The 72089-nt window shown below is 36.8% G+C and overlaps 1 protein-coding gene across 3 annotated transcripts; it reads right to left on the bottom strand.

Annotated features, from left to right (window-relative positions):
• Positions 1–11221: 11221 nt before the first annotated feature.
• Positions 11222–57881, bottom strand: RBM26 (RNA binding motif protein 26). 3 transcript variants are annotated; one of them, XM_065744074.1, is made up of 22 exons: positions 57695–57881; positions 47159–47277; positions 46487–46623; positions 45648–45736; positions 44928–45139; positions 42964–43224; positions 41510–41749; positions 39315–39482; positions 38840–38980; positions 37897–38005; positions 36997–37156; positions 36130–36294; positions 33446–33577; positions 32484–32555; positions 29467–29595; positions 27354–27428; positions 25534–25704; positions 20492–20596; positions 18484–18693; positions 17318–17404; positions 13751–13864; positions 11222–12050 (listed from the first exon to the last, which is right to left on the bottom strand). In XM_065744074.1, the coding sequence occupies exons 1-22, from the start codon at positions 57763–57765 to the stop codon at positions 11961–11963; spliced, it is 3057 nt and encodes a 1018-aa protein (XP_065600146.1). In that variant the 5' UTR covers positions 57766–57881; the 3' UTR covers positions 11222–11960. The 3 variants fall into 3 exon arrangements, with proteins under 3 accessions (XP_065600146.1, XP_065600147.1, XP_065600148.1); XM_065744075.1 differs by having other exon boundaries at positions 39342–39482; positions 57695–57880; XM_065744076.1 differs by lacking the exon at positions 29467–29595 and having other exon boundaries at positions 57695–57879.
• Positions 57882–72089: the final 14208 nt, after the last annotated feature.

The raw sequence follows: 72089 nt of genomic DNA on the forward strand, positions 1-72089 counted from the left end.
ATTATGTGTTTGTTTGCCATGGTGGCCTAATTTAGTCAAGTAGATGAGCCAACATTAAAAGCTGGTAGGAGAGGTAAGTAATCCCCAGGGTGGGCTGCTTGTGAAGTGAGTTTAAAAGCTACACGTACAGAAGCAGAAGCCAACGCAAATTTGAGAAGGGGGTCTACATGATAAACGGTGAAAAGCCAGCAAATCAGATTTTTCACAATTAGTTGAACAACAACTGTGACAGGTTTGGCGCTTAGCATTTTCATTTGTGTGCTCAAATTTGGTTATCTGTCCTCTTTTATGCAAATGTGATGTGACAGGAGAAGCTGGGAGCACTCAAGCAGGCCGATCACTCACAACAGGAGCTAGGTCTGTACAGCTGAAAGGCCTGGATTAAATGGACTGAGTGCTGATGGATAAATGACAGAAGCCACGCTGAAAGCCTCATGAAGTGATTTAGAACTTCTCCAAGATGATGCCCAGAACATATATTATACTTTATCCTCAAATTTAAAAAGAAAGGGGAAAGAAACCACCAGCTTCTACCAGTAAATAGCCATACTTATAATCTCACTAAACCTAACATGTTTGTTGCCTAGTAGAATACAAAAGTTACAAAAACTACCTCTCATGACTGCTTACATGCCACCACCTAATTATACAGCTCACTACAGTGGTTTTCTGCCTGTGTGGGAGACCTAAAAAACTGATTAATCAATTAAAGCATCAGCTCATGAAATACACATATAAGCACAGAAAATACTTTCACAATGTACGTACAAGTGTTTGGTAACAAAAACAATATGCAGTCACTCTATCCTGCTGCAGAAGGGATAGGAATTTAGGCGATAAATCGTAGTTGAAAGCATACTTGCACAGGACAACTTATTTCTGTATAGCTTCTCCTTTGGCAGAAACTGCAATTCTCTAGATGGGTTTGCCAGAGAGATATCACAGCTCACTCCTCTGAGCAGAAATCATGGAATTGTTTTGGTTGGAAGGGACTTTAAGTATCAGCCAGTTCCAACTCCCCTGCCAGAGACACCTTCCACTACACCATCTTGCCCAAAGAACCATCCAACGTGGGAAATAGTCAAAATATCACTGCATCATATGAGGCAATTTGCATTCCTGCTGGGTTAATTTTTAAGATTATTGATAATACTTGATAGTTCTAGAGACATCCAATCCTTACAAACAATAGGAAATTTTGTACTATTTCGTACTATTCTTATTTCAACTTTAAGTTGTGGATCTAAAAGAGAAGAGAGCTGTTTTAAAGAAGAGTCCTTTTGCTATTTCTAGCATACATATAAGTGGCAAACAGTTATCAGAAGTTTATAGACTGTGGTAGCTCTTGGATTTAATGAAACTATAAAATACATTATGGTATTGTAAGATTTCTACAAACTCTTTATCTCATATCCTTATGAAAGAAAATCCACAAAAATCTTCATGTTGAAATACAAACAGCCCATTATATTAAACACTGGGGGAAATAAACTGTTGAGTTATTCAAATAGCAATGTACACTTCAGCAAATAATGCTATACATGACATTTGGGTACACTGTACAGATTTGCACTTGAGATCTGTAAGCTGATCAACAAATTCATGGAGACAGAAGTCGAAAACCACTTTTCATTTTATTTTTGAATTCCAAGAAAGATTACAGTCTACCTTTCATAATATTACTTTCATTATTTTTCATGTTGAATGTTTGCCCCATTTTAGAAAGCAGCTACTGAAGAATACATAGCTTTCTGCAGATAAGACAATACTTGATAGGGCTCCTAAACCATCAAGCGTTCAGATCACTTGCCAATCTTTCAGAGAGGAAGGGCAAGAAAGGACCATTGATTCTTTGGACAGTTGGACAGATATCTAAAAGGAATCAGGCAAGGAAATGCTCTGCACAGCAAAAGTGTTCAATTCTAGAAGTTCAATTGACACAAGCTCCTATTAATGCAACTGTAAAAAGTTGAGACTCATACCTTCCAGCTTATTGTGCAGTAACTGTGACCATACAGCATCCTGTGCTCCTATAGTACAATAGCTCATCATCATTCACTTTCCCATCTGAAATTATGATCTGCCTGTTTAGTTGCTAGTGTAACTGCTTCCTAACTTGGTCAAAGACAACAAGATTAAAGAGTTTAAATAACAGCAAAGATCTATTACTAGGTCTTTTTCAGAACTGTTTGCTAGTCTTTCAAAACAGCAACTGGCTGACTATACAGTGTACTCCACAGGGGTTAATAAACAGCAAATTTAGAGCCCCTGAGCCATCTGGGAGTAAACACCAAGGCAAGGTTTATCTGTTAGGTACCTTGAATGGTCTATTAAATTTCTAGCTGGAAGCCTCCATGAAATCACAACACAGAAGAATAGTATTTCTTAGTCCCATTTGGGGGTTTTAATAATATTTCCTGAACGTTTTATACCAAGTTTTCCTCTGCAACAAATTGGGCTGGCTCTCATACATGACAAGACAGCTGGTGAACTCCAGGAAAGGAAACATGGACATAACAGGTTGTTTGGCCTCCTTCAGAACTTGAAATCTCAGCTTCCATCTCAGTACTTCCATCTAGCTATTTAACATTGGTAGTTTATTTCACTCACACCCAATAAACTTTGACAAAATCAGCCCTGATGCTGTCTAACCTAATCACAAGCCCTATACATCATGCTACATCCCTATACTTACTCAGCTCTTCCCACCTGGCTTGACTCCCTGCCTGGCTCACGTCTCTAAATGCCATCAGAATTGCCTAAGTTCCCTTCCAATGGTTTATCCTGTCTACACAAATCCATTAGTGGAAATGATGTCTTCCTGCTGCAGCCTAGCCTCAGGGCAATTTTATCCAGCTGGCAAATCCAAGCTCTCCTAGGAAGCAAAGTGCAGGCACTGTAGCTCATTCCTTCAGCTCAGCTTTCCAGAACACAATGGTGTCTGCAAAGAGGAGGAAGCAGCTCATAAGTAGGTTGCTGCTACTGTATTAGCACAGTAATGACACAAGTCACACAGCCATTAAAATAAAGCTACTATAAGATACAAAGGGTCAGACAAAATCCTTCCAAAGACTTCCTCACATCTCCTTAAGGAAGCAATCCTTGAACCATTTAAAAGAATGCCTTCCCCAACACCATCTGGTCAGTACCATGTAGGTATATGCTGAAAGGAAGCAGAGCTACCACAACAGAATCCCTGTTCCTAAGTCTATGAAGGCTACCTTTTACTGACATGCAACTGGGTAAAGGAGGTCTGCTGTTATGCAAAGCCTTGCAGCTTTCAATTTAGGAGGTCATTGTTGAATCACCACATTGTGTCATGTTTCCAAGGATCCTGTGCAAGTGTGATGTTCTCAACTGCTCTTCTCAGCAATTACAGTTCTGATCTTCAACTCCACATGCTAAAAGCTTTATTAAATATTTTATCCTGGATCCTGTAAATATGGGGAAAGAGAAAAAAAACAAGAGTTGAAGCGAAACACATGTAACAGAAGGCAGCACTGTGGTGTCAGTTTTTTGCAATAGAAGTAATTCAAGTTGAACAAAAAATGTGGGAAGAGCTCTACTGATCCAAGCTGCTCATCCACGCCCCAGCATTCCCCACCGTAAATATCTTTTCAGTCACATGGTGAAGTAGACTAGGAAGACAATTCAGTTAGACTGCCTCATTTTTGAAAGCAGAGTTCAGCTCCTCAGTCACTATATTATTAAACAAATAGCCATCCGGCACAAAAGACAGGCAGGAGTGAGCAGCCACACCATGAGGTGAGGAATAAGAGAATGTTCTGTGCAACTTACCATGAAAGAGATCCTTCTGTTCTACCTAGAAAATGAGTTTTTGAAAAACCCTATGAAGAGCAGTAGTGGGTAGAGATCATTTAACAAAGATTCAAAAGGTAAAAGATAGTTCAGTATTTGTTAATTCAGGGTGACTCCAGAGAGTAATTCATAAGCTTCTAAATTAATATTTTTAAGGAGGTCATAAAATGTGAACTTTAGTAACTGCTATAGCCAATCAAGATACCATCAATCCTGCCTTAGACTACTTAAACACTAGTAATTATCTTCTCAAATTATTTTAAAAGTTTAACAAAAGCTTATCTACAGATAGTACTGTAGCATGATATACTGTCATATTAAAAACGGCCACATACTACTGGTTAATTCTTTATTATTTTAAGTTCTGGTTTTTATTATTTTAAATATTGGTAAAAATTTTAATTTTAAGAATTTATTCCCCCAATACAATGTTATTTCTTTGGTATTTTCCCAGTAAGCTATCTTGAAAATATTCAGTGTTTAGTAAACACAAAGGAATTAGTAAACCTGAAGTGAAAGGCTGATACGAGAGTAAACTTAACAGTATTTTCCCTACATAAAGCATTAAAGTAAACAAGGATGGGAAAAGAAACAGCACTTACTTTAAAACCATTTGAAAGGCTGCTTAGAGAAAGTTCGACCCAGAACCTAATATTTCTTAGTGATTTTAATACTAATGTTATCAAAACATAATTTTTGCAAAGAAATACAGAACAGTACTGACCTACCACATGTTAACAAAGTGTAATGGTGAAGCTCTGTGATTTTTTACTGTATAAGACCAGCACCAACAAGAAAATCAAGTTTCACTGTAATACTAACAATTATACTTACATCCTTAGATAATTTCTCATAGAAAAATAATTTCATAATTCAGGTCAGGAGCTGAAGCTATTATCTAATAGATCATGTGTTAACATACTCTCAACTCTTTTCTACTTAATCTCACATTTTTCATCATAAATGCAAGTACACCGTGTTCAAGCACAACGTTGGCTATGTCAATAAAAAAATTCAAGCTCTAAAACCAGTGTGTTTTAGAAAAGTGCCTTCTTCAGATTCCAACAGTTTTAAACACTAACCACAAAGAAGCCAGTAGGTCTGCAAGGTTCAGATGCTTGAACATTGTAAACAAATATTCAACAAGTATTGACTTGGAATTATAAATGTAAATAGATTTGTTTGCTTCTGAAAGATACTGATTAAAATACATCTAGGTATTGCAGTAAAAGGAGTTTTTTACTCCATCTATACAAGGATTAACTGATTTTAAAGGTGTTCCAGTAAATAAGAAGTTATTGTTTTATATCCATCTCATTCAATCAGTGGAATAGTGTATGGAAGCAAAGTTTCAAAGCACAGATAATATTTCTCATCACTGTAATCATTTTGAGAGATGGTAATAATTTCAGTTTAAAGTTCTCTCTTGTCCTCTCTTGTAATATATTACATAAGTAGGGGAGATTCAGATTAGATGTTAGGAGGAATATCTGCCTTTGAGAATATCCATACTGAAGCGATGTTTTCAAAGCCTGCTCACTTATAGTCAACTTCAGTGTTTGTATCTGTTCTCAATAAAATTTACAAATTAAATTGACATTACAAAACTTGGCTTTATATGTGAATGATTGTAGTGCATATGGGGAAGCTCTGAAAACTTCAGCAATGTGAAAGGTTAAGGCTGTAGAACTCTGCAATACAGCACCTTACCATTTTCCCCTGTTTTCTATGCTAAGATGGAAAAGCATCACTAAAAACTGTATAAACATATATATGACCAAACTAAGCCACTCTTAGTAAAGACTTGCCAAAGTGGTAGAAATACCCCATGAGGGATGTATTATTTTAAACATTATCGACCACCTCTCTGAGAACAGCAGCAGGCAAATTTTAAGCATCTATTAAATCTGAATAGAAATAGATAATTGTGATGAATGAAAGGATGTGCTTTCAACCAAGATTTTTCCTCGACAATCACTTCTGGTAAGCAAGGCTCCAATCTTTAAGTGGGCTCAAAGATGCTGACTCCTTAGATGTTTTCCAAGATGTTACACCTGGGCCAGGGCAATCCCAGGTATTTATACAGATGGGGGGAAGAACTCCTGTAGGGCAGCCCTGAGGAGAAGGACTGGGGGGTCCCTGGTGGTTGAGAAACTGGACATGAGCCAGCAGTGTGTACTTGCAGCCCAGAGGGCTAACTATAACCTGGGCTGCATTAAAAAAGGGGTAGCCATTAGGGAGAGGGAGGTGATTGTCCCCCTCTACTCAGCTCTTGTGAGGCCCCACATGGAGTACTGTGTCCAGGCCTGGGGCCCCCAGCACAAGAAAGATGCAGAGCTCTTGGAACAGGTCCAGAGGAGAGCCACTGAAATGATCAGAGGGCTGGAGCACCTCTCCTATGAGGAAAGATTGAGGGAACTGGGTTTGTTCAGCTTGGAGAAGGCTCTGTGCGATTTCACTGTGGCCTTCCAGTACTTGAAGGGAATGAAACAGGAAGAGGAATGACTGTTTACATGGACTGAAAGAGATATGACCAGGGGTAATGGTTTTAAACCAAGATGGGAGATTTAGGTTAGATGTTAGGAGGAAGTTTCTCACTCAGTGGGTGGTGATGCATGGGAACAGGTTGCCCAGAGGGGTTGTGGATGCCCCATCCCTGGAGGCATTCAAGGCAAGGGTGGATGTGGTTCTGGGTAGCCTACTCCAGTGGCTGGCAACTCTGCCCACTGCAGGAGGGTTGAAACTCAATCTTTGAGGTATTTCTCAACCCAGGCCATTATATAATTCTCTGACTGTAATGGCAATATGGCTGACATAAGTAAAAAAAAAAATAAAGGCTTATAATAATGTTTACTTAGCTAAACTTGTGAGTTAGGAAGGGCATAACAAAATTACAGATATCCCAGCACTTTCAGATACTGCACATATCACTCCAATGGAAAGCACAACACCACACAAGAATTTAAATGTGCACCCTTCCATGTTGTTGTTCTAAACATACATGAACATTGCACATTAAGGATTCCAGGTGGTAAACATGCATGACAATACAAGATATAAAACCGTCAGAATGAATAAATATTCCAAACTGTAGTAAACAAATTGCTTTGTGTAATTGTTCTGCAGCAGTTGGTAGAGTTGCAACAGTAATTCTTTGATGTATTTAGCATGAGGCTACCATAAAACAAAGATTACATTGGTGAAATTACTTCACATTGTGTTAGAATGTGAATTTCTTTTGTAGTTGATACAAAAATAACACCATCTGCCCCACCTCATCCCTTTCCAATAATTAAACATTGTTTACTTTATATACCTTACTCAAGAGTATAAACACGAAGGATTTTTATGTAACACTTTGCCAAACGAGATGGAGCTACATAAAGTTTTCTATAACTTCATCTGCAATCTATAAAAAGCAAATTCAACTCCCAGAGAAGAATAGCAGGTGGATATATCTCTCTTATAATACAGAAACATGCCTTTGTTTTATGAAGATTTAAACACCTGGAGTCATGTGTTATCACTGGTACCAAATCCGAAGAGACATACCTTGTTTCAGTTCACACAAACAGAATTTCTGCTGACATGGTAAGGATGTATACAGGTTTCTGCAAGAAATGCAAATATTAGCATGAGAACTGAAACAAGAAAAAATATTACTGAAGTACTGAAATGGGAGCAAATTACTTCTAGTTATTTGCCAGTTTCACTGGTGTAGTCATACTGCCCTCTAGCATTCAGAAGAGAGAATACAGCTCTTAATGAAATGAAAAACGAGTCAGAACTGTCCTTGTTTAAGCAGAGAAAGGACAGTTTGCAAATGCAATCAAGAATATTCCTTAGGTCAAAAGCAAAGTACTTTGAGGGAATGGACAATCCTCTCAGCTTTTATGCACCAGATCTACAGTGTTGAGAACCTGTGTAAAATGTGATTTCTTGCACACTAAAGGCATTTGTTTACTCCATAGATCTCACTTACGTATATGCATTAGCAGCATGCATACGATTTCGACAAAAGGACAGGGATTTTTACATGCATAGATGAACATACATATTTGTGAAGTCTTTGTTTTTCCCCTACAAAGAGAAAACATCTTCTTGTAAACATCTTTACTGCACAAAATTCCGTGCAAGACGAAGAATAAATTACGACCTTTAAAATCTAAGAAACTTTCTTCATTCCCTAGAGATCAAATTATTGTATGGAGAAAAGACTTAGTATGCCTAAGAGCGGAAAAATCTTCCATGTAGCTGCAGATCATTAGGAAAACATTTTGGATAAGTTAGTTAGTGGTTCCTTTTTTCTTTTTTTTTCCTCTGCATTTAAAAGAGCAGGAAGCCTAAGCAGCAGTCATAAATCTTAATGAAATTTATTTCATTATGAAATGGTCATCTGCACAGCTCAAGTTTGGAGGCCCATAAATAATCTTTTTTCTTTTTTTTATTTCAAATAATCTCCATAGCTTGGCAGGAGAGATTGTAAATAACAGTTTGCTTTTTTCCTTTTTATTTTTTTAATGAAAAGCACATGCTAGATGATATAAAGAGATCTGCTTTTTAAAATACTTTAAAATATTTACCCAAATTATTATTCAAAATCTTAAGTAAAATTACAACCACATAGAAAATAGCTTTTAAATCAGAAAATCAGTTAAAAAAATACATGTATTAAATTATTGGGTGTTGCTAAATTTACAGATGGTATTACCCTCTCTTGCAGCAGAAAGGTCAAAATAAAAGCAAATGAATAAATAAATAGAAACAAACAGTATGTCTACTGTATACATTCATCAGAAAAATGACTTCTGATGTGTACAAGCTCCAAAATTTCTCAAAATTTTAAATGCTTTAAGTTGTGCTAATACTTTTCATTGAGGTTTTTTTTTCTATTTAAGAAATAGACTTGCTATGACTTGGTTGGTAAGTCAGTCCTTTGCCTCAGTGTTCTGGGAAGAATATGTGTTTTCCAGCTTGAAATAAGAGTTTGAAGAGAAAAATAACTACAGCACTGATAATAAGTAATGCTTGAAAGAGGCATTCTTGCTGTTTTACTGCTTTGTAGGCAGTAACTCTGAGTTACTGACTCCCATTATATAACATTTTCTGTAATTTAACCAAATGTGGCTTACTACTACATTGCCATTTAACTACTTAATAGAACACAACTTGTTCAAGTACTTCACCACCTGGCTGAAAAAGAAAGTATTGTTTTCTTAAACGTTTACCTTATTTTCCAAAGAAATTTGAGAAAGCTTTCTGGGGAAAACTGGCACAGCCCATTCCTGGTGCTTCAGACTAGGAAAATTCATTTGCAGAACTGTTGAAAAAAATACAATTATTTAAGCTAAGCATAGTGAAGGTATACTTAAAAATGCATTCAGAAGGATCAACTAAGAAAAGAAAGAAATGAAAATCAGCAGGATGCTTGGTTTGTTCTGCCAAACAAGCAACGATGTAGCTCCAGATGACAAGAAATCTCACTGAATGTTACCCTAATAAAGATCTCACTGGACGGAACTGAAATTACAAGAGTTGGTTAAGGCAGGAGCAAAGGAAAGAGCCGAGCTAGGCAAGGAACATGAGAATGAAGTAAAAACAAAACAAAACAAAAGAATTAAAACAAAAAAGTAATCTGATAGACAGAGAAATACATAGGGTACCATTACCTTATGCTGAATGACATCCAATTACAGATGAGTTTTGACTGAAAAAAGCATTTGGTTTGTTGTTTTTTTTTGTTTGTTTTTTTAAGTGACAGCAAACCAAACTGTTCTAGTCCAGGTGGTTTTTGGTCATTCAAAATGAATAAAAACTAACAGCATGAGATAAAAGAAATGACAGCAAGTATTCCCACTGACACCTTTTCTCTGATGCAAGCTTGGGTGAGGAAGGTGTTGAAAACATATTCCCCCTACAGGTACACCAGGTTGCAGGCAATTATTAAGAAATGAATCTTGCATGGATCTGTCAACATGCTGAATTCAAAACAAGCAAAAAAATACATAATAATTTTTAAATTAGACAATAAAGAATTTTCAGATGCTTCATAATAAGCATCCATGCAAAGAATACTTGAGTACTATTCATTAGCTTGTGCTCAGATTTACTGCCACAGAAAAGCCGTGGTTGAGCAGTAGGAAAAGCACACCACACAACCTTAGGGGAGTCTGCATAGTTGTTGCCCATGCTGTACCTGTTCTCCATGAGAACATACTAAAAAATTCCACCTCTGGAATGACAATCTGGCAGTCTTCAAATGTACTAAATTATTAACAAATAAAAGTAGAAAAGCTTGTATTTAACTCAGTGAACTAGAACAGCTCATTGTATAAAAAAGTTCTTAAAATATTTTATTTTGCCTTAAATTCAGTGTAAAAGGAAACCAATTTCTCTAGTACAATTTGTTAAGTCAAGATTTTGAACTTACTATAACAAGCATGGCAGTCAGTTGTGATATTTCAATGTGAAACTAAGTCTGTACAAAAAATTAAGTGCATATCCTTGCAGGAAGATATGCATACACACAGGAACATAAAAAAGAAGCAGGATCGGGGACTCAGAAAACCCTCCAACATCTAAAAAACACAGAACAAAATCTCTCCAGTGAGGAAAAAAAAAAAGGGTGGGGGACTGCAGTTCTCCATCACCTCTTTTTTGAAAAGGAGAAATACAAGGACTGAAGAAAATAAGACTGAAATACTATTTCCTGCATCTTTTTGTAAGATAAGATTTTACACTGTACTCATTAATGAGTTGATGGAAATAAAAAAGAACTAGTCTTAAACAAATGCTTTTTCTTTTGCAAATGTAGCAGCAGAATGCCACCTAAAGGAAAAATGAAGTCCGTTACTGCAAAGAGCTAGCGAGCTCCCCTACCTAAGAAAAGGAGAAGCTTCAGATCCTGCACAACACAATGCCTTCCTGCAGCCAATTTAGTGTTTCTACAGAGTACATTTCATGTATGTACATTTTCACAAAAATACACTTGTGTGAAGTCACTATCTGCCAAATACTACTTATGAAAAACATCACAACTGAACTACTGAAATAGAGGGATAAAAAAAATGTATTAGTGTGTGATCAAAGTTTTAATAATCACACCTGGTAAATATTCTGTTTCTCATACTCTATCTTCCTACATTCAAGTGGTCTTTGTGGGACCAACCCTTCTATAGTTGAACAGTATAGGATAAAGAATAAATTCCTTACTGTTGAATCATTATTCTACTTAAACTTTGACTTAAAACAGCTTTAAAATTCAGAAGATGTCCAAAACCTGTTACATGAAAGAGTACATCTGTGCGTTGAAATAATGAAGTTTCATTTAATTTAAGATTTTTTTTTTAATATTCAATATTATTTTAATGTGAAAGTGATTAAAGCTCTTTTTGTGAGTATGGGGGTGGGGTTGCCATTTGAAATGGTCTTTTTTCTTTTCTTTTTTTTCTTTTTTTTTTTTTTTTTCATCGTGAAGGACCATTGCCTTATCTTTTTTGGTTATTGCTTTTTTTTTCTTTTTTTTTTCTTTTTTTTTTTTTGAAGACCATTCCATTTATTTATTTTTTAACATCTTAAAGTCATAAGGACTTATATGCAAAGCAGTCATACACTTTATCATTAAAACCCATAGGTAAAATACGTACACAAATCCAACAAAAGGCTAGTACATAGTAAAGCCTAAGCATACTACTATGCAATATTATGAATACATAACTTTAGAGACTTCAGTTTAGTACTGTTATCTATTCATTTCTGAAAACATTCACAAAGATTTTAAATGCAAATTTTCATTCCGTATCTGGAATAGAACAAAAATTATCTATGTTATAACAACTTCTGGTCATTTGTGCTTGACCAATTCAGTAAATTACAAAGAACCCAAAGAATTCTGTAACTTTCTGTAGAACTATGTAATAAAAACATTGCATATGTTCCTAGTATGATGTCTTTAGCAATCATTTACTGAAATGTAACTCAAACATCAATCTCTCAAAACGTGTAACTGATCAGCTTCTTTTTAGTCTATATCTGAATTCAACTTCATCACAAAACCCCTTTTAATACAAAGATGCAGAAGTACATTAGGTAATACTAATGCAACACAGGTGCAGTTCTAGCACTGTCATCAGTTAGTTGAATCATCTTCTCCATGAACGAGACTCATTATCTTCCTCCTCTTCATCATCATCTTGAAGAAGAGAGTCATCCACCAAAGACTCTTCCTGAAACTTCAAGAGATAAATGCAACAGTCTGTCATGTCAGAAAATGTAAGAGACAGAAAGACATAATGCAATCCAGATCCTTAAAATTTAAGAAAGAATATACATATTTATTTTTAATAGGTAAACAGTAATGCTTTCAAAGAGTACACAGTATATGCATAAGATACACATATAGTTAATAAATGGTAAATGCAGCTGCTTTTTTTCTTTTAGTGAACTTTAAGGTTATCTTACAGTCCAACAGACCTACTGATTCTTCTGCATGTCCTCATGTCCAGCCTTTAACAGCCTGATGAAATTTAAGATGCTACTATGAAAACTAAAGTCAGCTTCTCCATGTTTATGTTAACTATGTCTCTTTTAATCTAAGAGCTTAATCTACCTCAATATTAAAAAAGTTAAATGAGATATTTTAAGCAAGCTTAAATCCAGTATGCTCAATATAATTAAGATTTTAAAGTGTATTTACATAAATTTAAAAAATATATGTTTTCAATGACTTTCAAATGACAACACAGTATCTCGACAGACTGCACAAAACACTCCTCAAGTTAGGGGTCTCAGTTAAAGTTAAAATGAAGAAATGAAGAAGACAGGTAGTGAGGAGTTATGCTTTATTTCAGCCTACATACAGAGGTGTATTTATAAACTTCTTGTCTCAAAACTTTTTCTGAAGACTGCACTTACCACTGCAATTTCTGTGCTAACTGAAGGAAGATCTCTAACTAACTCAGGATCTCTTTCTTTAGCAAAGTCTCCCAGCTGTTCAATTACACTTCTTTCTTCATTGTTTTTCTTGTCCCAGTAATTCTAGTTTGTGCTAGAGAATTCCCAAATTTAGCAAGAGGAATGAAGGTTAATTTGTGAGGCTAGTGAAACTCTAGAAAAATATGAGGCTGTAGGCTGAGGAATGCCTAGAACTAAGCCTTCCCTCTCTTCAGTAAGCTCTTTTACCAGTGGGAAAAACTACTATCTTCCTTCATTACTTTTGCCTACAGAAAGCAGCTCTGTTAACACCTTGCCCATCAATACATGTAAATTACTGCTAACTATACTTAAGACATAGAACCCTTCTGAGGACTCAGTCTTTTCCCCTGGTGTCAAGTTGCTGAGCAGACTAGCATATGATATAGCAATAGCACTCCCCACCATACGACATATAGTTGCTCAGTTCACGCTCACCCCAAAGAAACCTATCAAATTAATGAAATTTATTGTTTTTATTGCACTTAGTCTTTCAATTGCAAGAACATTGTACCTGACTCAACAGGTCTCTGAACTGCACACCAAAGATGATTAAATGCTTCTCTACCTATGACTCTCAATACTCTTCCTAGGTATTGGTTGTTGACCCAATATAGTCAACTTTTTGGTAGGCACTTGGATGAAGAAAGTAAGGCATCTGCAAAATTTAGGTGATTTCATAATGAAGCACCTGATCACTTTCAGCAGCATCCAACAAAAGACCTGCCTCACAATTTTATAAACAGACTAAAAGCCCTATCTATTTCAGTACTGTTTAAGTGAAAAGTAAAGTATTTAGACTGTCAATAGCCTAGAAAACTACTTTTAAAATAAATAAATCCACTTTCTGATGCTAAAATGCAAGTCAGACTTAAGAGATATGAACCCATAGAGTTTTTTCATTTAAACAATAAAACCATTTCATTTTAAGAAATAAATACAAGAAAAAAAGCAAGCTTACTTCTTCTTCATCAGGTTCAGCTTCTTCTGTTTCAACAGCTGACATACTAGCAACAGGCTTGTTCCATGCCAACTTTAACTCCTGTCCTTTGAACCGAGACCCATGAATTGCAGCCTACAACAAGTTTAGTCTTTTAGTTAAATGTCTTTGACAGAACAAAAAATAATTTCACTAATACTTAAATGCCAGAAATAAGCCAACAGTCTGCTTTTTCTGAAAAAGATCCAATTTCTGTTAACTGTCTAAAACAAAACTATTGTCTAGACACGGAATTCACATATCCTTTCAGGAATATGATCAAAACATATTCAAACAAAATAAGCATTGAAAAATCATCAATCATTTGTTGATGCAACTCACTGAACTTAATACCTCACTCAGTTTTTAATACTACACTGATGGGTACTTTTTGAAGACTGCCACAATACTATTAACACATTACTGACTGGAAGAAACAAGACATCCCACAAATACAAATAATTAAATATTTAAAAAAAACAACCCTTGTGATTACAACTTAATCTACTGCAAAGTGTTTCACTTCCTGCATAGTGCTTGTAATTGAAATGTAAAAATTTTTAACTTATGGGATATTCATGCCTAAGTACTAGATCCATTAAGTGGCTGCTTTGGAAATAGTATGTTCAAATTAAAGTAACATGAACTAGCATAAATCAGCGTTAGCAACATTCAGAAGTAACCATCATAGTCACAAAAGATTTATAGTACAATCTGAAAGCACAGCATAATGTGAAATGTAGAAACAATTACATGTTCAATGACATCTGAACATGAATTGTGTGATATTAAAGTCCCCAGGTATAAATTTTAAATCTGTACATATAAATTTATGATAAATTTAAAGATTCTGTGCCTATTAAAATGCAGCTCTGGAGCTTTTTGTCCATGGTCTCATCACAATATCATGTAACTAGAATTTTTAAAAGCACTTATACGTGACATTTAGATCCAGAAACAACTTGTAATCTTTGGAAGAAATCACTACTACATAAAATTCAACATCTTACAACAGGGAATCTTCCTTCTCCGTTTGGACTAGAAGAGATATGGTCATAAAGCTTAAGCCTTTTTTCATTTAAGAAAGTAAAATATTAGCAGTGTTTAATCTAAAACTGGCCTCAGTTGATGTTTTTAATGATTACATCCTCTACAATTTCTTCAATTACCTGCCTTAGACTGCTTTACTACTAAACACAAAAATTCCACTGGAAGTATATTTAGTATATAAGAATATCTTAAGGAAATAAAAGAAGTGAGACTTTACTGTATTTGACCAAGCACAGATTTTCTAAGAGTTTAGTTTAAAAATAAACAAGCAGTTAGACACAGTTATGTGAAAGAGGAAAAGTTTTAATGCTCACCGGACAGTGGTCATATCACACACAGATAAGGAACCCTAATCCAATCCAAACCTTTCCACTTTTCACAGAATATTCCAAACTTCACTTCAAACACATCTTCACCTTACTTAGTATACTTATATTTCACTGCTTTTGAAAAAGAGTACCATGGAAAAACAAAGCACGCACAATGTTAACTTTAACTGTTCTACCAACCATGCCTTCCACTAACAGTATCTCCCTTCTCCCTTCCCAATACCTTCCTGCATTCCCTGCACTTTTTCTTTATTTCATATATCTCGTCTTCTGAGTTTGCTTCCAAGTATTAATGATCTTTGATTTTTGGGTACAGAAGTGAGCTATGACTGAAATTACTATCCGTGCCAATTATTCCAAAGAAGTTGCAAAAGTAAAACCTGTATTATGCTGATAAACAGTTATCTGTGATACAATCTGTTAAACTTTTTGTGGTAAATCATACTCCACTTGGGAGTAGAGGTGTTATCTGGACAGTCCATAAAAACAGATTATTGTTCTATGTCACCTATTTTTATTTTCAAGGAAGTGTAAGTCTTAGTTCTTAACAGGATCTCTTACATAAACTACAACTATAGCACTAAATAATATGAAGGCACCAAAAAAAAAAAAAATCGAATATCCAGTGTAAGGAAGCATCACAATAAAAAAGTTACAACCATAACTCAATCCACTTGAGAATACAGTAATTATCACAGCTTTTATTTGTGATCTCATACTTCCCACTCCTCACAGAACTTTTGTTTTCTGTTTGTGTTCCTTCAACACAGACATACAGACCTGCTGTTTTCTCCTTGCCAGCCATTATGTACCAACTATCATTAATTACACTTGCTTTTTTACATAATAATTTAGTCTACGTACAGTCAGAGCACTACACTGCTGCATTTGAATGATTCACACACAATACTTCTTTTCTTTAAAACAGAATTTGAATTCATGTGCCAAATATTTCTCGAAGTGTTTAACCATTATACTTTAAGTGGTCAGAACTACTGCTCTTACTGGCTTCCTTTCCATTGTAACTACTTCTGTCAGTCAGGTCAATCATCTCTTTCAAGATAAAGCATCCAGAAACAGCCCGGTCAGATATAAAAATTCTGTTCAAATAATCTCCAGAAGATGAACTTTGTGAAAAGATACAATCGTTGCTTAAAATATAACTATGAAACAAATCTTTCTGTATTATACTATATTAATACATATATAATTTACTCTCTTTCTTTCTGGAAACCCTATTACTTTTATAGTATGATGCAAGGATTTTAAGGAAAACAATAATTTGCAGTACAACTACATTCATTATTTTGTGCAGGTTCACATACTGCTTGCCCTATTCACCTGAGAAGGCAAGAATCATGTTAAGCCAGACATATAAAGTCCTAATAATCTATATTTAAGGATGATTAATTACAGCATACCTCAATGTTGAATTTTAGAACTCTCTAAGAATTACTTCTATAATTCTGTACTTCCATAACTTCATAAAGAAATATGCTTTGGGAAAAAAAGATCTCATTGCATAAAATTACATTTACACTATCATTAATTTCCAGGCAAAGCTAAAGCCAACTGACAGCGATCAAAAATATAGACTCAGTCTGTAGGCTGTCGGTTAAACTATAGAAGACTGAGTTCTTCAGGTGAAAGTAACAGGCAATTAAATGAGCACATGTACCTATGAATTCCTATATGACTGCCCTGATTTCCCTCTTACATCATGTATAACCCCACTTTGTTATAAATATCCTATAAGAAGTTAAGTAACCACAGAATCATCAAGTTTGGAAACGACCTCCAAGATCATCCAAGTCCAACCATCCACCTACTACCAATCTTTCCATGTCCCTTAGCACAACATCTAGATGTTTCTTGAACATACCCAGGGATGGTGATTCAAGAGCCTATTCCTGGAATAAGGCCACCAGCAACAGTCACAACTCTCCAGTTGCTCCATGCCATGTCCCCCTGTCATCACAGTTTGAAAAGTCCCCTCCCTGGACCACAAGAAAGGTCACTCTGCCTGTGTCACCTGACCGATGGTTAACCTATAACTAGACTTCCGTACTAGAATCCTTTAAAATATTTCTGAGTAATTAGATGCATTAATCAAATATTAGAGTATATCACAGTCGAATGCTGCCAAATATTTCAATGAAACTATACTCACAGCTTCAGCTTCTGCTCTTGTCTTAAAGGTAATCACCGCGTGGAGAGAAGAGTCATCTATCTGGCAATCTTCAATTTCACCGTATTGCTTTTAATATGAAAAAAAGAAGGGAAGAAAAAAAAGCTTAGTAAAACAGCCCTACTCCTCTATCTCCGCTAAAAACGATGTCCTAAATGAAGTGCCTCAAAAAGCATATGAAGTTAGAACAGAACACTCTTTCACAGTCTTAATGCCAATCAGTTCTCTTCAAGAAATAGTGTTATTTTTCTTTGTGCTTTTAAAGCACTAAGTATCACAGTTTACATTTCCTAAATGTAAATATACAAGTATGAAGTAAAATTACAACAGAAGAGAGGTTCTTCTGCTTCAATACTTCCCTCTTGATTATTGAGAGGGGATCTTGAGATTAGTTTACTATGAAGCACTTCTACAGAAAGATGAAATACTGGAGACTTAGACAAAGTTTCCAGCTTAGCTTGATTTCAGTATCTTAACTTCTAGCCCAAAAAACTCTTTCAATGGTCTCTAAGGTCCTTTAATGCTGCCAACAGAGTAAGCTTCAACACCCAACATATTTGTACAGGTGGACGGCACTGTTGAAGAACAGAGGACATGAGATAACACAGAAGCAACAGTCCTCCGTCAGATTCAGTCGTAATATAAGGCTGTGGATTAAAAATAAGTTTACTCTTTTCACTCTTCACTTAGACTGGATTCCAAATGCCTCCTGGTTGACCAAGTAGATTGTTGCTGTTGATCAACAATAACAAAAAAAAAAAAACAACCCCAAAGCTTAGACAGATTAATAGATAAAACCTTTGAATGCCGTGTCAAGATTTGTCAGTAGGTGCATAGTTCTCATCTTGATTGTCCAAACCAGAATGGCAGAAACAGTGAAAAATTTCAGGTCACCTAAAAACTTGACTCAAAAAACACCCCTAATCCTGACAAACTGTCTGCTGTTTTAGTTATAAGCAGTTGAGTTGACAGTGTAATTTCTGTTTCACCTTCTTACGATTTTTTTTTCCTCTAAATCATGACCAGATACATCATGTTATAGAGTCATTCCTGAATACTATTTCCAGATGAACTGAATCCAGCAAAAAACAAGTCACTGAACAGAAGAGTGCCACCCCATGAACAGAAAAAGTGAAATTACAACATACCGCAAAATGAGGAAGAAGATCTTCTCTATCACTTTCTGTAAACGCAGAAATTTCTAATGCCCTTGGTCGATGATCCACAACAGCATGCACAGGAACTCCTCTGCCTCTACCCCGTCCACGTATTCCTCTACCTCTGCTACGTGATGCGCCTCGACCTCTTGCATGAACCCCTCTACCACGAACCGAAGAAAGAATTCCTCGTTTGGCAGCCTAAGATATTGACACATATTGATTTATTGAAATTCATCACCTAAATACTTGGACAAAACTAACAAACGCTTATTCTGACATTTCCTAAAAGAAATGCATCCCTAAAGAAGACGCTGAGCGGCTTTAAGATCTTAAAATAATAGGTCAATTAATAATGTTCATTATTAAGAGATTCAAATATGGTAATGGAACAGAAAGAAGAACGTATTAAAACAAAAAAGTCAAAAGAGCACTCATTTATGAGGACAGTTCCTCTCCTCAAGAGAGACTGGAGTATAATATCTGAAATTTCAGTAACGGATTTTCTCACTGTGGTGACTAACAGTTTTCTCCTAATTCACAGACAGAATTTTTAGTCTGATAAAAAAACATGGAGCACAGTAACTTCTGGCCACAGGACTGTGATGTGTGAAACAGAGGTTCCACTAAGCATATCCAAGGACAAACTGTTCTCTAAAACTCTGGTTCTACGCAGTCACTGATTTCCATTCCTCCAACTGTGTTTCAGTTTCACAGAACAGAGACGCGTTTCTCCTGAAAGCAAAAGGCTCTCTAATAGCCAATGAAGAAAATAAATTTATAAAATTTAATCTAAGCTTAAAAAAAAATCACCCACAAACCATTTCAAGGATTGAATTTGAGTATGCAGAGCAGGTATTAAGGAAACAGATCTTTCCGAAAGAAAGTGCCCAACTTAGGAATCAAAATGCTAAACAAAATCAAAGTAACAATGTTTTTTAATGGATCCTACTGAGTTTATACCATCTGCACTGCTAACACTCCCTGGAAAGCATGACAGTGACCTCTATCCATGAGGAAATCAATCCATTAATCTATGACTACTGTATTAATAAAATAATTCAGGACACCTCTGAAATATTATTCACCATCAGAATAATTACTTTAAATGTTTGTTTTGGAATTGTCTCAGTTCAGCTGGCTTGGCTTCTTAAACTTATTTTCACAATCATCAAAGCTGCACAACAACTTAAAATAAGATTTCAATGCAAACCAGTTGCATGAATGCCCAGTGTTCACATGTAGTTATACATAAAATACAACCAAACTTCATTAATATGGACTTATTTAAGCAACAGAGCACTCTGCTTAAGAGTAGAAAAAACATAGGAGTATTACCCAATTAAGTAGTTACTACAGTCATACAGGGAAGACAGCTGAATATAAAACAGATTTATTATCCATTCGATACTATTCGTAACTTCTTAAAATAAGATACAAAGAATCTAGCACAGACTTCTGAATTATTATTATTATTATTATTCAGAAGCAAGCCCTTAACAAAAAATACATTTCTGAACACTGAACACTTATGAGACACTGTATTTACTTTCAGAGAGTGCATCTTTCTCAAAAGTAATGCTGTGTTAAGATTACTTTCTGACACTCTGGCCTTTTTGCTTAACACTGAGAGTATGTTAACATTACAAAAAATAGACAAATCAGGCTGTGTTTTTTATAACTTTGTAATCAAACACAGCACCAACTACAGACAACAACTTAAAAATACTCTTATGTTCTACAGGATTTATTACTATCACAAATCTGTAAAATACCACATCATTTAAAGTTTCAGAATTTAAATAAATTAGTGATCAAAATTAAAGCCAATACTACTGAAGCAGAACTGAGAAAGCTTTTTAAATACTATTGTTAATTGCCTCCATCCATAATATGAAACGTAATGTTACACCAAACTGTTTGTTACAATTCACAAGTCAGCAAAAATGCATGAGAATATTTCACTAAAAGACAGATAGAAAAGATGAGAGAAACATACTTCCAGCTGCAGCTCTGTGTATTTCCTTCTTAATTCAGTAACTTCCTCCCCAGCTTGCATCTTCTTGTATAAATCCAGTTCAGTATCTAGTAACTCTTTCTGCATCTAAGAAATTGTCACAGCAAATTATTAGTTCCACAGTTTACATTCTCTAGTGAGGAAACAATTTTCTGATGAAAGCCAAGTATCTATTGCTATGCTCCTAGCAGCAAGCTATTTCTGAAATATACAGTGACTTTAAGAACGGCCAGGGTTGGCCTCCAGGTAAGCAAAAAGTCTGCCACCACACTTCTACCTGGAAAACAAATTTCTAGAAACTCTAAGGAAAGGGAATTTGAAAACCAGAATGTGTAATGAAATCCTAAACTTAGCCAAGTTGTGGCTTATTGATTTAGATCACAGCTCTAACTTTGGAGGTAAACTGCTTACAACTCTACGTTTTCACTTAAAAAAAAATAAATAAATAAACCAAGCACAAGCTTAGGAGTCTTAAAGAGGCAAGATAAAAGCTCAGTATGTAACAACATGTTTTTGAGTTTGATGATGTCTAAGCTCTCAGTCCTCCAAACAAAGCTAAAAGAATCTAGAGATTCTAGAAACTAGAGATACACAAGATAGAAAATGCAAAATTATATGACAGCAATGAAGTGATAAAAAGGGACTCTACAAGAAAAAAAAACAAAAGGCATTGTTATGGATGAATACACAATCCACACTCGGTAATGAGAAAAGGTGTTTTAAGACTATCACAATTTTATAATGAAAAAGCACAAATGTTAGTTCTGTTCAGTACACTATAGAAAATCTCTGCTAACAGAAAGTTGGTCTTGGATGCACCTGTAGTTGCCCTTTAGCACACAGTACCTTAGAAATAAGGAGGAAGTTCAAAAATATGTATCAAACTGAAAGGTGTCTCTGAATCCAAATGTAGACACATTCACAGTAACAGCAGAGGTGCAGGTGTTGGTACAGGTGCAGAAAAGAGCTTTATGCAACTATGAAAATGTTATTTGAAGTTTTGTTCCAAATTGGAAACTTGTCTTGTTTTTAATGAAAAAAGCAGCAATCAAATAAATGTTCTAATGACATCACAAATGAGGGAGAAAATTATAAGTGACTATGGAAGTTTTACATTTACACCCGTTGATTCAAAACCACAGCATGTAATGTATTCAAAGGCTGGCTGTCAAGAGATGAAGGTTTCGCAGTTGTGACAGTTGGAAACCAAGAATCACCACTGAATGATAAAGAAGGGATTTTTTTGTGTGTTTCTTTGTTTTTTTTCCTGGAAGCTTTAAAAGAAAAAAAGCTGGATTATTCAACTGGCAACTTCAATCTGAACCCGTTTCAGCCCCATTTACTGATTATCCACAGCAACCATAAAAATTCATCTCCTGTATTATGATTTTAAGTTTTCAGATTTGCAAACTGTTTCTCAAATTCCAGTGTTGTCACAGAATTGTAATGCACCAAAGACTTGACAAAATAACCACTTCTGAAATTTAAAAATGACCAGTAGTTAGAACTCACAAAGCAGTCAGTGACTCTGGTGTCAGAAAGTCTCTACACTTTTAAGGTTTACTTCTAGTGCTCTTAATGAAGATTTCCCTTTTTACAGAGCTGTGCTTGACCTCAGTAAGAAAATGCCTCCTTTAAGACATACCAGGAGGCAGCAAAGGGTTTCTGTGTTTTGTAATCTGCATGATCTGGAACAAGACAAAAATAAGTGAAAACTACAATCACATGAGGACCAGGTTGAAAAAAAAAATAGGAATGTGGACTGCAGAGATCTCAAGATCAACACGAAGAGTTGAAGGTAGACAACCTCAATCATGCACATACCTGTACAAACAGGGGAGAACCTACAGAAAAGGTAACAAAGGGGAAGATCTCATTTATTTTCTGGGAAATCAGCACCCCTCTGAAAAGCCTGTACACTTATAAAACATTATGGGAAGCAAAGAGGAGGAATTAGTTGTCTATACACTTCTAGGGCCTACAATCTCACAGAGATTACACAGATTGGTTTTGGTTGGAGGTGATCTTAAAGATCATCTCATTACACTTCCCCACTTTAGGGTGACTCACTGAACTGGAGTGCTGCAGCGGACAGATGCTGGCTCTTTAGGAAAGCCAACTCTGGATGCTGAGAAAGAAGTTGCCCTTTCTGTGAGAGAGCAGACCAAAAGCACATAGCTACGCCTAGGGCCAGACGATGACTTACTTTCAAGTTTATGAATTTAAACTCTGTGCCCTAAGTTGCAGAACATGCAGGAAATAATCAGCAGGAGGCCTGCATGAACGAATAAAGAGCTCCTAACAATTTAAATCTAAAAACAAAATGTAGGAGAGGTGAAAGCAGGCTCAGATCACAGAGAAGCAATACAGACTTCCTGCCTGAGCATGCAGGTACCTAGTTTGTAAAGCCAAAGCCCTCCTGGAGTGGAATAATCTGGCAAGGCAGTAAGGAACAAGAAAAATTTATGTAGGTGTATAGACAGCAAAAGGAAGACTTTGCCATGAAAAATACAGGTCCACTGCTCGATGTGGAAAGTGACCTAGCAACAAAGGATCTGGGAACAGCCAAGGTACTAAATGCCATTTTCTCCTCAGTCTCTACCGGCAACACTGCCCTTCAGCAATCCCAGGCCCTGAGACTAGTGGAAAAGTCTGGAGTGAGGAAGACTTACCTTTGTTAGGAGAGATTCAAGTTAGGCAACATTTAAGCAAACTGGGCGTACTCAAGTCCCTGGGAACTGATAAGATGCAACCATAAGTACTGAGGGAGCTTTCTGTTGTCTCTGCAAGGCCAATCTCAATTATTTTTGAAAGGACATGGCATTTGGAGAAAGTTCCTCAGAAGTGAGAAAAACCAAATGTCACTCTGACCTTCAAGAAGGGCAAAAAAGATCTGGGGAAGTACATGACAATCAGCCTCATCACAATCCCTGAGAGGGTAATGGAGCAAATACTCTTGGAACCCATTTCCAAGCATGTTAACAACAAGAAGGAGACTGGGGAAAGAGAATCAAAAGCAGCTCTGAAAATATTTCCAATTCCTAGGACTTTTGTAGTTCAAATTCACTCCACAGGAAGTTAACTTTTTTTTATCTAAGATCTCTTAGAAACGTTCTCTCACTAGACAGCACCAATTCACTCTCAAATGTCAGAAAAATGCTTCCATCACCTCCAAAGAACGTGAATTTAATCTTATTATAGAAGTCTTTGAAGTTTGGAGTTAATACCTTTTGTTCCCCCCTCTATAACAGTTATTCCACTACAGTTGTAATTATTTTAAAGAGAAAGAAACCAACTTCCAGAAATCATAGTGTATGGCTCATTTTCAGGAGCACTGCTTCAATTTTTTCCTGACTGACTAATGAGGTAAGAAGCCACAGTGAAGTGAGTACATACAGGTCATAGCAGTAGTTCTTTTTGGTATTCCCCCCCCCCCCCTCATTTGCACATTTATACTGCAACTACTGTTAATGCCCCTATTTTTATGTAAACTGAACCACCATTTCTTCTGCTTCAAACTGAAAGCTTATAAATCATTTAAACTCAATTTGTGTGGTATTGTATTCACTAGTTTTTCCAAAACGGAATCCCAAACTTTACAAGAAATTATTAAGCATTCTGAAAATTCAAGAACTGAATAAAAGCAGCGAAGAAAATTTAAGTGTTTTTCTGTTCTACTGGAAAATACACTATAGAACAATCTGGCCTTTTATTATTATGCACTTTTAGCTATGATAAATTCAGTTGTATGCTTTTGACAGAAGTATTTGCTCCTGAAAATGTCACTTTTGGGCTCATTCTGGTGCAGTTGGTGCTGACAGACTTGCCGTCACGGTTTTACAAATTTTCTTATTGGTATTCCACATCATGAAGAGCTCTGGGAGTTAAAGAGTTAATGCTCCAGCTCTATGGATTGTCAACAGTTTCCGGGTACCTTTCTCTGAAGAGAAGAACTACAAATCCCAGAAGACTTCACTGTTCCTCTTCTGTTTACAGGGAAAGATAAAACCACCCAGGACTCACTAGACTGTCCTTTCTTTTTCTGCTTGTCTCTATGGTGAGTGTTCCCTAGCTGTCTGACCTTCAGCATTACAATAAGCCCTTTGGTTTTGGACACTCATTTATCTGATTTACTAGCTTCAATACCAATTATTATACTGTGTTATCTAGCATTTGGTTACCGTATTTAGTAATTAGTTTTCTCCCTTAGCTCACTGCTGCTGTTGGATTTCCACACCCCTTTCTCCCACTCTTAGGGCATGCATCCATAAGTTCCTCCACCCTCATTTTAGTCATGGAACCAGGCTCAAACCTTTTGACACATCTCTTCAGGAACAAATACTTCTATAAAAACCATTCAGTTGATTTTTTTCAAAGCTAACAAAATTGCACTTTAAAGCAGAATCAAGAAATTGGTTACAGTAACACGTGAGTAGAAAGTATAGCAGTAAGAGAAACTCCTCTCACAAATGCAGCTCAAATATTGATACCCAAATCAAAGAAAAACTAACTGTATAACCTTATTTCTGAAAAAATCAATTGTTTCAATTTCAGTAACATAAAAAGAACGAGCAAACAAAAACATATATACCAGTCTAGGAGTGAAATATCTTCACTAAAGCAGTTCATTTAGGTATTAGATGTGACCAGTGGGTATCTGTGTTGCATAACGATTACCTTTTTGCACAAGAAATACTCTTTTCAACAACCATCACAACAGCAGTTGTCTATTACTAAAGCAACAGATAATTACACAAAAGACTGAATAAAGCAAAAGACAATCAGACTTCTATTAAGCTATATTCAAAATAACAGCATCTGTACAGCAGTTGCACAAGGCAGAAGAACAGTTTCTAAATTAATGATGTTCCTTTAAACAGAGGGCAAAACCAATCTTGCTTCACAGAAGACTTCAAGATTAGAATAGCATACTTCTAAACACTTCTGATATGGCTGTATATTTTCATTATACCGACCAAGCACATAAATTCACCTTATTAGAAAGCTGATCAAAACATGAGTACCTGAGTCTTAGTTTTCATGCTTTTTAGAGGAGTCCCTCCTCCTGATGATACACCTTTTAATTCATCCTTTAACTTGGTAATGCTATTAGTTAAAATCTCCAGTGTTTTCATGATTTCTGCTTTGTCTTCTGACTTCATAGTTTTATTTTTCTCCAGCTTTGAAATCAGCATCTGTCCAATGTAAACAAATAAAATAACTATTTCCATTACAGACCTGCTTTTCGAGTAACTACTACAACTAGCAGAAAAAAAAAGCATTGTATTTCTTATGTTTTCAGAGAATCAGAGGGGTTAGAAGGGACCTTTGGAGATCAAGTCCAGTCGCCCCTACTAAAAGCAGATTCCCTACAGCTGGTTGAGCAGGACAGCACCCAGATGAAAATCTCCAGAGAAGAATCCACAACCTCTCCAGGCAGCCTGTTCCAATACTCTGTCAACCTCACAGTAATTAAGTCTATTCACACATCTGCATTGAACTTCCTGTGTTTCAGTTTTTGCCCATTGCCCCTTGTCTTATCACTAGGCACTGCTGATAAGAGCCAGGCCACAACCATTTAACACACACACTTCAGATATTTATAAACGTTGATGCGACCACCTCTCAAGTCTTCTCCAGGCTGAAAAGACCTAGGTCTCTACACCTTTCCTCACACAGGAGATCTTCAGGCCTTATTTGTATTTGTGGATTTCTGCTGCACTCTTTTCTAGATGATCCTTACCTTTCGAACTGAGAAGCCCAGAGCTATTCCAGATGTGGCCTCACCAGCACAGAGCAAAGGGGTATGATAAAGTCCCTCAACCTGCTAACCATGTTGTGATCTTCAAAACTCAATGAAGAAGGCTTTTAACATCTTATATTCAGATATTTAATATCTGATTGATGGATTTGCTAACGAACATCTGGAGTTTCAAGATACTGAAATTACTTCAATAAAAACATTCAATCTAACGACATTTTTGCTTTTCCCCCTTCCTAAGCTTGTGTGCAGGGATGTATACTACTATATATCAACTTCCACACTCGCAAAGTATAGATGTCACTCTCACTTCTGATAAAGTGTGCATTTTGCACCCAAACCACATAATCTCAACTAAAACTGTATCTAACTGTAAATGCTTGGAGTTTAAATGAAATAACGACAAGCCAGATTAAAACTCTAAACTTAATGTGACAATATCATTTCAGATGAAAACATGCTTGTTTTACTCCAAAAATAATGTCTCCTATTTTATTATGTTGGCCTACGACATCAGAGGCATTGCTGCTGGTACAGAGATAGAGGTTGAAGCTTCCCAACAATATTCAGTTACATGTTGTTGCTGTGCAACAGATGGCAGCAGAGGGGCAGTCTGACAGGAATGGCATCTGATACAGGAGCGAAGATGAAGCAAAAAGTGTGTAAATAAATTCTTATATGCAAAAAAAATGGCACCCACTTACATTTCACTGATGCTTGCTGAACATTTACGGAGACCAAACAGTGAATGCAAGTGCAGTGAAGCAATGGGTGGTGCATTTCAGCAATGATGCAGTCATAGCAGCTATGAAACAGTGGGCCACCTCCACTGGTACAGATTTTTACGAGCAAAGTACACAGGAAGTTCACTGATGGCAAGAATGCACAGCTAATGGAGAAGACAGTGTTGAAAAGTAGTGTTTTGTAGTTGAGAATCTGTTCTATCAAATCATGTCACTGTGCCCTTCGTATTAGTTGTAGTTTCCAAGGAAATAAATAGGAGGCATTCCTTTTGGAGCAATCTACGTATACAACTGAATTTTACAACTGAACTGCTGGCCTTCACTAACTATAGCACTCTACCTTTTGTGTTTCAATGTGCTTCTCTAAGATTTCTTGCTTCTTCTTTCTCACATCTTGTTGAAGTCGCAGTGCTTCCTAAAAACATTAAAAATATACAGAAAGTTTCTGGATTTTGCAAAACTATTTCAGAAGAATAATATACTGTATCTCACAAGCGTACACCAGTAACTTACAACAACAGGAAAAAACAGTTACAAACTCAACCCTAAAGGGAATATTTAAAACCGCATCTTGGAAAATACAGCATAGCCAAATAAGTGATCGTTATTTGTGTAGTTGTATACCATGAAGTTGAAAGGTAAAATAACATACTACCATAAGATGTACAGCATGCAAGAGTTCAAACTTGCAAGGATGGTATCTTGAAAGAAACTCTGAATACAGCCAAAAGTAAAAAAAAATAAAAAAATCCAACAACCTCTTCAGTACAGTTCCAGACCAAAAACAAAGTTACCCTCAGAAAACCACCTCTTTTGCATTGGCTAAAAACAGAATTATGATGATACAATGAGCAAATCAAAATGAATTGAACCTGATTAATTTGTGACATACTGCACTCAGAAGGAAAAGTAGGAAATTGCCACAGCTGCTGTGTTCAGGTCTTAACTAATGCTTCTTGAGAGAAAGCGACTGCTTCTTGCTCTCAAATACAGAACATAAACCATCTGAGGTACCAGGATAGTTGTAGGACAAGTATAAAGAGCTTTGACGCTAACATAATAAATAAAAGAGGAGTGGCAGATGATGAATTTGCACTTCTAGATTACCTATCAACTACTATCAAACTGCAAGTGGATTACCATATACAAAGTGTAAGTGCACAACAGTTACAAAAAAAGAAATAGTAGCAAGGTTTATATGTGTCTTCCCAAATACTGACAAATCCTGCTGCGTGAAATGTTAGTTTTGCAATATTGTGTGCAATCATTTTTCTGCAAGGAAAGGGAAGATAAGACAAAGGGGACAAATGTTCAGAAAAACTAGGAGACAGAAAGAAAGAAGGGAATGAGTCCCACAGAATCATGTTTTTCCACAAGTGCTAGTATGTTATAATAGAAATTTCTGAAGACAGAAAACAGCACAAGAGTAAAGAACCAATATTTTGGCGTGTCTTCTATGTTTTCTCTATAAAAAAAATAATAATAATAAACAACAATAAACTACAAGCATTAAGTCATTAATTTCATTCCAAGTGTTTTTGTTTTGTTTCATTTGTTTGTTTTTTCCAAGCACTCAGTTTTTTGTCTTGAAAACTGAAGGCACTGATTCTGAAAAACATGTTTTGGAGGACAAGTATGAAATGAAATCCCCAAATCAGAAGTAATTTCTTTATAGTCTGGACCAATGTCCCAACTAACAGGCAGCAACAAACTGCTACTTCAAATTAAATTAAACATTAGGCTAATATTTGAATAAAGCTCATATTTAATTCTTAATATGCCAGACAGATAAATACTGTCCTATATTTAGTTTTAATAAAGTGTAAGAATAAAGCCAGAATAGGAGCTTCAGTGAGCTCTGAACATCCAAGGCAAGCTCAGCTACAAATAGAGAGATGATCCACTTAAGGTGAAATTTAAGGCAATTTTGTTGCACTTTCCCTTCAATATCACACAGAATTAAAAACAGAGGCAGGAGAACTATAATTTGGAAAAATAAAATGCAAAGTTACATAGTTCTCAGTTTTCAGGTAAATAAACAATAGTGATCACTGCAAGTACAAAATGTAACTATAACAGAAGTCCTTTTTAATGAGAAAAAAGATCGTTTCCAAAAAGGCTTAAGAGAAAATACTGAATACACTATGACTATACTATACTACCTTCTCACTCACAATAGACAATTCATGCCTCAACAGGGAGATTTTGTAACCAGGAAAAAGTGTTCCACATTTTAAGTAGAGTTTTAAACCTGCTTATACTGCCTGAACATGCACTGACAAAGTAATAAAACAATAATGAATTTTCTTGATCTCTGGAAAGAAACCATTATAGTAAACTTAATCTCGCAACTAGTATTACCTATGCTCAAGATGAATACATATAGTGACTATCTCTAGTGGTCATAAGTTCCCAATCTAGGTCCATTTTATAAAGAAGTATACTTAATTTACCTGTTTTTTCTTCTGTGCTTCATTAGAGTCTAGCACGGAAGTGGAAACAACAGGCAAAGATTTCTGTGCTGCCTTCAAAGCAGCAGGGTTGTACACAGTTTTTGTCAAGCCAGTAGAAGTGGATAAAACCTACAGAAGGAAATCATTTTATTTTTTTTTGCCAGTGAATTTCAATTTAAAAAAGAAATACATGACTGTCCAGAAATATATATGTGTATTTTCTCTGTTTTGATGGTATGGAATATAAAAATTTGGTGAAATAATTTTATTTGGAGTTGCTGAAGTTAAATGACTTTTGAAGAGGCAGCATCACATCAAATATATAAAAATTCTTCCCACTGAAATTTCATAATGTAAACTGTATGTACTTGAGCATAATTAAGGAAGTAGAAGACCAAGATTTGCTCAAGAATATATGATTTTTTTTCTATTTATTATTTTTACCTTTAAAGTACAATTTTATATAGCTGCATGAATTTTTTTTTTTCAAAATTGAACAACTGTAGAAACTAAGGCCCAAAGTAGATAAAATAGCTCATTTTCATAGGCAGGTTCTGAAAAGTAGCTTGCAAAATCAATGAGACAAGACATACAGGGAAGTCTTGTACACTGTACAAGGAAAGAAACTCCTATGTCTTACTTATTCCTGTATGACGTGGATATTTCTCCATGACTTACTAAGAGCTCAACCATCTGCTTTACAACCTCTCTAGTATCTACAACTTACTTCTCTACAGTACCTGAGAACTTAGAATGATCTATTTCTTGCAACATTTCCTAAAATACATTTTGGCCATTGGTCGGTATTAAAAAAATCCATGATTAACATTTGGAGATGATAAAGGCATAAACTTGTCTGCCTTGTTAGCAAATCACAACATTTTCAGGAGTTAAAAATATTTTAGATGTGTGGAAAACTAAAAGACACATGCAGAGTCTACTGGCCATCATGCAATCCATAAAACAGGTATCATGCCGAAGAACAGAAGAAACAAAAAGGACAGCCAACATCAGAAAGCCAGAAAAGATCAAGAGATCAGAAGAATAACAAGGATGGTTCAACATACAAGATTTTCATGTAATTGTTCTACTGATACTATTTCTTCCCCACATTAAGAATGTTCTAGAGTAGGTAGTGCAGACAGAGAAAGAAAAAAAATATATCAAAGCATGTTATATATTATAAAAGCTGATATAAAATGATCTAAGCAGGCAACCGAAAGAGAGATGAAACTGTTTTTAAACTTATTAAAGCACATCAACATATACACATCCCAACCATGTTCCTCTTACAAAGTGTAAGACAGGCCACATAAAAATAGAGCAGAACAAGTAAAGAACAGAAACAGGGACACATTCCTTCTGCCCCGAACTCTCCACGGCAGAATGAACCACACTTAGTCATCTCCAAAAGTAAGAAGAGATGCTACTGCAGATGCACCTGCATTAACTAATAAAGAAGGATAAGAAGCAACATGTTAATATCTTACTTCTTCTAATGCAACTTAAGAGGGAGAACTGAATCTCTTCCTAAGTTCATGAACTGCCAATTCCTATTCAGATTTGAAAAGGGCTGATGAAATGCACTTCCCTCTTTCCCTTCTGTCCTTGAGAGGTAAAGATCCCTACTTTCTTATTGTCAAGTTCTTGCCTGCATTCAGTCAGAGGCAGAAAAAGCACAAATATCCACATTTCTGACAGCTGTTGATCTATTGATTTCTAATGGTTACAGAGCACTGTTAAATTAACTATGGCATTCTCATGCAGAAGGGAAGTAGTAAGAAAAACAGTCGAAAACAAGTTACAGAATTCTACTAAAAATGCAAAGGAAACTGTTGCTTCACAATCAATCCACTGAACAACTCAGCAGCTAACCCAAGAGTCTGGACTGTAATATAACAATGGAAAAACCTTTTGTAGCATGAATTCACTCTTTGTAGAAAGGATAACTCTTACAAGAAGAGGAAAAAAGTACTCCCACTCAAACTGAAGCAGATTTCCAATTGGCATAAAGCACCTATGTAAAATGTTTTTCTCTGCACCTAATTTAGGTCAACAAAAGGGCAACAGAATACAGCCAAGAAGCCAAGATCAGTATGTTTAGGTGGCATGCTTAGGCTTGGCTTGACGCAAGTTGAAGTCAACTGTATTTGAAACTAAACATTAACTGTCATTATATTTGTGTGCAAAGTATAGCACTGTATCATTGTAGTTAAGTTTACTATCAGCACTAATGGATAAACCATTAAGAGGGACAAACATACTGGATGCTTCATTCATTTCAGGTCAAGCCAATTCAGAATAGAGAAGACATAACCAGGCACAGGAATCTTTTCTGGGTAAAACTCACTGCCTCCAAATGCTGTCTCAAAGGAACGTTATCAATAATGGGGAAGCCCATGTCCTAAGGTGCTAAAGAGGTCTGGAAACCAGTATTACTTCACTACATCAGGAGCAAACTCCAGCACCATTAATAACTGTACTGAAAATTGCTACCACTAGGCAAAATATATAAGTCGTAACTAGTGTTCAGATGCACCTCTCCCACCTTACTTCTTTGTCATTTCTGCACTGATAATTTTTTTTCTTTTTCTTTTTTTTTTTTTTTTATTTTTTTACAAGTACTGCAAGTCATAAGATCACGTAAGACAGTTAATGTTTACAGCAACAGATTTTAGGGAACACAAAAGTCCAAAAGCAGCTGTTTGGTGGTTCTGCATTTATGTTTTGCATTTTCAGGAAAATATCAGTTTACTTGCTTTTTGAAATGCATTTCTCTAACAACTCAGCAATTCTAATTGTTTTTGTGACAAAAAACACAGCTTCTGCCCTAGCACATTTACTTACCCTCAGTTATTCTGAGCTTCTGTATATTATACTCCACAAAACTAGCCTTTAACAAATGACTTTATTCACACTTCTACAACAAACTGTATATTACCACACGGGGTTTCATTATAAAAGTAATTTTTTTGGAACTGAATGGGAGAGGAAGGTAATGCAAGATATTCTCTTACCTTTTCAGTTGTTGGAGTAACTGGCTTTGACACAAAACCCAGTCTATCCTTCACAGATAATTTAGTCACATTCTAAGAAAACAACATAAAATTATTCTTCAAATCTGTTTGTGACTACAGTCATTTATGTTTTTCCTGTATAATTCTTAACGTTGGAAACTTGGAAAAAATAGGTTTACTTAGTAAAATTGTAAGATTCTGAACAACAACAAAATGATACCAGAACTGTTGGAAACAGAATCTGCTAACAGAGTACTGCCTACAGATGCCCTTCTAAAGACATTTCAGTTCCTGTGTTTTTATAAGCTGCCATTTTCAGGCATCATTTGCAGGAAACTGGGGTCTGAATTTGAACTCACAAATTCAAATCTTTTAAACTGAAAAAGTGCAATATTCTTTTTCGGAAGGAAAACTGAAGCAGTGGCATAGTGCTATTTGTAAGATACTTCCATCAAAATTTAAAGGCTATTTCATAAGTGAGTAACATTAACACATCACATTCTGACATGATTCATATTGGTACTACAGTTTTCTTCTTCCTTAAGGGTGATGTACTGATAATAAAAACACTTTCAGACTACCATCTATCTTACGGGTTTAGCTGTTTAACAGATAAGAAATTAAAGAAGGATGGCTTTTAAGTTCTCAAGACAGAAATTAACTTTAGTTTGAAATCTGAAAACTGCACTTCAACACAATACTAAGGAAATCTTTTCAGCCTTGTTTTTTAAACCACAGTACTTAACTTTTGTAAAGTAACTTGGTTAAGAAAGCCAAATATCAGTGCACTTAGGAAAAACTGAGATACCAAAACATCACTCTATCAATTGATATGCACCTATAAGCAATGTCTATTAACACTGTATAAGAAACCTCTATTTACAGACGTATTGGCATATATTTAAAACCAGTTATAGAAAAATGTGTGCATGATTTATTTTTCTTTGATGGATCCTGCATACCTGAGCAACTTCTGTATTGGCACTCTGTGCTTCTGTAGGCTCAATATTACTTGCAGGTACCGGACCTAATCGCTCCTTGACCGATTGTTTCACTACTGGTAAACTTGGCTGTTGAACTAAGGGTTGTATTACCTGTAACACCCCCCACCCCAAAAGGAGCACATTGTAACGTTAGTAACAAAAGACTACTACACATGCAGTTCAACAAATATACAAAATTCTTGCAACAGCATTAATATTTCCTTTTTTTTTTCCTAACAATCAATAGCATTCCACCTGAGAGCAAATTGTATATACAGACATCATGAGATTTGGAATTTTTGAATTGACTACAGTGCACACAGCTTTAACATTTAGTTGGCACGTGCAGCTCTAAACAGTGATTCCATTAACCACATCTACTTAGACCATTTTAATGTCCAAATTAGAACTGAATAAACAGTGGTATATGTGATTACTTTCACAAATCTATTTTATCAGCCATCCATAGAAAGGCAGAACACAAGCCTGTATCATAAAGATTCTCACTTTTTACACTGACACATCATTCTTTACCTTCTAACAGGAAGACGAGAAGACTAGTGGGACTGAGGGAACAAAAGAGAGCAGCTGGTCTTTGAACATACCATGGCTATATCCTGACAGCTAACAACTTGTCTTTTAATTTGACAAAACACTACAGTTAAATACTTAAGGGGAAAAAAAGGAAACAAAACAAAACCTGATGCTTCTGACAAAGCTTCACATCTTATTTGAAAACAGAACTACAAAAAAACATCCAGAGGTCACCTAATCCATTCCCCCACTCCATGGCAAAGTCAGATATATATAGTGCTTTAAAAAAAGAGAATCCACACCAACTGTAGCTATGATATCAAATATTAATTTAAATAAAAGGAGAAGTTGATGTTCACCACCACCTAAAGCTTACAAATTAAAAAATATCTGCTTATTCATTCAACAGTTTGGTAACTTGTATTTTGGTGTACAAGAACATGGAAGTCCTGCATTTAAAATTTTAATTTTCTGTTTCCACTTTTTTGTCAGTGACCACATGCCTCCATCTCCCACACTAAACCTCAAAGTGAAGTTTCTTGACACAGTACGTGACCAGACACCTGGAGGAATTCTGTCAAATCACCAAGGTTTACAGGACAAAGGCAGTGTGCTGAGAAACTAGTGACTAAACTAAAAAATCCTAAGAATAATTACAGCTGTATATCCGTGATTTTGCAAAAACGTAACAATATTTTATTATGCATAATAAACCAGATATTATAGTTTTAAATGTATTGAAAACAAAGTTGGATGACATTATCAGCAAATAAGCTGATGGCAATAACTTTTCAAGCTATCCTACTCGAGAAATTTCACATCTGTGTTCACGTAAATGATATACTGCACTGCCCTCTTCTGGCTGATCATATGTAAATAAAGCTTCAAAAATAATCATTTTGAGTCACACAACATCAGATCAAGAAACAACGATATTTATTAATGAGAATCAAAATTCAAACCTGAAGAATGTCAGCTGGAGAGAGTGAGGTGGGTCTTTACCCCATAAAACCAGTTCTAGTATGCAGTACATTTGTTATAAAATAAGGGGACAGAAGAATCTGTTACCTAAAATGCCCTACAGCACGATTGCTCTGGTAAACTGAATGATGGTAATACACACCATCAAAGGAAAGGACTTATTAGAGGATTCTTTCAACTGCTGCTATAAGTCACCCGTTATATTTATATAATTGTATGTAACATTAATATTTCTTATACAAAGGCTGTGTCACGTTTTCTAACTGTAGAACACTCTGTTCCACACTAACAGCAAATACATTTCAGGTGGGATACAATTAAAAGGGAACTGCTATGCTCGATGCTAACTCACAAGACTCTCCATCTGTGACTTGGAAGAATCCAAGCTGTCCATTATGTTTCAGTGGAACCACTAGGTCTGCTAACATATCCAACTTGGCTTGCAATATGTCATGAATCAAGGCTCCATAACAGTTCTCACATTCATATTCTTAAAAGACTTGTCAATGCTGTAACTATGCACTTGACATATACCAACAGGTGCTCCACTGTGAGAGTCAGTCCAGAACAGTAAAATGCCCCTACCTGTTCACACAAAATTAGGCAAATGCTGCAAACTGCACTGTGACAGTATTTCCTCTCCCTCCCTCTCTCTCTGTGTAGATATGTATTTAAAAATGGAAGCATCTTTGGGTAAAACCAACCACACTTCTACCTTCTATGGCTGTACACAAGTTGAAGAGGAAAGGAAAACAGACTAGAGAAAGCAGCATTTTGGGGGAAAAAAATGGCAATCATCATCTCAGAATCTAAATTTACTGCCTGTCTTAGGCTCATAAGAATAAAAATAAAAGCCTACATTAGTTAAAGAAAACCAAGTATCTCAGACAGGAGCATCAAGTCTTATTTACATAAGATGACACAAGAGCTGTACTCCTTAAATTATACAAGGGCTTTCTTCCAGTACCATCCAGTCATACTCCTGAAACTTCTATCTGAATTCAAAGAATCAACAATTAAAGAGTAATTCTGGAAAAGAACTGCATCATGTATTCCACATTTTAGAAACATTTTGGCTTACTCTTTCTACATTAAAATAATGTCCAGAAGTAATTATTTTAGATAAAATTCTAGATAGGACCCTTTACCTTCTGTGTGGTAGTTTGAATTTGAGGTGTACTTCCTTCTCGATGCCAGTAAACTTTGATAAAACGATTATTTAATACTGCTTCTGTACTTGATATAGCTTTCTTGGCTTCCTCGTGTGTGGCAAACTGGATAAGGGCACCTTCTGGGTCACCCTGATATGCAACCTATGAGTTAGAAAAAAAACAAAAAGAATAAAAAACATACTGTATGCAGGATTTTTGTTTGTGTCATAATTACTACAAAATCCCTCGTTCCAGAGACTCAGAAGTTTACAATTTGAAGTCGGTATGGGGCAGCAGATGAGCATTTCCCACTGATGATTCTGTTTGAAAAGTCTAGTGTTGAGAAGAAACTTTGAGATTATGCTAATGAACTTCAATACACTTAAATAAGAAAATCTCAGCAGTACAACTTTCTAAACAGATGTGTAGCTGCTTGAAAGACGAGAAAGAATCACTGGAATTCATGTGAACAGTGCCACACTTTGTATCAGATCTAAACAACAAAATTCAGTTTAGTTTTTCTCCTTTAGATATGAACATATTATCTAAGATACCTTCAAAGAACAAAATTACATCTTCTGGAAGCAAGCACAATTTGCAATCTCTGTCCCTCCCACACCCTCTTTTCCACACCCTCTTTCCCTCATTCCTTTCCTTACTGAATCAAACTACCAGCTAGTATACACATATTCACAGATAAATATTATTTAGCCATTTAGTAGTTCTAGAGAAATTTCAATTCCCTATGTTTAGATGGACACAGGAAGTTCATTCTCTGTTATACCAGTGTACAATACAGAAATTCTCCTTTTATTAATTACACCCAGAATTAAGCCAAAGCATCTTCTCTTATTTGACTCTTACCTGCAAGTTGACCAAATTTCCAAATTTACTGAAGTGCTCATTAAGTTTGCTGATATTGTTAAGTTCTGGAGGAACTTTCCTCAATTCAAGTTTTGTGTTTTCATTTCCAAACTGTACCTTCTTCTGGAAACCTGGACTATTTGTTCTGTTAAAATTTTGCCTGCAACAAATAAGAAACAAGCCAGAAATGCACAGTAAGCTACCAAATACAGTGTAAAAATTAATATGCTTACACTGGATTGCACGTTTCACACAGGAAGTTTGGCAGATTAATAAAATCAAATGCCATACAGTTTTGAAAGGTATCGAAGAGGATGGTACACAGGTCTCTACACCTGCACTTTTGCTCATCCATATTCTCACCGTACCTCACCAGAAAAATCTCTAAGATAATTCACAATAGTTTGATTGCATCAGTAACTCCTGACTAATCCACAATAACTGTCTCCAAATGCTGCTGCTTCTCAAACATTCCCCTGAATCTCTTCACCAGTATAACAAATTCCTAATACCTTCCTCAGTCACAGTAACATCTTAAAATCCCTTCCAACATTTTATCCCAGGTACATCTGGACTCCAAGCACCACATTCCACATTTTGTCAGTAACATACCTGGCAGTCTGATCCAAAATGGTAATGATAAAATTAGAAACTAAATCCAGTCACCTGCAGTATCATACCACAATGCTCTGCCATCTTACGTCATTCCAGCTTTCAGAGAGCAAATTTAATCCAAAACAACACTTGCTATCTCTTCAGTTCTGAGAGATTACAGCCAATTACAGCTCATTCACTCTTTAACTTGCTTGCAATTTATGTAATTTATACACATTTCAGAACTCATGAGAGCTCTCCACTGACCTACAACTCTAAGCCAAGCTTGTGTTAATGACCACTCACTTGTCAAACCAAGTCTTCTTTGTAGGAACTCCACCATCTGCACCAATTGTTCTTTTCCTGGATTCAGCATCTACCACTATTCTCATGCTGCTTTTATTAGGAGGTTTTTCTGTAAACAGATGAAAATGTTAGTTCTTCTGTTTTCTGTTTACTCTGAATTTGCATTGAAAAAAACAACTGATCCTTGTTAAAAAATTGCATCTTGGTTGCAGACTAATCTTCTTAATCTTAACTATCAACAGATGCTAAAAACATATAACAGTTTTCACTTTGTCACATTAACATCATGCAACAGGAAAACAAAAGAAGAGTGACAGAATGCATCTGCCTCCATTCACAACATCCCATACTGAGGGTTTGAACCACATTTGCTTACACCTCCTTTCTTCTACTACAAGGCACACACAAAAATGTTAATGATAGAAAATGCAGGATACTCCATAACCCTGACAACTAGAAACAAGATAGCAGGGTGAGGGGGAAAGGAAGTGGCTCTTTCTGAAGAACAGGAATTGTACCAGGGAAGGTGAGGAGAGCATCCTCACTGAAAATATATAAACAATAACCTGAGATTAAATACAAATACATACTGATATAACTAAATCCATGTTCAAAACAACCATTTTCATTTATCACCCTTTCTCACTTTGTATGCAGCTACTTCTTTCTCAGGGCCATGGGAACCACGAGTTAAACATCACTGATGTTTAAAAAAAAACCATCCAAGTGTATATCAGTAGGATATTTCAGTAACAGATTTCATTTTATCTTCCAAAAAACACACAAATTAAGAATAAAAAAAATTCCTTGCTTAACTAAGCTTCTCTTACCTACGGAAGACATTTAAAACATGCAACAGTTTCCATTATTAGATTCTCAGAAAAGTTCAATTTACACTAATGTAAGAAATCTAACTAAACTAAGTATATATTTGAGAGCATACCTCTAGGTGGTAGATCCATATCACCTGATGTGAGTCCTATCAAATTTGGTCTTTGAGCATGTACTCTATGTCTATACATAGGTCTGGAAGTGTTTGTTATACTTGGAGCTTCTGGATTATAGCCATCTGTGTCATACGTTTCTGGTAACAAATAAATTGTCTAATTAAAATAAATTGCAGTTAAAAAAAGGGTTGCAAATATTACATTTCAACTAGTTACAAGAAACAATTAAAATGGAAAAGTCTGTCATATAAAAACTATCTTAAAGAATTACCACTCCATGTTATTATCACAATGAAAGCACTATTCCATAATCAAGATTTACATTTTACATGCATATTTTTTACTTCTGTTCTGAACTAAATTAAAAAAAAAAAACATTAAGTAACTAACACTCTAAAAATGATACAAACTATGAAATTATTATCACTAAACACACTATAATATGAATCAATGTTATTCTATTTAGCAAACCTTGTGGGCAAAGCCTCAGTACTACACCTGCTGTAAAAAGAGAGGGTGGAGCAGGAGGCGGCTGGTGATGAATACCCGTTGTAACAACAGTAGGAACTGAGCTAGTTGCTGAATTTGGGGGAGCATCCATGCCAGCAGGCTGCAATGGGGGAAGAGGAGGAGGTGGTCCTGCAAAAAAAAGAACAAACAATGTATTAGCGTATTATCCGCTAGACTTCCTTAACACTCAAACTAACTCATATGGAAATGATCTTTAGATTACTTAAAAAAAAAAAAAAAAAAAAACATTCAGAACCCCAGGTAACCCTATAGGCTTGTGGAGGTGTGACTGGCAGAAAAGCTGCCAGTGTGCCAAAGTGTGCCAAAGTGGAGGTGTGACTGGCAGAAGCTGCCTGGCAGAAAAGGACCTTGGTGTGCTGATGGATAGATGGCTGAATATGAGCCAGCAGTGTGCCCAGGTAGCCAAGAAGCCCAATGGCATCGTGGCTTGTATTAGGAATGGTGTGGTCAACAGGACTAGGGAAGTAATCCTGCCCCTCTACTCTGCACTGGAGAGGCCTCACCTCAAATACTGTGTTCAGTTCACTTCAATACAGAAAGGACACTGAGGTGCTGGAGCAGGTCCAAAGAAGGGCAACAAGGCTTGTGATGGGCTTGGAGAATACAGCCTATGAGGAGCAACTGAAAGAACTGGGGCTGCTTAGTCTGGGGAAGAGACGGCTGAGGGGAGACCTTATTGCTCTCTTTCAACATCTGAAAGGTAATTGCAGAGAGAGTGGGGTTGGTCTCTTCTCACTTGTGACAGGACAAGGGGAAACAGCCTCAAGTTGCACCAGGGGAGGCTTAGGTCAGATATAAGGAAAAGCTTCTTTACAGGAAGGGTTGTTAAGCACTGGAACAGGCTCCCTGCCAAGGAGGTGGTTGAGTCACCAACCCTGAATGTGTTTAAAAACCCATTTGGATGTGGTGCTTAGGGACACGATTTAGCAGCGGGTTGTTAAGAGTTAGGGTAGCATGGTTAGGTTGCAGTTAGACTTAATGATCCTGAAGGTCTTTTCCAACATCAGCAATTCTTTGCTTCTATGAAACCATTCCCATTAACAGGTGGCTCTAAACTCAAATCACAGACAAAAGCACTGCAATACTCAACATATTTCCAATTAATTTTTTTTCTGTAAACAAAAATCTCATTGCTAACCCAGTATTTACCTTCACCAACAAAAGTTCTTTAAAGTTATCTAAAACTCCCCCAGGGAAACAATTTTTTTAGATCACTGTAATAATATTATTTATTTCTACAAAAGGTAAAGTGACACTTCCAAAGCTAAACAGTCAATGCTGGCCTTCAAATTTATTATTAGTAAAAAACATTTTGAAAAAAAGACAAAATCGTGCATCTGCACTTCCCAAACAGACCTGGAAACACTAACTCTGGCAGAACTGATTATCCCAGCAAGACAGTTACTCCCTATAGTAAGTGAAATAAATAAATTCAGTTCTTACATAAAGATACTACTCTGAAAATCAAGCTCAAAAAACTTTCAAGCAATATCAAATGACAACCACTCTTGAGCAATTTTACCAAGTGGAACATCTAAGTTAATTAAAAGGAAAAGAAAAAAGAAGTAGCCACATTACATTAACACATCGCACAGTTTTTAAACCACATAAGGAATGTGAACACTAAACTGCTATTTAAAAAACAGCTAGGACACTAATCCTTAAACAATTTTCAGTGCTTGAATCAAAGCGTTTTCTAATCAATGAGTAAACACACAGAAGAATTTTGTTTCAAGTTAAAGGTTTAAAAAGGTTTCACGTTAAAAACATAATCTGTCATGAGATGTAAATTTAACACAGTCATGAACTCTCATTAATTTTAGTACTAAAAACAAAATGGCCAGTAGCTGTTTGTTTCCAGAGTTTTCCCTTCTTCTCTAATAGTAGTCATTTTTATGCAGTTTCTTTACACAAACTCAAGGAATTAAGTTTTGCTACGCCATGCCATGCTTTTACTTAAACACCACTTAAATATTACTTCTTATTCAAGATCCACACTTAATATGCAAATTAAACTGCAAAAATGTTCATAAAAAACAATACTGAGAACTCTGTGAAATTTCTTAAAATCATAATGAACATACTAAAAACAGCTTTATGCACTGCATACTTTATTTTTTTTTCCTCTAAACTACCTGTTACAGGTGGAAGGCTAGGTGGTAAGGGGCCTGGTGGTGGTACTGGAGGTCTAAGGTTAACAGGAGGAGGACTGAGAATTGGTGGAGGGGGAGGAAGTCCGGGAGGAGGTGGTCCTTCGACAACAGGGGGTTGTGCTGGAAAAGGCAGAATGCCAGGAAGATTCACATCTTCTACCACTACTGGATCGCTTCCATGATCAAAAGGGCACATATCTCCTCTCATACAGAAACCCTTTTCTGAAACATCAAAAACAAAAAGAGCTGTTAGTATTCAAGAGCTGTATGTACTACCTCAGCTTCAAGAAAAATTACAGAACACAGAAATAGAAAAGTTAACAAAAAATATAAATTCCACAGAAAGGCAAATGTGAACCTGAACGGGAAGTGAAGCATGCTGTAATTAGCTAGCCAGTAAAGATTTGAAGACAGCTACATCATAGCTTCCCAACAAAGCACCATCTGCTTCATACACAAAAACTGGAAATAGTAAGCTGCTACATAAGATGATCTTTTAAAGATACAATGTTTCAGTCAAGCTTGGAGATGTTATTTTAGAAGCATATCTGTCTACAGGTTCTGAACCCTCCTCAAAATCCTAGAGTTTTAGGCTACACCACAACACCCTGCAGCTCAACCTGAACTAGAAGAAAACTTCGAAACAACTACACTTTTACCACTAGGCATTCCCACGAGTTAGACCTGCTAACCTGAGACTGCAGCCATCAATTTCCTTTTTAAAAAACATGCTATTCTTCTAATCAGGGTTCTTATTATAAACTGACATAGGTATTAGACTTGTCATTTTCATATACAGCAGAAAAAAAAAGCCTCAGAAAACGACATTAGGAGGAAATTATATTCTGTTAACACGTTGACTGGTTGGACTTAGTTAAGTCAGTGCAAACTGCAACGGCCTCTTCCACTGGTAAGATGGAAAAAGACAGCATGAGATCTAGGTAAGCACAAAAGAGTACTCAATTTTAAGGAATATCTAATCTGTAAAGAACAGTTTAACATAAATCTAAGAAGTTAGAGCTCTTAAGTCTACTAGTAAATTAATCTTTCTTAGACAGGATGGAATAAAATCAAAAATCGATGACATCAGTGAGGTTCTAATTATGGCCAAATCAATCAAGTATAACACTCAGCTTGAACAAAAGATAAAATAAGAAAACTAGGTAAAAGTTCACTGGAATTCACATAAAAATCAATGTAATATCCCTCATCTATATAAAATAAATCCAATACATTAAAAGAAAACACAGAAGCACCAATAAAAACATCCAAAAGGTATCCCCTTAAAGAACAGGATAAATATGCATTCAAAAATTGTTACAGGAAAAACACAGTATGAAGGAAGAACAGGAAAAGAAAAACAAAAACATTTATCTTTTGAGAAAGAAGATTATCACAGCTGCAGCAAGCAATTGAAAAAAAAAATCTAGATTTACCATCATAATCTCTACAGCGTTTCTTTGGCAGTGGAGGTCTTCCATAGGAGTTGTGGTCCAGCTGCTCCTCGTGGAACTCTGACCAGCTTTCAGTAGTGTTATTTCCATGATGAGCAGGAGCAATAACAGTAATAGTGCTGCTCAGTGTAGGGACAGGATAGTGGCCAGATGAAATATTGGTTACAGAAGAAACTGGAGTATAATTGTTTTCTAACGGATCCGTTCTATCCATATCATATTTTGGTTTTCCCAAATCCCTTTCTGAAAATACAAGGGGGGAAAAACATTAATTGGATGATTAATTTTCACCAGAATATAGATACAGTAACTGGGTTGTTGTGCTCACTGCCCAGAGATGAGCCCCCATTCTTGGAGCTGTTCATAACTTGACTGAACAGAGCCCTGAGCAACCTGCTCCAGTTTGCCCACTTTGAGAACAAGCACTGGACTTGATGTTTTTCAGGAGCCTCTTCCAACCTCAACTATACCATGATCCTACGTTCCCAAGTTGTAATTTAAAATAAAAAAGAATCTTACAATTATATAGTCAACCACCAGAGTACACCATACCCATAATAAAAGAGAAAGTTTATTTAACTTCAAGCATAGTAGATTGTATGTAGCAATCCATATATTCTAAGAACTTTGTTTGTAAAGCTATCCTCAATAAAATGAAATTAACAAAAAAAGTAATCACCACTTGAAAATATCATAAAAGTGATATATCTGTAATGTTTCAAGACACTGTTTTACTGTTGTATCTTCATGTTAATACTCATCTTGTCTGCATCCAACTGTACACACTGAATCAAATACAAAGCCTTCTCACGACTGAAAAAATAATACTTGACAGGTGTGGAACACTCCTGGCCATAAACAGCAGTAGCATGATTTTTTACTCTAAGAGAATAACTTGCATGTATTTAATTTTTTAATACTATGAGCAATTAAACAGCAAACAAACAGATGAAGACAGTTGAGTCCTGTCACACAAGGTAAACTAGCATACTCAAACAACAGCACATTAAAGACTTATTAATAAAAGTGGCAGGCAAATATGAGTTAAACAGGCATTTCCTTATGTTCTTAGAAACAGAAACAAAGGTTTTACTGTAAGATACTACTTGTAAGACATTACAGTAAAATATTCATTAACTTAAGATTTAATGACACTGCAGTATGGCTATAGAACTTATGAATAAGCAGAATGAAAAATTTCTGCTTGCTAATTTTCAGGAATTCTACATTTCTGCTTGTAAGACCATGTTAGAAAAGCCCATTCTTCACAAACAAAAACAATAAACAGGAGATCTGCACTACAGTATTTTAACATCCGTGTTCTTTAAGTCAGGATAAAGAGATGATGCAAATCCTAGTGCTGTTTTTTGATTTATCAGTTGCAACTATCAGGAAAAAGCATTCACTTCAGATAAATAAACTTTAAAAAGAAGCTTTACTTGAACAGCAGAACTACTGTACTGAAAGAAGCCTAAAGTCCTACAGCTATGTGTGCTGATGTACATATTTACTATAGTAATTTCAGCCTCTTCCCAAGACACCAAAGGGAATACCACAAAAAGAATAGACCTGTACTATGCAGTTTAACAAGCAATTTGCTGACAAACACGTAGTTTCTGCCAGCCCTACCTTTCGAAATTAGTATTAATTTCTGCATATTCAAATATCCTACAGCTTAACAAAATGCAATTAACTTTGCTTTTTCTGCCTTCTCTGCTCGTTTCACATTTAGTAGTGGCCAACGGTATCAGAGAATTGTGAGAGAGAAGCGAAAATAAGAATTGAGAACATATCACATAAGCTTTGTATCCACAGAAAACAGCTAGAAGTTAACAATAAAACAAGAACAGTCATAGAAATTTTGGTACAGCTTGAAAACAGTTTTAGTCTAGTGTCTAAATTTTGTAAGCAGCATTCACCGTATTTTAGAGACCAACTGTTGGTACCTCTGCTTCGTGTTCTACTTCTGCTTCTGCTCCGGTCTCGATCCCTGTCCCGCAGTCTCTCTTTGCTCCAGCTCCTACTCCGACTCCTGCTGTAGCTTCGACTTCTCCCTCTTCTTCTGTTGTATCGATCCCTGTAGGAATCTCTTCTGGGAGGATTTCGGTCATAATCCCTCTTCCGAGAACGCTCATCTTTTTTCCTTTCGTCGCGGCTTCTAAATGTGCAAATTTGCTGATTGTTACTCAAAAGAATTAAAAATCTCTAACTATGGCAATGGTAAATAACATAAAAGACAAAAAAATGCAGTCCCTCCCTTCTCATCAAAAGACCATTAAAATACGTCTATTTGGTTTATGGATTTTACTTCCATCATCCAGATTGTTTCTGCCCCAAAATGCACCTTCTGCAAATTGAAATTATCAAAAAGATTAAGTGAGGGGAAAGCTTCTAAAGTAAAATTACAGGCATTCCAACTCAACAGTGAGCAGAATAAGTGTTGAAATTTAAACTACAAATCTAACATTAAAAAAATCGAAGTCAAAAGTAATGGTTATTAGACAGTTTACACCGTTTCTTATAACACATACTCTCAGCTTAAATGTAAGTTGCAATGGTTTTATTTTATTCCGAATAAGTGACTATATGTAAAGGAAATACTTGAAATGTCATGAAAGTCCAAATCCAGCTGATCGCAGATGTAAGAGATTAAGAAAAATTATTACCTGGTATCTCTGTAGCGTGAACTTGACTGAGGAGGGCTGTGATTCAGTCTCCTGGAGAACTTTTTCTCTCGCTCTTCCTCTTTAACTATCTGAATTTCAATTACATACATTAAATCAGTACATTATACTAAAGATTTCTGCACAATCCTATAAAAACAAAAATCTCAAATACTGAATGAAGCCTGCAGTGACAAATGAAATAAAACAAGATTTTTACTTCTAATACAATAACATACTAGATTTCTCATTTCTGAGAATATTCAGAGCACCTGCTGGGAGAAAATGAAGTAGTGCAAAAAACATTTATCACGCTGCACTGGAAATACATCTACTTTGGATGCAAGTGGAGAAATCCATACTGAGGTACAGTGGATGACCTGGGTGCAGAGGAATGTTCCATGAGTGGCATAATAATGTAGTTTCAGCAGGTTACCTGGGTCATAGAACCGTATAAACACCAGTGCCAGAATGCTTCCAGAATCAAGCAGCTGAAGGAATGAGGATTCATTCGGAATGGCAAATTAAAAGGGCAGTATTAATTAGAGCAGACTCCCAAGGAAAGAACTAATACAGGTTGTACCACACTTTCTATGATACCCAGGAAATCCGTGTGCACAGTCAGGACTATTCTGACTTACCTATGAAATTACACTACCTACGAGTTTACGTTCAGAAACACTGTGCATAAGAGGCACGAACCCTCAGACATTTTAAAGTTGCAGTGCAAATTCTGAGGCTAAACTTGGGGCTATTCATAAACAGACACAACGTGAACCAAGTAAATAAGCCAGGGGAATGAAGAAAAAAAGATACACAGTTAAAATAAAGACAGTGCTTACCTCCTCTTTTTTTGTCTCTTTTTCCTGGTGCTGAAAGAACTCTACTTTTAGGCTTCCTGACGATGGCTGTTCTGGTGGAGGTAGATAGCTTTTTGTATTCACAGCATCAAACAGTTTTTCCACAAATATCTGAGTTTCTAAGAGTAAAGAATAAAAACAAACAATCAGTATTCAAAACTTCTGTTAATGCTTGCTTTTAAAAACTAAAAAATCCTACCAGAAAGTTAGAACAATTAATTGTTTTTTTTTTTAAAGGACTTTTACAATGTCAAGAGACACATCAGTAATGACAATGTTTCATATAAGCATTCAATCAGTATTTCTGATGCCTTCTTATCAACCATCTAGAAGATTATTTTTTAATAGAGATTCAGTGCTTCTAATTCAGGCAGCAATTCTCAATATTCTTAATTTCCTTGTAGGAATAAAAACAAGCCAATAAAATAAAATAAATAATACTATATATATATATATATATACATACACACACACACACACACACAAATTGTCCTATACACCTGTGGTTCCGTCTTTTTTTTTTTATTGTTTCATGGCAACTGAATTACATGCTTCCAAATAACAAACCTGGCAAAGAAGTAAACACAGGACTCTATATTAAAAGTTTGAAATAAACAAAACCTTTTCACCCATGAATAACAACAAATACCATACCTTTCTGAAGAAATACATCCAGCTGATCAACACACAATGCTTTCAGCTCCTTTTCACTTTTATCCTTCTTTACCAAAGCCAGGACATATTTAGCTAGGGCAGATGGATCTGCATCACATCTGCAAATAGATTAACAAAAACATAGAAGAGATTAAATTATGAAACTGAATGTCTGAAACTTGTATCACCAATACCATATACAAGATCAAAGTCTTTCGTAGGAAGGTAATTGAAAAATATCAAGGGGTACTTTCTAAGAGTGAATCCAGAGATTAAGAATCATTAAGCATCACATTTTTCTCTGGTGAGGTGATTCCCTAGAAGCAAAATTTCCAAATACTTCACAGACCATTTCAGAACGAACTATTTAGGGTAGAACAGCTTTAACTGCCTAATAGTCCTGAAGAATAATAAAAGCTACACTAAGTACTTCCATAATATCTCAATTATGAGATCAGTGAAGATAAATCTGTAGTACTGACAAACTCTTAATGGTGTAAAGTTAGCCTATATAATTAGAAATGAATGCAGTAATACAGCAGAAGTGATGCTACTGAAAAGGAAAAAAGAAAGGAAGATTTACCATACACACACTGATGATATGCTAAAGACAACTGGCTTATTTAGGTGATGATCCAAGTTAGTACCACTACTTAAGTAATATTTTCAAGGAACTAATGAGGAAATAAAATCACACTGATGCATCCGAACTGCACATTGTCCCAATCAAAAATAACTGTGAAATTAGAATACAGTCAGGGAGCTGCACTGAATTTGAGTATTAAATAAATACTGTTCCAGTGAATAAGTACACGATGACCCAATAGAATAGAATAGCTACTACCAATCTCTTCTACATTAAACAAATGAAATTTCAGCACTGAGATTTAATGACTAATCTGACTGTTGATAACTTAAATGATGCGTTTTAGACACTGAAAGCATATCCTTCACAATATCATGCTAGATATTATGCTACCTAATTCCTCTCCTCAAAGAACCTATCTCCTGCACCACATCCTCCACACAAATACACCCATTAAGCAAAGGAAGCAGATCTGTCAGCATCTGTCTTAAGCAGACACTTTGGATACCCAGGGCTCACAACAGTGCTCTCTAAAGTTAGAGGTCAAAGCTTCAAACGTAACTCAGTGCCTTGCAGAAGGCAGGCAATAGCAGTATTTCATGCTGCAAAAGCAACCTGAGCTGCCAGGGGACGTGGCACGATTTTCAGTGTAAGTATGCATTATTCATAGATACATGAGATGAGAGCTTACAATCAGTTTCAACTCAAAAGGAATCTGCACACACAAAACAACAAAACACAACTGCACACTGCCAATTGAACAAGAGGCTGTACAGCAACTGAAAACTCTTCAGAAGTCTTTTCTTCCGAGTGTCATGTCTGCTTTACCTCAGTTCAGATTTGATAATTCTCTACCTACAACAAGAATGGTGTCCAAGCACCAAGTCATCTTGGAAACACAACTTCACACATCAAGAATGGCAGAACTGCTCTTGTGCTGCTGGCATGTGAGCACATCATCCACCCAGAAGATGTGGAAGCCAACGTCTAACATGCTGCCTGAGCAATGAGGCAGCAAGCAGCGAGAGGTCTCATCCAAGAGAGCCCCCATGGGGTTCACATCCTATTGTTCCTTAATCTGACTTCAACAGAAATCCTACAGAGGATTTCCATCCTTTTCTGAGTTTAAAGATGAATGACAGCTCAGAACATTAGGGTGCTGTTTTCATATTTTCTACCAACAGTCATAAAAGAAAAGTAATTTGAGGAGGAGGGGGAAATTTTCACATGATAATCCCTCTCGTCGCTGTCGTTTCTTCTCCTTTCTATTCTTCACAAATACTAGATAAAAATTCAACTTAAAAGTGTTTCATTTATTCCCACAATTTTTTTGCTAACAGAAAGACAGAAGTCACTAACGAGTCATGGCAGATGAGTGCATCCATAATTATTCAGTAAACAAGAGCAAAACAAAAAAGCAGAAAAAAAAAATCAAGTAAAAAGCCACAGATGTCAGTTACTGCAGTTTATTAAACCTCCAGCTGCTACAAGACTATAAGACAGCCTCATATTCAGCTTAAAATAATTCCTTTCCCATCAGCAGGATAGAAAATACAAAATCTTGTCTGTAAATCCATCTATATTCCAAAAGGTTTAATGCTAACACATGCTACATACACACAGTCACTGCTTTTTTCCCCCTCATCCCACACAGATACTGTTTGTCTCCTGCACAGTGATCCCAGAATTGCATTCCATCCACTGAATTAACTTCAAGCTACTCTCAAGAAAATATCCCCAATAAAAACATACATTCATTTGGCTCCAAAAGAGAGAGCCACCCTTTCCCATGGCACTGTTGTACAATTTATGACTCCATACGTGGAATTACCACATACAAACAAAACAAATGTACTGAATTCTAACATTACTATTCAATATATAAGCATAGCAATTCTCCTATACACAACCAGGAGAACTTAAATGCATATTTTTACTTCAAAAGCAGATATTTCCAGCCATTCAAAAAAAATCTATGTATATATATATATACACACATATATATGAGAAATACTAGCAAAGATGAATTACTTCATAATGTGTTTTGCAGTAGAATGAGATGGAAAAAATCTTTTCATAAACTAACAGCATACTAGTTAATTTAGAAAACTTTATGGTATGTTTACATTAAGTTTGCAGCATGATCTTCCATTTTCACTGGTTCTCAGAGGTTTTTTTTTCCTCAAGATGGTAGAAAAATTCTATTGCTAGCAGCAGGTGGAAGAGAGGAATAAGAGATCACTTCACAAAAACAACTGCTTTACTTTACAAAACTGTGGATACAGTCTGATAATTTCTGTTTTCTATTAGCGTTCTGGGGGGAAGGTTGTTTTCATAAAAAGCAACTCCTCTGGACATTCTCACTCCCAACACAACTCTGAAATACTGTGTATAGATTCTCCATCCTTAGTCCTGTTAAAATCTGATGGGTAGGATTATGGGAGGCTTGCTGGTATGCAATTTGTACATTCTCTAGTTTAATAATCTTTGCTTACAGAACGGGAGTCTGCGTGTGTAGATATTCATGCATGCACAATAAAGATACTGCAGATATATTGTGTATTGTTTCATCCATTCTGAGGTAGTTTTATCAACTTTCTTAAGCTCTTTGACTTGGATTTCATACTCATTTAGATAAGACAACACTTTATTAAGCATTGGCACTTTAACTGAAATAGGAAAGCCACTCATGCTGACAGCAGCCAAATATACTGTGCAACGGAAATGGTTCATCATACAGCATAGAGCATATCTTCCTCTTGCACACTGCATGAGGGAAGTCCTTAACTGAGTGTTTAGAAAAAAATACACAATGAGACTACTACCTACAAATTTCAAACAGTTTAAGCAGCATTTCTAATTTTTCAATAAATTTATACGCCGATTACATCATTCACTGGGTACTACAAATTTTTAACTGCTACAAGTTTGAATGCTTAACTTAACCTGAATGTAGTGCAGGACATTAAGGACCTCAGCCAGAATCAAACATATGCAGAAGTCTGACCAGTTTAGATTTAACTTCATTCTCATGCTAACATTTGGTTAGTAAGAAAACATTCACATGCATTTAAACAAGTAAAATAACATTTCACAGCATTAAATCTCCTACGTGCCCTCAAGTTTTCATAGGCCTGCGCTACACACAACAATAATCACATGAATTTATCCTTGTCTTATTACTTCTTTTAAATGAGCAAAGCATGTTTGGTATAAGCAATGATCCAACTTCCACTGCAGGATGTACATCCCAGCATCTGCTACAATTAAACAACACAGCACATTTTCTTACACCCACACTCTGGATACACGATCTTGATCAGAAACACAAAATGTTTTTACCCCTGGCATTGCTTTTTTGCAGAGCCTACTACATTACTCAAACATACTGTGCCCACTGCTCTAAGCTAGACAAGGGAGACTGCTATAGAAATCCTGCTTTAGTAAAAACTACCTAGCATTCAGTCATACACAGACAAAAAACTCTCACTAGAACTCTACGTGTTCTTCAAGGAACAATCTGGATACCTTAACTACTAACCACTGGAAGAGAGCTTCAGAAAGCAAGGTCATACCCATCAAACACTCTGCTCCACTGCACAAGCAGGAGTACACAGCTACAACAAAACTCAAGGAAAATGTCAAAACCCTCTTTCAAAACCCATTGTTTCCAATCTCGTTCAATTTTACAGAAGTCATTTCAAATAACCATTTCAAATGTGGAAAAAAGCAGCACAAGAAAACTAAACATGTAAAAGTTTAAGCCGTAAAAAGATTTAAGCACTGAATATTTCAGAATGTATGAGTAACTTGGTTGAAAAGCAGTTCCTTCTCTGCACGGACTCTTTCTCCCCTCTAATTTAGTTTCAAAATTGTAGCTTAATTCTTTGCAATTCTTTAAGCAACATTCAACCTATCAGTTTCCAATATTCAGATTTACATACTTTAAAACATATAGGTTCTGAGAACTTTAATTTTTATAAACATATTTAATTACATGAATTAATCTACAAATTCAGTGAGTATGTATTGTATGAAATTTGTGGAGAAATTTTTCTGGTGTAGCTAGCTAGCTGGACACAAAAGAATCTCTTATTAACAAAGCTTATATTGACTTAAAAAGACTACAGCAAAATAGCTCCAGGTAATTCAGCAAAGCAGATAAGCTAATCAGCAAAATACCTTTGTACGTAAACACTGTATAGCCATTTTATAACATTCAGAGAACAAATAGCCAATAAACGTCTCCCCAAGTAGTAAGGAAGAATAAACTTTGACTACACTAAGGATGTATTCTGCCAGTGCTTAAGCAAAGTCTACTCTCTGGGACTGGGGAAAAGCAAGGAACAAGAAGAGAAACTTCCACCAAGTGTCCCTGTAGCCAAAAGGCTATTTGTTAATTTCACATACATCTATGTGTTTCCATCTAATGCCTAGAACCTCAACCTAAAGTTCACTTAGGAGTCAGCTAGTGCACACATGTTTTTTCACAAAGGTAAAAGAAGCTACAAGGGTTTTTCTTTTGCTTTTTTAAGAATGAATGTACCTTTAAATGAAGGTGCTGTGAGTCCTGAAACTAGTTTCTCAACAAATTTAAACTACTACAATACACTGAAACCACAAATGGCATGCAAATTATCTTTCTGTAAAGGAAGTAACATGTAGGTGCATGTTATTTGTCTCACCTTGATCCTCAGAAATAACTTTAACTTCACAATCCACTTTTGTTGCCTAAAGATTAATATTTATACTTCTCCAGCACACTGTTTGGTCCTTGACATTATCCACTGTGGACACAGCTATGTTTGAGAGCTTTGCATTTGCAGGTGTGAGGATGTGCAAGAAAGCCTTGCCCCTTACTGGGCAGAACAAGCAGCCTAAAGCAGATATTTGATTATGTTGCTACAAGATTCTGTGCTCAAAAACCTGTAAAAAGCTACAGAACTCAGAAATTCAATGACTGACAGATTCATTCAACAAGGCCTGACCTATCTTCAGACATCACTCCTCTAATGGCCACTTTCAATAGCTCTTTATAAGCACACAGAAGTACACTGAGGAATGCAACAGCCACCAATGCTCTTATACAAGATGCTGATGTTATCACTGTAGTTCTAGAATATGATATCCCAATCTGACAGGCTCATACAGCTGCAACCAGCAAACAACAGCTTAAAATGCCACCTTCTAGACTCAAAACAGCACTCGAGAGGTGCAATAGCTGTTAGTTTGCTGGTTGTTCAGCACACGTTCAACACAGAAAGCAAAGATCACTGTTTTACCTGTGACTTGTGATGCAGTCAAGGAGTTCCATTTCACCAATGGTGACATACGTCATAAGAACAAGGGACCAACAAAACAAGAATAATTTTCACATATTTTATTTCCTGATTTCACGTACCCCTTCTTATAACCCAATGCTGTAATCCTGTCACAGTACCTTTTCCAAATAAGCTTAACAGTATCAGAACTGAAAGTTAGAAATATGTGACTCTCACGAGTTACATGAAAAACTACAAAATATAACAGATGCAGAGGAGTAACTTCCCCAGTACAAAGTGATGGAAAAATTATGTGCATTCATGCTTAATTTATAATATACTTCACATTCAAGTTTTAACTCTAAATTAAATGAACCTTTTTTTTCTTGCTATGCTTTAAAACTCAGGAAGCTTATGGGAAATTAAACTGAAACCTCCTGATGGGTTATTAAGTCTTTCTGGCAGGATAGTGGACACCATGAACATACAAAGGCATGTTTAAGATTTTCATTTCAATTTCTATTCTTTCAGTAACTTGTGTCATCATCATACTCTTTACACCATTGTTAAACCTTCTTCATTCACCTTCCTTAAGCTAGTGAGTGAAGATGACTAACCAGCAACCTACTAATAATTAAGCAAGATCCAAACACATAAGTAACATGATGAGATTTTAACAACAAAAGGTTGAAAAACACAGCAAGCAGGAGAAGAGCGAAGACACAGGAGAATGCCAGCACATTCTGTTCCCCATAAATATTCTAATGACAAATATACTCAAAATATTCTTCAAAAAAATTTGGATTTTATTCTGTCAAAATAGTTTAGATACCATTATCATTTACAGAATTACATGACGCAAAAAGCCCTTCAATTTTAATGAGGGATGCCTAAATATTGCACAAACACTGTTTCAGATTTTTTTTTCATCTTCTTTGTAAGTCTGACTTAGCAACTGAACAAATGTTTTCAGAAACCTAAATACAGCAAAGAGGGGGGAAAAAAAAGATACAGGAAGCTCACTCCACTTGTAAGTAAAATTCAGTAGGCCAGAAGATTTTAATTACACTTATTTTACACAAAGTAATTAAAAACAATATAATTTTCCACAGTGAAGAATTAGGGCAAGGGGGAGAATATTACAGCATCTTACAAAGGCAAGGTGCTCGAGAGCGGCATTTACACAAAACAGTCAGCAACAGAACGAAAAAGACCTGCCATCCTAACAATCTGCCAAGCCACATCCTGACATTCTAGCAAGCATACACACACAGTTTATAGATCTAGAACAGACTTGCAGAAAAGAAATCCATCACAATAGAAAGGGCTTAGCAAAGCCTTAGTACAAAATGTAGAGGTGATGGACATGAGGTTATACTTCAAGTTTAATGTTACTTTCAAATACATTACAGGAGTCATACCATGGTCGAGAAAAAATTATGTAATACTAGGAAGCAAGCACACTGCAGTCTGCAAGCTGTGAAGACAATCGCTGACACGCTATCTTCTTCCCAGAGCCAGCGTGAGTTAAACGTACAGGACAGTTCTAGTCAACACAAAGCAGCCACTTCTACTTTGTTTACACTGCTACTACACTCACATACACCTATCATTAATGCTTGTATGCATGTTATGTAATTCACTGTGAACCAAATGCAGTTGTTTTGAAGTTATTTCCAAAACCACATACACTGAGAAAAAATAAGGAAAAATAGGCCTATACTTTGGAGAACTGAAGAAAGCCACTGGAGAAGTACCACCCCTCAAGTAGAGCTGGAATGCACATATGCCCCAGCATAGTATTCCTTGACATTTCTGCCTTAGTGCAACACACCCCATCTTGGTTACAGTGTTTGTATGGAGGATCACAAAGGCTTTGAAAAAGGCATCAGGTCAGTCGAGGAAGAAAATAAATACATTCTGAAACCTATATTCTGACATTCTCTCCCCACCCTCCACTCCTCCCTGCTCCAAACACTACAAAATGTACTTCCTAGAGGCACCACCTGCAAGTAACCCAACAACATCCAGTTTACAGAAACATATACACAACGCTTGTTTCATTATACTCTAAATGTTCACATACCTGCTGTTGCTTTAAAATATAAAGATAATTTATTTAGTTAGAGGAAGCAGCCTTTATGGATATTACTGTTTTCTATTTGTGAAATATACCTTTCAGGATTATACATGCTACAGCCTTCACAACAAATTACACACTCTGATGAAAAAGTCCTGGATACTTTGAAACTGACAACTTGGAAAACAACAGCTACCTTCCTAGCTCTAGATATTCAGCACACAAGCTTAGCATACATAGAGGTGTGCAGGAATCTTCTTCACTTGCTTTCTTCAAAACTATTTCACACCTTACAACTGTCAAAACACCACCACCATAAGGATGTGATGATAGGTTTCTTAGTCTAATTGAGAAATTCAGCTGCTTATCTTGCAGCTAAAAGTTTCCATTAAGAGCCATCAGATGTACACCCCTAGCACATTTTCTGTTTAATTAGAAGGAAAAGACAAGTAAAAGGTTATTTTCAGCCTACAGTAACACCTCCAGGTAACCGGCACTCAGGGCCTCAAGGTGCTAGGGCAACACCTGCAGTGCTAAACAACAAACTGCATACTGCAGTTCTCATACAGACAGAAGCTATTGGCTATAGGTATACACTTCAGGCACCTCAGCTCAGAAACATCTCCAAGGTACTTGACTGCTGGGAAATGACAGCATCTCTACACTACGATGCATAGGGGGACGATGCCATTGCACGGAACAGAGCACAAAACTCAGAGGCAGCTGAGTTTAACAGTTCCTGCTGGCTTTCTTCCTTCCAAACTGAAAATTCAGAAAACTGAACATCATCCAGGTCAGCAACTAGCTACCTGATAACATACATTTCAAGCATGAGAACCATATCTGAGCTGTTCACATTTAAGCTTAAGAGAAACATCCTGATGCCTTAAGTGACTGAAAACAGAAAATCATACTGACCTCAAACCCTGAAAACTCCAAACTCCAGCCTTTAACTGTTGACTATCACTAGCAAACAGCAGATAAACAGAGGAACAGTGTACATCCAAGGCTTTTCACCACAAGAAGTTACCACTGCTCGTCACTGATGAATGAAGCCTGGGGAGAGCTGAGGAATCATAACCACCTCTAGCTAAAATCTATCTGGCTGATGCTTTTTAGATTGTTTGTAGGGAATCTAAAATAAACAAGTACAGTGAAGCTTCAGCTTCTGATGTGCAATACTCAAAGGCAGAGAAGCAGGCTCAAAAGGCTCAAAAGCAGAGAAGCCTATGGATACAGACCTGTAAAATCAAAATAACCTAGTATATGCACTCAAGAAAGAGTATAATTTTGAAGTCAATTGAAGCCCTACTGCAAACACCAGTGGACTTCCAGTCTCAGGTTTCACAGAATTTGACAATAGTCCTAAACTGTTCAAAGGTAGCACATCAATCCCCAGGCAACTGTCTAACTGAGAATGCCCTACCATTTCAAACTAACCAGCATTTATGTGGGAAACTACAAGACTTTCCAAAGTTAAGTACTGCCTGTTGCAAATCTCCTGAACAGTATGCTCTAAAGACACATCAAAGTCCTCATTAACAGAAGTTTCACAGATGAAAACATTGAGATATTAACAAGCAACACCCTGCATTAGAAGACTACTGCGAGTAACAGGTCAGCTAGATCTATTACCACAGAACAGAGCGTGCTTTGTTATTTCAGTAACACCTTATATTAACACAAGAGGAAGATTAGTTCACCGCCTTCGTAAGAAAGACATCTATATTTTTCTGAACAAAACTCAAAACACGATTCTATCACAGTACTAAGGATTAAATCTTATACATAAAGTGCACTCAGGGAAATTTTGTGCAGGCCTAATTCAAAGTCCACAAGAATTTAGCTCAAGAGTCACTACTTCAGAGCTGTGTTTTCATTGGATCTTATGGAAAAAAAGAATGTCTCCCCAGTTCCTGAGCTTTATTTGGGCTATTTCATCGTGGGCCACGCAAACTGTGTGTGTACTTAACTAATGCCTATGGAAGCCATAGAGCTGATCCCCCTCTCCACCTCAATTCAATAGTGTCAGAGTAAAGCCCACCACAGACTAGGAACTTGAAAGTAAAGTTAATGCTAGAGTTCATTTATAAGCTCTAGGTATGTTGACTCAAATCACGCTCCACCAGCTTAATACCGACATGTTAGAGTGCTGTTTCGTAATGGCAAGACAAGAGCTCGCCCTGATCCAAAACGCCTATAGGCACCACACTCCCAAAACGCTAAACATTTAGAACCAACTTCCCATATTAACGTTACCACGATATTATCCAGCGAGGAAACATTTGTACTCCGTGGTCTGAGTATCTGCAGAAAGCCTCGTGCTACACGGGAGCCCTCGGAGCGCGGCAGCCGGAGGCCCGCATTACCTCCACTCACTACAAAGGGAGGGAAGACGGGCGCGACCGACAAGCACGGTCGCTAGGGGGAGACGCCGCATCCTCCCGAGAAGGACAGCGCTGCCTCCCCGCCGAGAACAGCGGGGGCACGGCGCGGCCCCGCGGTGCCCCACGGAGGCGGGGGAGCGCCGAGGGTAGCAGCCGGAGCTTCGCGCCTTTACCGAGGGAGGGTTACACGGGAGGGAGAGAGGCAGGGTCGCGGCTACTCACATGGGCTCCAACGTTTTGCTGAGCCAGGATTTCAGCGCCTCGAAGTTTTCTATGATCATTTTAACCACCATCCAGAGCGGCCCGGGCCCCGCGCCTCCCCGGCAGCAGCGCCGCCAACGACGGCGGCGGGCTCCGTGCCGCCCCGCCGCCCGGGACCCCGGCTCCCGCCGCGCCTCCCCCCGCCCCCCGAGGCCGCCTCCCGCTTCGGCAGAGGCCGCTCGGCAGGGGCAGGAGGCCCAGCGCCACGAAGGGGGGCGGAACCAGCCGAACGGCGGCTGCTCCCCGCGAGCCCCGCTCTCGCTTCTCCTCCGCCGGCAAACGCGGCCCAGCCGCCCCGCGCTAACCCGCTTCCTGCTTCTCGGTAGCGGCCCCGAAACGCGCCGCCCCCCACCCCTCGCCCCTCAGCCGCAGAGCGAAGCAGAACGAACGAGCGAGAGAGCGGGTAAGATGGCGACGCGCCGCTGTCGCGAGCATAAGGAGTCTCGCGAGAAGAGGCGGGGCAAGGGCGGGCTGCGCGGCGGCCGCGTGGGCGGCAATGGCGGTAGCCGTGGGTCGGCGAGTCTGGCTGTGGGGGAGTAGATCTTCTTGTGAAGGCTAGGGGATGCTGTCACAACGAAACGCGTCTTTGAGAAACAGAAAAGAGCTAGAGTGCCTCCCCTTCCCCTGTGACACAAAAGTCTCATAAACAGCTGGAAAGCTGGTTAAAATCACTTAACAAATAATAAAAAACCTGAGTTGTCCTGCGAGATACCTGAAATAGCAATAAGTACTGATGCTTTGTTTTTGTTTTTGTTTTCAGTACTTCGCGTTGCCGACTGAACGAGTGCAGTTGTTCAGAGTGATGAACAATATGGCTGGCGTGATTTTATCTGCCTAGATCAGTAGACTTAAGACAGATGAGCACCTCAGGTTGTGAAGTGTTTAATGTAGTCATCAAACGGAGGCAGCCATCCCAAGGGAGCAGTTGAGTGACTGAGGGCAGAGCAGATACATGGCTGTTGAGCTGCCTTCCTCTTACCCAAACTCTATAGCTGTGAGAAATCAGGCTAGACTGGACAGCAACTTGGATCTGGACCGGTCTGTCACTGTGTCAGTGTCCTGATATCCTACCTACGCTACGTGGAACCGGGATAAAAGCAGAAGTAGTCTTGGAGTGCACTGGTGAAGATGTGTTTGGATGCAGGAATGCCAGGCTGCTGTCCTGACTGCAGAACTCCTTCAAGATTCATCCCTATATTCCCCTGCTGGTAGCAGCCCACCACAGACCCTTAGCACCTACTTCCCCCTGAAAAATATTTATCTGACCCTGTTACAGAGCAAGGACTGTAGTCTATTACAGTCTTTTTTTTTTTTTTTTTTCATGCTCCTGAGTGGAACTTGACCTCTGCAGGGAATACAGAGCTAAATAAGCCAACCAGTAAAACTACCAGTTCTGCAGGTACTTCTGTGAGGTCTTTGCAATTTCAAGATATACTTTAATTTTTCTGCACAGTGAAGAGTGCATAGCACATCCAGTCAGTAGACAAAAGCTCACCAGCATGTTAAATTCTTTGGAGGCTGTTTTATACGCATAAAAATGTCCTTAGCTCACAATCACCAAGATGTAAGTTAATTCCCCTTGAACGTGTAAAAGCATTATTAAGATTGGGTATGATCTGCCTTTGAAGGGACAGGCACACAGAAATCAGACATTGTAATAAGAATCTGTCCCTTAATCCTTTGCAAAAAAACGATGTCTAGTAGAAATAATTAAGGGAAAACACTGTGTCAGTTTGCTTCACTATCATCTTGGTAACTACCTTAAATATACAACCCAGCAAGAAAACGTGGCCTCCACTTCTTTCCCTCATAAAATGTTTGGATATAATGATTTTAGCAACTTTTCTGCATCTGACACCTTATTTTCTAAACTGCTGTTGAGCTATCCAAAAGCACACTGTTGTAAGTAAATAAAATTTGTGACCCACAAATGTATTTCACAGGTACATTTTATGCACTTTGCCTGCGTGTGATTTATTAACATTACAATGCTGATAGAAGCATGCACTATCACCCTTCTGTAGCAATAGTGACTATAATAAATACATTTATACTTGCTGACATTTCCTCTTCCAGTGTTTGCAGAGTAAAATTTAGGCCTTATAAAGTTTTAGAACCAATATCTTCAGAAGTTGCCAGAATAGTAACTATAGCACTTTTAAAGCAATTTTAATTTAATTTCATGGCAGGAGTTAGAGGAAACCAAAATGAAAAAGTATTAATTAGATCTGAGAATAAAATTTCCTCTGACATATAAGGTAGCTTCTTTGCATAGGATGGCTTCCATTTAACACACTGCATCAAAAGAATCTTAGTTTACAAAGTAAGAAGTAGTCTTTACTTAAACTGTAGTCACACATGAAATCAGCAGTTTAATTGAAAAACATCTTGAAAATCATATTTCATTTAATGTAACATAATAGAGAATCTGTGCAGAGGGTCAGAGTAATTATTAACTTGTTGTACTTCTGTGAAACAAATAACCTACTATTTCTCCCATACCTGATCAGTGTAAAGTTCATAAACTGTACAAGAGAAAAAAAAAAGATTATACAGGTCACTGCTACCTGTATAATGAAAGTCAGAAAGAAGATATGAAGAGAAAAAATGATTTTTTTTAAAAGCTTGGAAACTAACAAATGAAGACTTTAAAGCACTCTTCTTAGGTTTCTACAATTTTAATATCTTCATCTAGAAAATCTATTCCGGTTACTAAATGACAGTGATAGAGACCAAACTTTTGATTGAAACTAAATCACAGATATTGCAAAATATGAAAATAGACAGATACATGCTTGGAATTAACGTAGAAAGTGCATTTTAACATCAATAATCTTTAAGTATAAATAAGCTGTCACACTAATAAAGAAATGCAAATCTAATTCTCTAATTTATTTATGCATCAGAATTACTGATTCCTACTAGAACTTTTAGTTTATAAAGACACTCTTAAGTTCTTTAGCATAGTACAGATGTTTTCATATATAATAACTCCCAAGTTCATAAGTTTGTTCTCTTATCTCTTTCATTTTTTACACCTAAAAATAATATGATACCCATTTTCACCATTTCAGCCATTTATGTTAGAGATGAATATATTCCCAACTAAGACAGAGGTCTTTTTTTTTTTCTTTTTTTGTCTTCCCTCCCCCCCTCCCTCAGTTCTTAACCAACAGCTCTCCAAAGCCATACGGATTTTGATGATGCACAGTTTTGTCAATGTGTAAAGGCTGGATTTTTAAGAACTACAGACCTTTCTTTGAAAGTAGATATTTTCCTGAATATCCATTAATCTCTTTTTAACTTACATTTGTTCTTTGAAGGTTTTTTTGTTTGTTTGTTTGTTTTTTAATAAAAAAATAGTTAACAGTTGAGAATAACTTGTGGAAAACATCTATCTTTTTCGCAGGCCTGTCTCTTTTTTACCAGACAGTGTCTTTGTCATAGGCCAAATATTAATTAGTGTTTTTGTTTGTTTTCTTCTATATGAGATTTTTTTTTAACTGACAGACTGATCTACAGCATTATTACATTTTTCAATCTACACAGCTAATGCTTCACTTTAATTTATTTTCTTTTTAATAGGAAAGTGAGGTAGTGCATTAAAAAGAGCATGGCCAGCAGGTCAAGGATGGTGATCTTCCCCCCTCTACTCCGCCCTGGTGAGGCATCACCTGGAGTACTGTGTCCAGTTCTGGGCTCCCACGTACAAAAAAGACATGGATCTCCTGGAAAGAGTCTAGTGGAGGGCCACAAAGGGCTTGGAACACCTCCCTTATGAGGAAAGGTTGAGAGACCTGGGTCTTTTCAGCCTTGAAAGTACATCTACAGCACAGTATAGATGTATGCAGTTACTATGTTTTGTTTCTTTGTCTAATTTATAGGTAGAGAATCAATTTCTTGCATCTATAGTTATAGAATCAGCATCTGGCTTTTTTTGTGTGTGTTCCCAATATATAGGATTCCCAGATGAATGTATTAGTGGATATTTCTAAATGTGTCTTCTTCAGTATTCACATGTATAAGGTAGGGTCATTAAGGATGGACTGAAAATCTCTCTGTGAGTTATTATTTTTGTTTGCAATTTTCTAAACACATGAGCAATAGGTTTTCTCCGTATTTGTAGTTCATGATGTAGACTTCAGCCTGAAATTACAAGACACAGAGCTGAGCATTGCTTTTTCAAACTGATGTTAACACTTGTTAAACAGGTTCTCTTGGAAGCTGAAGTCAGAACAAGTGTTACAGTGAAAAGTCAAATATACAAACTCTGGGTATTATTATTGTTTAAATATAGAGAGTTAAATATCCAGTACTGTATATTTAATGACAAACTTCACACTTACCAAGCCATACTATATACTAAGACTATATGGTATATTTCTAAATGGCATTGTGTTTTAAAAAAATGAAATGTGTCAGTTCTGTATTACGAGATGCTCATGCTGTGGAGCCTCATTAGTAGCTTCATTGTACTAATATGGGGCCAGCTTGCTGTGGATTGCTCCATTTTGCTAATGGCATTGAAATGAAGCTTAGTCCCTAACTCTGCTATGGAAATGATGACTGGAAAAGGGCCTAGGCTATAATTAATACATCTTCTTCCTAAAATGAGGTAGAGCAGGAAAAGAAAGACATGGTCCATAACTCAGCTCCTGTGACACCAACCAGCAGAGCTTCATATTCTAGAAGGCATCTTGGTGCAGTCAGCAAGTACCAGCTGTGTCATCCTGGTCTCTGCATGAGCAGACAATTACAGGACAGAGCCACACCTGGATTTGTGCCTGCAAGTGGGGGTAAGTGGCTGCCTATGTTCCCAGATTCCCTTTCAAGATCACTGGGTGAGCCTGGTTGAGGCTGGATGCAGCTGTGATCTGATGACTATGCTGTACTCTCATTGTGTGTCTCAGCATGTGTTCTGGATGTAGGATTTCTGGAGTAGAGACACTGGCTTACTTACATCCATCCCAAATGTCATTTCCAATCTCCTATTTTATGTGCTTACATACCAGCCAATGTTCTGACCCATTTTTTGGCCACAAACATGCATTTTTGTGCCACGTTGCACAGCATGTAGGCCATTGACTCCTTAATGTGCCAATTTTGAGGTAGTACTACCTCGTGTATTTTGGTACACATATTCTATAAAGAAATGGAAGGTGTAGTATGTTTTGCGTGTCAGATGCTAATCATACATAAACCACAGAGGAAGCAAGCAAGATCTTGATTTTGCCCTTCCTGGTAGTTGTTATGCTCATCCCACCTTCCTGTTAAATTGAACAAAAGTGGAGGAGAATTATTTTCTCAAATAAGTGTTTGTTCAGGATACGTCATACTGGAGTTAAGACAATCCTGAGGCATGGTATGGTCGTCTTTCTCTTAGCTCTGTAATGTCATAGATGAACTTGTAGTAAATGAAATGATAACCCGAAGTGGCAAAATGTATATTTTCTGTTTATCTTGAAACCACTATTGTTATTTATAAATAAATGCTTGTTTCATTTAAATCTTATTGCCAGCCATCTTGAAAGACTGCTCAGACAGACCACATGACTGATCCAACAAAGATGGCTTCACCCCGCAAATAGAAGAGCCCTGTGTTATTCAGCAAATTCAAAACACTGACGAAGAATTTTGTAGGCTGCATCCCTACTGGAGGTGAAAGTTATATTGCTCAGAGTACCTATTTTTCTTCCCAATAGACTACTGTATGTGGAATCCAGTATAGTGAAGCAGTGAAATCTTATTTGTGTGAACCCCTCCTAAAGAAAAACAGGAGTAAATCACCCCCAAGAGGATATTATTCTTTTATTCTTTGTTTTGGGGGAGTTATTCGGCTTAATGAGAAATCAATTCAGAATTAATCTACTTTTAGCGTTAAAAAGGTTATTTAAATCTCCTTTGTGAATAATTTATTCAATAAACTCTATTATTTTACATTTTTCAGATTGTCCACCACAGAGATCAGATTTTTGATAACATGATGGATTGTTAAAAATTACTTCACTGGAGAAGAGACCTTATTGCAGCCTTCCAGTATTTAAAAGGGGATTATAAAAAGGAGGGGAATTAACTTTCTACAGCTGTAGACAGTGGTAGGTCAAGGGGGAATGGTTTTAAGCTCAAAGAGTGAAGGTTTTGATTGGATGTCAGGGTATTCTTCACAGAGAGAGTGGTGAGGTGCTGGAACAAGCTACCCAGAGAGGCTGTGGATGCTCCATCCCTGGAGGTGTTCAATACCAAGTTGGATGAAGCCCTGGGCAACCTGGTCTAGTGCCAGAACTGGAGGTTGGTGGCCCTGCGTGTGGCAGGGGGATTGGAACTTGACGATTCTTGATGTCCCTTCCAATGCAAGCCGTTCTATGATTGCTAATACTGAAAAAATGCTGTCATCCTTTGTGCAAGGCATTATTTTATTTTTCAACTGTAGATCCTGGGAAAGAAACCAGAAAGCTTAGAAATAAAATCTATTTTTGTGATGCATTATTTTTCCATTTGAAAGGAACAACTTTCCATTTTTAACTTCCCTTTTAAGGAAGCTGCAAAAAATATGGTGCTTTACATTTGTATTTTCTCTGTTGCTATTGATGTAGTTGCAATTAGATTTATGCCGCTGTGAAACCAGTAGAGGGAGCACAAACATTGTTTCCAGTGTTGGTGATGCTGTAGGGGCAACATGGATTATTTCCGAGGGGAAAGACAGTAAATCTGTTTTTTAGAAAATACTTTTTTCTTTTTGTTTTTGTTTTTTTTTAGAAAACTTTCAAAACCTTTGTTTTACAACATTCAATGAAGACTAAATTGAGAACTAGATATTTTCAGCAATTCTTATCGAGCATTAAATCCAGTCATAATTTTATAAGTACGTAGTAAATAAAAGGGTTCCTAGTTGTAGCAGCCTTTAAAGAGATTATTAAAATTTTTCTTCTGCAGCCACTGATAAAGGGGAAAAGTCTCAGAATACAAAAATACTAGAAATGTGTACATCACTTCAGTCTAATATTAGTGTCTTCAAATATGTCACTGAACCTACTCATTGTGAGCTATATTTGTATTCTACATCACAGCGTATTAATGTCATGTTCACTTACTAAGAAATTTTCAGAAATAATTGTTTTAAAAAGTATTTTAAAGACAAAAACCATAAAAAATGGAAGAAATACTTATGTAAATCCTAATTGTTACAATTTCTCACACCGCTTTGATGTTCCTGACTTTATAGACAGAGTCATTAGAAAATAACCTGATAGACATTTCTACTATTAATGTACTAACAAGACAGTCACAATTTTTCACTAAGAGCTCTAAGAAGGTGATTTTCTTTACGAATTCACTGAATGAAAATAAAATGTATAATTTGTGTGGTAGATTTTGCTACTGAATAAAAGAAATGAAATTGCTTTTATGCTTTTGTTTTTGCTCAAAAGGGCAAACTTACTATTTTACTATGGTATGCTATATATCATTTTCACCTGCTACTAGTTACTATATCTTTTTTTTTTTTTTGTCTGTGAGCTGTTTTGTTTTCAATGTCAGTGACATCTGCCCTTGCTTGAGAAAATATCTGACCCCTTGATCTGAAGAGGTTCCTTCCAACTGCAATGATAGTGGCATTCTGACATTCTGACATTTTCTAATAGCTGTTTAAGAAGACATTTTTTAAAAAATCCTTCCAAACACAGATTTGGATGTGAACTAATTAAACATTATGATGCAGTATGTAGAAACAGGAAAATATCTTCAGACTACCTGTTGGCCTTCTCCATTAAAATACTTCCTGCGCACTCTGAATTGTACACTTCCCTTATTAAGTTCCTGACCTGCTCTTTTATGGCACTCAATAATTATACTTTAAGTAGCTCCATTTGCTTTAATGCATACTTTCAAGAAGAGTAGCATTTTTTCACTGTAAAGAAGCACACCAAGACATTTCTCTAGTAGCCAATGCTACTTAATTCTTCCAGTCTTCAGAGTACTGGACATATACAGAAGGATAAAGCAGCATGAGAGTAGTGCTTGAGATCGTCTTTCCAAGAGCTGACATTGCGAGGTGTGCGTGACGTTACGATCTTGTTCTTGTCCTCTTGGTTAAGCACAGTCAAGTACTGCTCTTACTCATAAAACTTCGGTCCTTTTGCAGGTGAAATTACTGCTTCATTAAACAAACAGAAGTTAACCAGTGAGTTTTGTCTTTACAGAAATGTGATTAAATTTTACAGTAAGTTTACATTAAACTTGCTTTTTTTTCTCCTAATTTTCTTTCAGCTCCTGTCTCTTGAATATGTGTTACTTCAAATGTCCTTATGAAGTTAGTGTTTATTGCAGAGCTGCATGTGGGTGGACAAATCATTAATAAAGGTTATTTCTATTTGAAGGTATTATTTATATATCATATTGACTAGTTATGAATGGCAGCTCTGAAAGGAATTAACTCAGGAAAACATAAATAGAATTATTTTAGTTAGCATCAGAATAAGATGAGGAGAATTTTACTTATATTCTGTATATGATGTTGAATGGATTCAGCTTTTTGAACATAATTGAATTTACTCAAAGCTGATACTGCAAGAACACAGAACTTTATCAAAGGCTCACCTAGAACTGTGAAATTACTTCCTGAAAGAGTCAATAACTATGACAATCTGACAGTATTTCCTACTTATGTTATGCAAAAAGGTGCAGAATTTTGTTATTAAAAAAAAAAGATGCAGCATATAAGTTGTAGAGCTGTTATTATCTATATTTTTTCTTTCAAACTGGAGAGTGAATGAAGAATCACATATGGGGTGTGAATCACAACGGTTTATACAGTTCCTTAAAGCACTCTTATCTATCCTGATCTGCAGTGATTTTTTTGCACCTGGCTTGTGATTATTTGGGCAAAATACCCTTTTTGTCTTTCATCTCCCCTGTTGTGGCAATGGCCTATCATGCCTTTCAGTGTTGTTATGTAACATTATAAGAAAACCCTCTCCAAAACCCCTACTGTTATCTCACTAGAGGGCTCTCCCAAAATACTCAGGGGAGATAGGTCCAGTGATAAACTCTTCTGGTAGCATGATGAACACAAGAATGGCCAGCCTGCAATGATATCAAATCATATCTCTGCCAGACTTGCAAAAAAGAAATGTATGTTGTCAATTGCTTATTGTTTTAATGTATATACATACTTGCTGAGATGTTAACTCCACAAAACACACGCAGTCTGAGATGTGAAACTACTGGAATTTTTTATATTTAGATCACAGGAATGAAAGAATAAATACTTGCTTAAAAACTGCATTTTACATCTTAGTTATCACCCATAGCAAGATGTCCGTAAGGTTGTTTGCTCAGGAAAACCTTACTGTGTTACAAATCTGAAACTAAACACTTGCACCAACACTCAGTAAATATGCTGCTCAACTAAAAATAGAAGTTACTGTCATCAGCAAGGGGTATCCGTGAGGGAGTGATATTTCCTATAAATAAACCAAGATACATGTGGATTAGTTTAATCTAATGAGGGAGACGTAAACAAAGCGGACAACAGAACTCTGAATGGACAAAGTAGGGTGCATAGAAAATAATCAAGGGAAGCTACTCTGCTAGTTGAAATCCTTGATTTTATACCATTTCAGAAAAATAAAACATTTCTTGTTTGTTGAGCAACTATCGAATAGAGATTGTATATTTTTCTTTAATTTTCTTTCTGAGTTGCCTGAAAAGGGGCACATTTTCAGAGGGTGAATACTCTGAATTTTGTGATTCTAAATTTTTCTCATAAATAGACACATTTGCAACTCAGTTGTGTTCCCAAAACCTCATTCCAAATAACTGCTGACACTTTACATTTAGGCCATGAAGTTAAAACAAGAGAACATTTTTATAAAGAATAACTTCTTTGCCTGCTACAAGCATTTTCATGTTTCCAAATTTATCATTAATCAGAAAATGACTGCTCTAAATTGGATAGTTATTCAGAGAATAAGCAAAACTCACGATAAAAAAAATTGAGTCTGTTGACTCTTCACCATCTTTGGGCCAGAACTATGCAGCACCGTTGTCCTGTGTTTGGCTAGGAGAAAGAGCTCAGAGAAACTGCTCAGATAGTTTTGAGCCAATCTGTCTATGGTATGAGAAAAATATCAAGGATAAACAAATCACCCTTTGGAAATGATTTTTTTTTATATAATAGCTATAATATATTATATATATATATATAATTGTTTTTATAATAGCAATAGAAACACCCAACATAGGCAAAAATTCCTATTTTGAATTATTGGAAAATATTTGTGCATTTAAAAAAAACCACAAGTTTTAAAATGTTAATGGGGACAATAGTGTGGATAAAAATACTGATAATGTTGTGGTTTACAAGCACATATCAGGATAGAATTTCAGTAGAAATAATTTCTATGCATTTATTTTTCAGAAAGGCACAGACATTAGCGTATGGGACCTGTTGAATCACGGCCTGAACCACTGATTGATCACCTGAGGTGAGCACTGAGTCAGCCACAGGAGCACAGGTGAAGGCAATGCACTGTGTGACCGGAAGGGGTGGAGCCTGGCTCCACATCTCCCAGACCCCATTTAAGAACTGACCACCACTGGGGAAGGGTCTCTTGTTGGAGATCCAATCCCTCCCTTGTGGACTTCTAGGTGAGCCTTTCCTAATTTACTGCTTGTCTTTATACCATCTGGATATATATGAAAATATACTGTCCACCTTCGTTATTTTGTGTGGGTACTGTTCTTTTTGGGTATTCATCTTCCCATGAGACACAGAGCTCTTTAAGCTGCAGTTTGTCTTCTATCAACATATATTCTAATCTCTTTAATGTGAAAAATGGTGTTCATCACTATTTATTTCAAGTGAGTGGGGGTTGTGGAAAACCCTCATGTAGATGCAGTGTCTGCTCATGAGGGAACATGAGAAATACCCAGATCAGCTGACTGAAGAGTTCTCCACTGTTCAGTGCAGGGGAAATACCAGTCAGCTTTGAAGCCCAGCCACATTTAAGTGGGTTAAATTAGTTCAAGTGTGTTTTTATTAAAATCAGCTTGTATTTAGGGTCAGTTGGCATTGTTAGATGAGGGTACAAAATACCTTTGGAAGAACTAATCTTATTTTTCTTTAGTGATAGTTAAAGCTAACTAGATTGTAATTTACATGGAGTACACTTAATCTCCTTCCTGTTTCCAACTAACTGTTTTGATAAATGAGGATAAAGTAGTGGCATCTTAGGATTTAACATGCTGCAAAACCTGCAGGCATTCTGTAATGATATTCTCAAAGGTATAGCCTAAGCTTATACTGGGCTATATATAGCCCGACATTTATATAGCCAAAATAATCCAGTGTATATTGGATTATTGTTCTTCTGAAGGGTAATGACTAGGAAGAACACATAAAGACTTGCATACAGCTTGACTATAAAAAGTTATTGGCCAGATATATTCTTACATTTCACCTTTTCTCACTGTAGTTTTTGGCATTTTCCAGCTGTTAGAGGTAATACTTCTGTTACTTACCAATCCTCAAATGTGTTTCGTTCTGTACTTTGCTCCAAAAGGGTAAAGAAAGCTGTTGAAGTGACAGCCGGGGCTGCAGTGCAGCAATTTATGGCATCTGAACAAGGCAAGGAGGAGATAGGAACCAGACCAGCCAACTGGATACTCCCAGATGGAAGCTGCCATGAAACTGATCTTTTGGTATAGGAGGACTCCTGTATTTTGAGCAAACCATAGGAAACATTTTCGCTACTTGAGCTGTATGTAAATGCAGCAGTAGTGTTTATACTATCAGATCTGGTGATATTTTCATGTTCCTCAGGCCAGATGCACGTCCAGCTACAAGACACAGGCATGTACTGGCATCCCTATTTGTAGACCCCTCATTTTTGGGAAAAAGGAGATACTGAGTCTAAAGAGAAAGCTGTAGTGGCCTGCATGTCTTTTATATAGGGAGTTCAGGACCCCACAGTGTGACCTCAATCCGTCAGTCTAGACATAAGGGCTTACATCGTTGCCTATGTCCTATCCTGAACAGGGACACTTGTTGAATTCAAGCTTTTCCTCAACTGTGAAATCCTTTTTATTTCCCAATACCTTTCTTTCAGTTTTGGGCCCCTCACTACAAGAAGGATATTGAGGCCCTGGCATGTGTTCAGAGAAGGGCAACAAAACTGGTGAGGGGTCTGGAGCACAAGTCTTATGAGGAGCGGCTGAGGGAGCTGGGATTGTTTAGTCTGGAGAAGAGGAGGCTCAGAGGAGACCTTTTTTCTCTGAAAGAGTGGTCAGGCACTGGAATGGCCTGCCTAGGGAGGTGGTTGAGGCACCATCCCTAGCGCTGTTCAAGAAGCGTTTAGATGAGGTGCTAAGGGATTTGATTTAGTAGTTCAGTGGGTAGGGATGGTGATAGGAGGATGGTTGGACTAGATGATCTTGTAGGTCCTTTCCAACCTAATGTATCTATGAATCTATTTATCCCCTTCCTGCTGCATGCAACAATCACTGGGCAAAACTGAGCATCTAGATTCTACTTCTACTCAGTCTCCTTCCTCAGATTTCTATGAGGAAGTGTAATGATAATTTTTCAAATGATTTGATCGTGGGCAAAGCAAGAGCCACTACAGTAAGAGTCACCGTAGTATGCAAGAAGAACAAACTGCCAGTTCATGCCAGCTTTAGCATCACTAGCCTCATTGCTTGATAATCTCATTTTAAGTATACACAGTGGACTTCCAATTAAAGAAATAAGCTAGTTAATTTATATTTAATAACTGTATATAACAGAGCCCTCCAAATGGTAAAATATATATACATACTTTGATCTTAATGTTATATACTAAAAACTGAGAAGAGTTGCTGACATATATCCATGATGCAAAGTTATCTCTGAATCTATGTATTCTTGGAATGGTTTATAACCTACAAAAGCTATAGTAGACTAATCCTGCATCTCCAATTAGCCTGTGGAAGTTGGTATGCATACGTGCTATAAATTAGACATCATGTTTTATAAATTAAGGATATTATAAAACTGTAACAAAGTAAAAGTGCTATAAAAAGTGATAGTAGTTTACTTGAAGTGTGCACTGTATAGTACTGATTGCCCTTATAACTTTAAGGTGTCTAGAGATCCCCAAATGACTATGGGCTCCAAACAAATACATTATATGGGACAGTTCATGCTATTAAGGCTGTGAAGTGAAACAGAAAAGGTTTTTAAAAAAAATCAGTAGAAATAGAGACTTGCATGAAGTCACAGATCAGTTTATTCTAATGTCTTCAATGTTCTAAAGATTCATGAAAGTTTCAAGACTTTTCTGGTCAAATGTAATAGAAAAATGACATGGACATGTATTCAATGTCCTTCATCCTGGATTTAGCTGTTGTGGTGTAACCCAGCAGCAACTCAGTACCACACAACTGGTTACCTACTGGCCCCCAGGTGGTGTGAGGGAGAGAATTGTAAACACAATGGAATTTGTTTTGAGATAAAAACTACGATTAAAAAAAGGAAACAAAAATGCAGTTATAACTATATATATCCAGTTATTTGCCACCTGCTAACCAACACCCAGCTAACAATACAACTGTCCACCAACCAATGCAACATCTTGCCTCTTGCCAACTAATGCCTAGCCAACTCCCAAGCAGCATCTTCTCCTTCCTCTTTCTTTTCTCACCCCACTCCCACCAAACTTCCCACAAGTTTTCAGGTTTTCCACTTGTCATTACATAGTATGGAATAACCCTTTGTGTAACTCAGGCACTTGTCCTGGCTACACCCCACCTCCTACTGCTGTGCCATCATGTCTGACTGATACGTTCTCCCATAAAATTCTTGCATCCATATGAGGAAATTGTGCTGTAGATGGATGAGCAGCCAGAGGAGCAACTGGTTGGATGACTATTGTTTGAGAGTGTAGTCCTCTGTGGAAGCTGGCAACTATCAGGATCTGTGCTGGGATCTGTCTCACTACACTACTTTACTATTGACATGGAGGAGATGATGTACTCAAATTTGGCGTGTGCAACCTTACCGGAGATGAGAAGCAGATTGGCTCAATCCACCAGACAACTAGACAGGTTGTGAAAATGTGCTTACAGGAACTTCATTAAGTTCAGCAAGGACAAATACAAACTGCTGCTGCTCCTAGGAAGAAAGACATCCTGGCAGCAATAGAGGCTGGGAAGCAGCAGTTCTGGGGAGAAGGCTCTGCAGGACAGCAATCTGAATGCTTGTAGCAGAGAAGCCAGCAGATCCAGGGCAGTGTTAACAGAAGCTCAGTAGGTCAAGAGAAGTGATTATCCCCAGCTTTACTTAGCACTTGCTAAATCACATCCAAACATTGTATGCAGC

This window comes from Cyrtonyx montezumae, unplaced genomic scaffold (assembly GCF_038088225.1).
Source record: "Cyrtonyx montezumae isolate F1298 unplaced genomic scaffold, pur_monq_1.0 scaffold_3, whole genome shotgun sequence".
NCBI lineage: Eukaryota > Metazoa > Chordata > Aves > Galliformes > Odontophoridae > Cyrtonyx > Cyrtonyx montezumae.

Bases quoted from the DNA above. Each gene is read 5' to 3' on its own strand.
- RBM26 (XM_065744074.1), bottom strand. From the start codon at position 57,765: ATGGTGGTTAAAATGATCATAGAAAACTTCGAGGCGCTGAAATCCTGG. The intron at 39,483-41,509 runs GTAGTTTAGAGG...TTTTTTTTGCAG, and splicing joins TAGCCTTCCACCTGTAACAG to GACCACCTCCTCCTCTTCCC. The intron at 27,429-29,466 runs GTAAATTAAGTA...TAATGTTTTTAG, and splicing joins AAGCACAGAAGAAAAAACAG to GAAGCACTGCGACTTCAACA.